This window comes from Anabas testudineus, chromosome 22 (genome assembly GCF_900324465.2).
Source record: "Anabas testudineus chromosome 22, fAnaTes1.2, whole genome shotgun sequence".
Taxonomy (NCBI): Eukaryota; Metazoa; Chordata; class Actinopteri; order Anabantiformes; family Anabantidae; genus Anabas; species Anabas testudineus.
In genome coordinates this window covers 14,678,250-14,748,654 of record NC_046630.1, presented here as the reverse complement: position 1 = coordinate 14,748,654, position 70,405 = coordinate 14,678,250, and the positions used below count along the sequence as shown (strand labels likewise).

At 39.3% G+C, this 70,405-nt stretch overlaps 6 protein-coding genes across 8 annotated transcripts; 2 read left to right on the top strand and 4 right to left on the bottom strand.

The window, feature by feature from the left end:
• Positions 1 to 21,030: 21,030 nt before the first annotated feature.
• On the bottom strand, positions 21,031 to 39,475 carry galt (galactose-1-phosphate uridylyltransferase). 2 transcript variants are annotated; one of them, XM_026340091.1, is made up of 12 exons: positions 39,336 to 39,469; positions 38,977 to 39,038; positions 38,669 to 38,838; positions 38,328 to 38,403; positions 38,051 to 38,099; positions 35,216 to 35,345; positions 34,621 to 34,677; positions 30,950 to 31,072; positions 26,900 to 27,032; positions 25,866 to 25,949; positions 22,147 to 22,301; positions 21,031 to 21,740 (listed from the first exon to the last, which is right to left on the bottom strand). In XM_026340091.1, exons 3-12 carry the CDS (start codon positions 38,774 to 38,776, stop codon positions 21,642 to 21,644), a joined length of 1,014 nt encoding a protein of 337 aa, XP_026195876.1. In that variant the 5' UTR covers positions 38,777 to 38,838; positions 38,977 to 39,038; positions 39,336 to 39,469; the 3' UTR covers positions 21,031 to 21,641. The 2 variants fall into 2 exon arrangements, with proteins under 2 accessions (XP_026195876.1, XP_026195875.1); XM_026340090.1 differs by lacking the exon at positions 38,977 to 39,038 and having other exon boundaries at positions 39,336 to 39,475.
• Positions 39,476 to 39,813: 338 nt separating this feature from the next.
• On the top strand, positions 39,814 to 43,197 carry sigmar1 (sigma non-opioid intracellular receptor 1). Its single transcript, XM_026340487.1, has 5 exons — positions 39,814 to 40,076; positions 40,205 to 40,256; positions 40,634 to 40,782; positions 41,028 to 41,120; positions 41,270 to 43,197. The coding sequence occupies exons 1-5, from the start codon at positions 39,932 to 39,934 to the stop codon at positions 41,497 to 41,499; spliced, it is 669 nt and encodes a 222-aa protein (XP_026196272.1). The 5' UTR covers positions 39,814 to 39,931; the 3' UTR covers positions 41,500 to 43,197.
• Positions 43,198 to 44,848: 1,651 nt separating this feature from the next.
• katnal2 (katanin p60 subunit A-like 2) lies at positions 44,849 to 49,934 on the top strand. Its single transcript, XM_026340545.1, has 15 exons — positions 44,849 to 44,952; positions 45,486 to 45,556; positions 45,948 to 46,114; positions 46,251 to 46,287; positions 46,502 to 46,601; positions 46,695 to 46,793; positions 46,991 to 47,062; positions 47,195 to 47,272; positions 47,596 to 47,694; positions 48,226 to 48,289; positions 48,390 to 48,508; positions 48,610 to 48,812; positions 49,194 to 49,356; positions 49,536 to 49,638; positions 49,772 to 49,934. The coding sequence occupies exons 1-15, from the start codon at positions 44,899 to 44,901 to the stop codon at positions 49,909 to 49,911; spliced, it is 1,569 nt and encodes a 522-aa protein (XP_026196330.1). The 5' UTR covers positions 44,849 to 44,898; the 3' UTR covers positions 49,912 to 49,934.
• Positions 49,935 to 50,054: 120 nt separating this feature from the next.
• On the bottom strand, positions 50,055 to 53,522 carry hdhd2 (haloacid dehalogenase-like hydrolase domain containing 2). Of its 2 annotated transcripts, none has more exons than XM_026340544.1 (9): positions 53,468 to 53,522; positions 52,544 to 52,653; positions 52,295 to 52,397; positions 52,045 to 52,150; positions 51,793 to 51,877; positions 51,160 to 51,325; positions 50,848 to 50,898; positions 50,621 to 50,684; positions 50,055 to 50,454 (listed from the first exon to the last, which is right to left on the bottom strand). In XM_026340544.1, the coding sequence occupies exons 2-9, from the start codon at positions 52,642 to 52,644 to the stop codon at positions 50,351 to 50,353; spliced, it is 780 nt and encodes a 259-aa protein (XP_026196329.1). In that variant the 5' UTR covers positions 52,645 to 52,653; positions 53,468 to 53,522; the 3' UTR covers positions 50,055 to 50,350. The 2 variants fall into 2 exon arrangements, with proteins under 2 accessions (XP_026196329.1, XP_026196326.1); XM_026340541.1 differs by having other exon boundaries at positions 53,446 to 53,516.
• Positions 53,523 to 55,337: 1,815 nt separating this feature from the next.
• Positions 55,338 to 56,910, bottom strand: ier3ip1 (immediate early response 3 interacting protein 1). The gene is made up of 3 exons (XM_026339950.1): positions 56,778 to 56,910; positions 56,283 to 56,384; positions 55,338 to 56,079 (listed from the first exon to the last, which is right to left on the bottom strand). The coding sequence occupies exons 1-3, from the start codon at positions 56,866 to 56,868 to the stop codon at positions 56,024 to 56,026; spliced, it is 249 nt and encodes an 82-aa protein (XP_026195735.1). The 5' UTR covers positions 56,869 to 56,910; the 3' UTR covers positions 55,338 to 56,023.
• Positions 56,911 to 59,215: 2,305 nt separating this feature from the next.
• skor2 (SKI family transcriptional corepressor 2) lies at positions 59,216 to 66,420 on the bottom strand. Its single transcript, XM_026340200.1, has 7 exons — positions 64,438 to 66,420; positions 63,803 to 63,866; positions 63,082 to 63,159; positions 60,781 to 60,846; positions 60,527 to 60,625; positions 60,220 to 60,287; positions 59,216 to 59,272 (listed from the first exon to the last, which is right to left on the bottom strand). The coding sequence occupies exons 1-7, from the start codon at positions 66,418 to 66,420 to the stop codon at positions 59,216 to 59,218; spliced, it is 2,415 nt and encodes an 804-aa protein (XP_026195985.1).
• Positions 66,421 to 70,405: the final 3,985 nt, after the last annotated feature.

The following is a 70,405-nucleotide window of genomic DNA, read 5'->3' as shown; positions in this document are numbered from 1 at the left end:
GTAATTAGCGACACAACATCAGCAGACAAATCAACTGAAGTTCAAAACGATGACATTTGTAATGAGGCCTTTGATAGGTCGTTATTTGAGTTTCAAAATGGTTTTAAAAACAATTATGTCTGGAAAAAGTGAGGTACACAGAGTAACTTGTGTACATTGCATGATTGAATGTGTTGTGCATGAGAAATAAGAATCCTTCTAAGACACTGGGCTTTTCACCAACACATAGATTATCCATTAAAACTACTTACACAGTTCACATTTCAACTTGCCCCCATCTCCATGGCAATTTAAACTGTGTCTAATTCATTATTAATATAGCAAATTAAATAATTGATAATATGACTCCATTAACATTTTCATGGTTAATTGATAAAGCAATTAGCCATCTGTTGATGAAGCGGATCTTCGAACACATGCTGACTGGTGTAATCCACTCACACACACACTGCCAGAGATCAGACGATACACTTACAGTTGTCGCTACAGTACAAGGTTTATTTTATACTCTGTGTGCTTCCTAGTTGACCCAGTAAGTTATACAAGCTTGTGTAAATGTGTATGTGTGTCAGATAGCGCCATCTGTTCTCCCAGTTTTAGGGCGCTGCGCATTTCAACAACGATGATCTTGAATAAACAGAGCAGTTCACTCACCTGTGACCAAACCATCTGACCAATGAATTGCTTTCACCTGCACCACCGTGTGTTGCTATGTTTCCTAACAGGACATTAAAAATCATTTTATTTTTCCTGTTCTTTAAAGAGACTGACGGGAAGCATAAGACGCACAGTAATTGTTATGATCTGCTTTTAACGCTGCCAACAGGAAATAAAATAGTAATCTTTCTATTTTGAAAAAATATTATTGTCCTCTAAGTAATTACAAAAGGGAGTTAAAGTATCAAGTGCAATATAGCTTTTGGATATGGACCCAGAATGAATTCAAAACTGACTCAAGACTTCTTCTTAAAGAAAATGTCCATTTGTAACTAAAGTACATGTGATATTTAGAACATTTAGCCAGAAATCTGCTCAAGTTGACTGCTTTAACTGAGCTAGTTAGGGGTCACGCCCTTTTGTCCATGCAGAAGTGTGAACTGAAAACATCAGAGCCAACAGGTGTCACAAAGTCAAATACAAACTAGAAACTTGTTCCCCTCGTGCATCCATGAACCCTGATTCCATGACCCTACCCTATTAATTTATTTATTTGCCTCAAGATTGACATTTCCCTATAAACTGACAAATTGCCAAAAAAAACTTCACAATCATGGAAGAATTAATAAAAAAATAGATCTTCTGAGTTCCTCCAGCACTATTATCAGGTCAAAACTGATCATCAAGGTAAACATTATACCAGCTTATTGATGTTTCTTTCAGTACATCTAGCATGCTGGCATTAGCTGCCATTTCCAAAGTCTAGCCTTACAGAGCTGTTAGCATGCCTCTAGACGCTTAATCTTGTTTTATTAACTTAGAGGGGCTTTGGTGCATGAACAGCACTCCATTTGGTTTAGCATGCTATTTGTCTCTTTACTTTGCATTGCCAGAAGATGTTCTGAGCTTTATTAGCTGCATTGATTACTCTCAGGAAGCACCTTTGAATACCTAGAGACAGAGGCACTAGCACTTAAACCACTGTACATGTTTAAAATATTTGAACAGTTTAAATATCTGGTTGTTTCTTAGTGAAAATCTCAAAAATAATGAGTCATATTCTGATTTGATTGCAAGGGAGGCTGGGAATGTTTTTTATACTAGTAGTTGTTAGACAAATGCATTGTTTTTGCAGATAAACTACTACTTGTACTATTAATGCTACTTCCACAGAAACAGAAAATATTTGTATTTTAAATGGATAGCATTGCCATGTTTGCCACTGGGTCTTACACTAAATAACCCACAATGACAAAGTAAAAACAAAACAAAAACAAATGTGTCACTAAATTATTTAGACCATGAATTCCATGTGGAACCAGTTTCAATAAGTAATCTGATTCTTTCTGTCAGATCATCTCAAGCAGTGACTGAAAAGGAAGGGAACTGTAAGACTTTCTTATACCACTGCACCGAGCCCTAACGTAAGAAGCATGGTAAACATTACCTGCCGGTTTCTAGTAGCTGAAAAAAAAAAACAAGAAACTCTGAGACAGTTTGTTTTTCTTTAGCAAAATCTATCAGCATTTGATAACCTTAAAACTACATCTTGGTGAGCAACAAACTAGACACTCAACATAGTACATGTGCTCTGCAATTCCATTTTTTATGAAAGCTGTCATCCAGGGGCCATTTTCACCAGAACTTAGCAGCTGCAGTAACTCTCAACATGAAAATGTGAGAACAAGGTTATAGAAAAGCATAAGTTCTGGATTATTTATATTGTACACCAATGAATAAGGGAAAGTGTAGGTCCTATCAATAAAAGAATTTATAAAGCCTTGTCTGACAGGACGTGTCTATGAGGAAACTTTTGAATTGCTTATAATTGTATTTATTTATTTTTAGCTTTATTTATTTTAACTTTAGGCTGTAATAGAGTAGTAGGTTGATGAATTGTTGGCTATGAAAATATGTTCTAATCAATTTAATGTTCATTTCTATATTTTGTTATACATTTTTGTGTGTACTTTGATCCACCCTTCCATTATGTTCTATTGTTTTCCTCTTTTATTCCAGATTTCCAGCTTTTTACCCCTCTGTCCTTTCTCTCTTTTCTTGTTTCGTCTCTGTCACTTTTCTCCTATTGATTTTGTTTGACTATTTTCTTCTCCTCTCCCATCTCCTTTTCTCTCCTCTGCTGGCAGCCAATTAATCTTGCATATTGTTAATTCCTCATGAATACCATGTAGTGGCAGCTCAGTGGGAGGATCCTTAAGGATTTAATGTGTTTATTAAAATGTGACTGCTGGTCGATGGAGACTTCTCTTCTCCTGTGGCCCCTCTGTTTCTGCCAGCAGGACAATGCTCAGCATGTGTGCTTGTCTGTGTATTTTTCTCTGTCCATAGATTCCTCAGGGCGACTGGTATTTAATAATGGTTAAATGTTGGGTGGTTAAACATAAACAGAAAATTGAGAGCAATGAAACATTTCAGCAGTACTAAACATGTGTTACTGTGTCCACCTCCTTTATGTCATAACGTGGATCAACATTCATGGGATGAACTTGTTTGTACGACTTGGAGCGACAAAACTGTCTTGCATTTGTATGTATGAAGCATTTTGGCTCTTGGTCCTGGTCCATTAATGGTCTTATGTGAGTTAGGCTGTTAACATTCATCTGTGATACCCTGCAACTGAACGTTGTAGTTGCCAAGCACAAATCAATTAATTGGACACTACTTTGTCTCTGGTGTGTTTGGAATGATAATGTTTTAAGTTAATAGATATATACAGTAAGCTTGTACTCTTTCGGTTGCATGTAGGATCCTGGCTACTTAGTTGAAGCATAATCTACAAACTTTAGCTAGCAGCTTGCACCTTACAGTTGTAGGGTATACGTAGTTGGAATGGGATCTAGGATTAATAGCTACAAATAAATGTAAATAATATATGAGTGGTTTTCACAAACCACTCATCTGACAGTCCAAATGTTGTTATTTAGTGATTGCTTGCTTACATTCAGTCTAATCTTAATGTTCTGATCAGCTTATTATTTTAATCCGTTAGTTCTGATTCATTAATTCCTTGTTGTTCTTTGGAGTTTGTGGTCTTGCATCTCTCCTCACTTCAATTCTATGCCGAGCGAATGCCAGAACAAATGTTGGCAGGAGAGCGAAATAAGAGTAGAAAAATTGTTGTGTTCATATTTCTTTACCCAGTGACAGCAATTCCAGTCTGCTTTCTGCATGAGATGATGCACACCATCATACTGTGCTCATTGGGGAATGTAAAAAGTAAAGTGCCTTTATTGAAATGAAATAAATGGTTGTTTCAGGTCTGGATAAGCATTTAGATTTGGCTTTCTAGCTCTCAAAATGTAAAAAAAAAATCCCCATAAATCTACACACAATAGTCCATAAAAAAATATTAAAAAATGAAAACTAATTTTTTAATTTGTATTTATTTAACTTATTTTATTTGTATTTATTTAACTTATTCTATTTGTATTAATTTTAATTTTGGAAACATCCTGAATTAATATTTCTTGCATTTCAGCACCATGGATAGCTCCATAACAAACTAAATGAGGTTGCATTTATAGAGATGTCAAACAGTCATCTTTGACATGTTTTTCTATCATGTGCACGCGGGAAAATAACCTTGAGCTAATTTAGTGTTGATATCAAATTTCACAACTTTTGGTGTGCATTGTAACTTCCTCACACAAAACCCATTCAATAATTCTTTTTCCCTGTCTCTATCTTTCCCCCTGAAACTGAATTTCTTCTCATTTAGACACAACCACACACACACACAAGCTCATGTCCCTTGATGACAGGGTCTACTTGAGCGATATCATCTGCCAGGGGACAATCTGTCAAAGCCAAGACAGAAAATTGGCAGAGGAGAACTGCAGGACAATCCCAGATACTGGCGAGGTGTGCTGCCAAGATGAAGAGAGGGAGGGTGCAGTGAGTCAAACCAGAGACAGAGTAAAAGTGAAGGTGAGGTTTGTGGGCTGAGGGTTATGTGGCAGGGAAAGAGATGAGAGGGCAATGAAGTGAGAGGCCATGCTTAGGGGAGGCTGTCCTATTGCATTTCAAAACCACAGTCATTGATGTCAGTCTGTGTTGTGAGTACAATGTAATACATTACAGTGCACATTGCAGTGAAGAACAAGAGGTCAGGAAAATAAAGGATTTTCAATTGTGTTTATTGACTAATGCATAAATGCTCATAGTGAGTATCAGCTTAGAGAGTTGAGAGTTATTAATACTGTCCAGTGTAAGAGATGCATAACAACCTACTTTAAAATTAGAAAAAAAAAAGGATCACATGTGAGCACCAAAGTATACAACAGAAACAAACCTAATGATTGATGAATAATCTGTATATTTAGCAGCATGAATTGTAAACGTTCTCCATGGGCTGTTGTTTTTTGTGCTATGAAGAAAAGAATTATGGTGGAATCTTGCTGTGTGCTTTAAATAGTAAAAAAAGTTAAATTACGCCTTGTTGTTTATTTCCACAGTAATGAAGAGACTGCTAATTATGGGTAGTTTTGAATACAGTCCCTATATTCATACACTTAAAATTTAAGAAAAAGTCAGTGGGAGCAGTTTCTCATGATGCCATTGTTCTGACTGGTGTACAAACACACACACATTTAACTTTTTTTACACTTATACACCTTGTTATGAACACATTGTCCTTTCTGCTGACACAGCATACACAGTCCTTGTCTCACACATAAACACATTTTACAGTCATCTATGATGAAGGGATCATCAATTTTGTAATCTGCATTGTTCTTTAGACAGCAATTCCCGTTCTTCCCTCTTGTCACGTCGACCAATAAAAATTGGTCACACAGGGTGAATAGCTTATTATTGCAGTAATTATATGCAGTGATTGTACGTCTCCTCTCACCACTCTTTGGCTCTCTGTCAGTTTTCCTCTGCCCATTACTTTTCTCCACTGCATTCTTCTCTACTGTTTTTTTTTTTTCCTCCTCGCACTTCTCCTACACCTCAGTTAATTACATGTCCATGCAATTATTTCACTCCTCCAGTAGCTGTTGCTTATATTTTGCAAGTTAGCCTGAAAAACCTAGTAGTACTAATAAATACTTCACCATAATTTACAGAGTTGTTAATCTTACACATTTCCACACTTCCGTGCTGCTAGAAAGATTTAGTTTTAGGTACAAGTGCATGGGACATCAGTGGAGAACAGTAAATTGACTGTTTAAATGTGAAGCTTCCTCAGTTTGTCCTTGCCTAGCTGTACCAGATGCCCTTTTCCACATTCTGCCAGAGACTGTGGTTTACAGCAGTTGATAGGTTGATTAACCTGGACAGCAGTGTGGTAGCGCTTCAGCTCTGAGCAGCACTAACAGCTGCTATGGAGAGTTGGTGGTTTGGGGCTGTCAGCTAGGTACCTGGAATCTATACCAGAGACACGTGATGAACTCTGCGCGTATTTCTGTCATCATCTTTAAAAAATAAGATCTCGTGCAGAAGGAGATTGTGAGTATGCAAAGCACCTTTCCTTCTGGCATAACTTGCTAAGTTGCAGTCTCTAACTTCCCAGACGCTGTGTGTCATGAGGAGGGACATCACAGAACATCTGTCATGAACACGCAGGCTACAAATCAAGGGGTTGCTTCCTTGCACAGCAGACTGGGTTGACCTGTGCTGTTGGGAGAATTAATGGACAGTGTGAAAGCCAATTTCCATCTGTCACTATGGGTATCAACTAGAAGCTGGCAACTCCCACTGTTACACACCTTAGAACAAAGACAGTGATTAATAATGTCTCTGATTTTTAAGTTTAAGCTAGTTCATTGTTTTGGTTTGAATGCCTACTGGAGTCAACAAATATGAGCAATACAAATCAAGGGGGGTGTTAACATTAATTTTACCCTAAAGATGTCAAATTAAAATACAGCTCATTCCCTTCACTAGGTGAATAACTCTTGTTTCCCATAATGGCATGTTTCCTGTATTCTAAACAACACTTCTTGTTTCATTGCTGAGATTTTCAGTCTAATTAAGTGCCTGCAAACTGAAGGTTAGACCATTGGATGCCAAAATCATGGGGGAAAAAAGGTATGCTGCTCCCAGCACTGTCTGTGTATTACAGAGTTAACAATGATGCACTATAGATCCGGATCTGTGTGCATGCTTTTTATTAGTTTTTACTAAAAATTACCAGAAAATATCAGAAGGAGCAGCTCAGATTAAAAATACATCTCACCTGCCTGTTTTTTTTTTGCCTAGTTTATTGTAGTAAATATGATTCTTTTACAAAATGCATTGGTAAATGTAAGGAAAGCAAAAAAAAAAAAAAAAAAAAGGAGAAAATTTACACTGAGACATTTCACTACAAAGCTTGCCAATAAGCCTTTACCTTTTGGGAAACCGAGCACATGAGGACAAAGATTCTGTGGTCTGACGAGAGAAAAATGATTTGGGCAGAACTCCAAGCACCACAGTGTATGTCTGGCACGCACTAGGTGCTGTTCATCTTCTGGCTAATATCATAGCTACAATGATGCATGGTGGTGGCAGCATCATGCTAAGCAGTGGGCTTCCCATTAGCAGGGACAGGCAGAAGGGTCCGACGCATGCAGCCAACACTGGAGTGGCTTTGGGACAATTCTCTTCCTGTCCTTGAGTGGCCCAAACAAAGTCAAAACTTGAGTGCTATAAAACATTTGTGGAGGATGGTAGTTTCATTTCAACTTCATTTCTCGTTCTTTGTTTGCCATGAAGAATAGGATAAACTGTGCAAACCAGGGAGTTAAACAAGAAGACCCAGGGCTGTAATTACAAAGGGCTCCTACACACTACTGTATAAATGTCTGAATATATTTTTTTTACTTTGTCAGTTTATGAATAGACTTTATAAATAAAATAAATAAACATACACATACAAACACAGTAAATTTAAAAAAAAAAAAAAAGTATTCCTCACCTCATTCTCCATGAGGTCATCCTTGAAGCTGGTTTCTTGTTGGCCTCCTGACTGACAGATTGGTAGCAGCCTAATGGTGTCTGGCTGGTTCAGTCGCTGATCACCAGCTGCTGGCTGGCCAGGTGGCTGCTAACTGGTTCCTGGCTGGCTGTATGAATTGCCGTCAGCCACTTGCTGACTGTTGTCAGACTGTGGATTGGTGACTGGCGTCTGGTACACTGATTGGCTAAATGGCTGAGTAAAATTGATAGATGTATTCAGCATAGGTTCAAATTAAATGACAATTGCTTATGTTTACATTTTTACAGTTTTGCTGAACAATGAAATGTCGTTCAGTGATTCTCTGGTGTTTTTTTGAACCTGAGGAATAAAATGCTCCGGCAAAATTTTGCATTCATCCTATTCATCTAGCAATGAAATTTAAATGTGTCTGTTACAGGCTGTTAAGAACAGTTAGGTTTAATAGCACAAGCAGTAGATAGAAGACAACAGGAAGCTCATCATATGGCCGAGTTCATTAGACGACCTAAACCCTGACATCTCAAAGTGGAGCCCAGGACACAGAGACGCAGTCTTCTACGCCTCTCTGCAGTTTCTTTACAACCGTCAACCCCTGAATAGATACAGGGTCTGCTCCCTGACTGCCTAAATTATACAAATCAAAAACCAACATACAGGGAGTGATTCATAAGAACCTAAAAATTAATAAAAGAAAACAATTAAATTTGGACTGCTAAATATCAGATCTCTCTTGTCTAAATCCCTGTTAAATGATTTGATAAGTGATCATCAAATAGATTTATTTTGTCCTACTGAAACCTGGCTGCAGCAGGATGAATATGTCCGTCTGAATGAGTCGACCCCCCTAAGTCTTATTAATTATCATGTTCCTAGAAGCACAGGTCGGGATGGAGGAGTAGCAGCAATCTTCAACTCAAGTTTATTAATCAACCCCAGACCTAAACATAGTTTCAATTCATTTGAGAGACTCACTCTTAGCCTCACTGATCCCAGCTGGAAAAGTCAAAGCCTGTTTGTTATTGTGTACCTTCCTCCTGTCTCTTATTCTGAGTTTTTAACTGAATTCTCAGACTTTCTATCCAGTTTAGTTCTTAGTGCAGATAAATTTATATAGTGAGTTGATCATTTCAACACTGTATTTAATTAACTATTAGACTTCATTGGTTTTATTTAAAATGTAAATAAACCCATTCACTGATTTAATCACACCCTTGACCTTGTTGTTAAATCTGACCATTTTTTAATACCATTTGAATATATTGTCCTGAACTTTAAGTCACCTAAGAAAAAAATTCACTACACTAGATTTTTATCTAAAAAAAAGAGTTAACAAAAATGTAAGGAACTGATTCCATCTTTTATTTCAGAGTCATGTACCAACACAGAGGAGGGCAGTCATCCTAACCCTACTCTAGCACCGGTCGGCTATGTTGTTGATAATACTGCAGCCTCACTCCAAACAATACTCGATACTATTGCCCTACTATAAGAAGATAGTGAATCAGAGGAAGTTAGCTCCATCTATAGCTTAAAACAGACATCATGTAAGCTGGAAAAGAGGTGGCCTTCCACTAATTTAGATGAATCTTGCCTAGTCTGGAAAGACAGTTTAATAATATAGAAAAAAAGCTCTCAGTGAAGCTAGAACCACATATTACTCCTCATTTATAGAGGCAAATAAGAACAACCCCAGACTTCTTTTCAGCACTGTAGCCAGGCTGACAAAGAGTCATAGCTCTGCTTAGCCCAGTATCCCCTTAACTCTCAATAGTAATGACTTCATTAATTTCTAATAAAATCATAACTATTAGAGGAAAAAATGATTAGATCCTCCCTGCAACTGGCATGAATGGTCTTGCATGTACAACAGCTCTGGACTCATTTGTCAGACCTCACTCGTACCAAAACTGCTTCTTCCCCATAGATCATTTTGAATTAATTTCAGTAATTAAATCATCTAAACCATCAACATGTCTCTTAGCCCCCATCCCGACTAGACTGCTCAAAGATGTTTTATCTTCAATCAACACGTTCATATTACTGTAGATCAGATCAATGTACCTTTAGTAACAGGCTACATACCACAGGCTTTTAAGATTGCTGTAGTCAAACCCCTACTCAAAAAGCCTACTCTGAAATCAGAGGGCAATTATAGACCAATATCCAATCTGCCGTTTATCCAAAATCCTTTAAAATTCTTCTCCTTACATATAAAGAACTTAATAATTAAACTCCATTTTATCTTAAAGACCTCATAGTTCCACATTTTCCCAGCACAACCCTTTGTTCTAAGACTGCAGGTCTACTTGTGGTTCCTACAGTTTCCAAATGTAGAATGGGAGGCAGAGCTTTTAGCTATCAAGCTCCTCTCCTGTAGAACCAGCTCCCAGTTCAGCTTCGGGAGGCAGACACCATCAGCTGTTATAAGAAGGATTTGTTTCAATTGTATTGTATTTTATTGTTATTCTTTAGATAAGGAACTAATACAACCAGGTGGTCCAATAATAGATGATGCTTTCAACAAATGTCGTAGTATGGGGTTGTGTATCAAACTACACAAAACACTAAGTCAGGAGGCTAAGTAGACAGAATGGGGCCACTGTGCACAAAATTGTCACTTTAATTAAAAATGCTTGGACAATTTAAACAGCACCTGAATGTAGCATCTCAGTCAGCAGCTGTGCACATAAACAGCCTCGTGAGCTACGGCAGCTCTCTGCTCTCTTCTAATCGCAAATGCCCAGTCGCTGTTGGTGCAGTTTGCTTTCTCTGCCTCTTCTGGTTCTTGGTTTGCTTCCTTGTGTTCTCCTGGTATTCTCTTTGTCTTTCATTCTTCCTTCCTCTGTCTTCACAGTCTCTGAAGCATATGAAATACACAAAGCTATGGGTTTCTTGGTATTTATTGGAAAGCATCTGTCATTCTTGTTGTCATTGCTTTGCTTTTGTTCCTGACTTTGCTTCCCTTAATTTTAATATGCATTCTGTTAAAAGCCTGACACGTGGCATTTGAGAGACAGCATCAGAGTCATGATTCATATGATTCTTTACAACACATTTTTGCAACACATGATTGTACTGATGTTTTAGTTTTGCATGAATCAACAGGCTATTATTAGGCTGAACAGTGCCCCCCCCAACACCCTCTCTCTCTCTCTCTCTCTTAATCTACTGTGGTCTGTTATAGTCGACTAGAGAATGCAATTTCCACCATGGCAATAGTGTTTACATAACCATCAAAGCTTGCAAAAATGTAACTTAAACACACATCACACAGTAGGTGCACTCCGGTACTTAGACAAGTAGCGTGGTAATTCATTGTTTTTACTTAAACATAGTCATGACAAAGTACAGCAAACCAAAAAAGTAGCTAGTCGTGCTACAGGGGACGGTGAGCGGAATAACAAGATTATTATATGGACACATTCCAGAAGTTCCCTGGAATAAGAAAGAACAGAAGAAAATTGTACATTGCTCCTGTTGCTCTTCTAGTACCACAGGAGTGCTGTTTATTTCAGTAGCTTATTTTCATTAACACAAACTCTGAAGAATGAGACATCAGATCTGAACAAATGATCCAGATGCTCATTTTGATGTTGATAAATTATCTTGTTATCTCTTGTAATGGGTTTTGTTTGAAAAAAAAAAAAGGCAAATCTATGGAATGTAGTATTTCACGTGTAACTACAGTTAACTGTACATGGAGTGATAATAATGCTTCCACGTCTTGGTGTTTGGTTATACATTATACATTTCACAAAGGCTTTGCTGCGGGTTTGGCCTTACATGTCATCCCTCTATTGTCACATCCCATTTCCCATCACTCTCAACTGAGAGGAACACATGTGAAGGTAATCGTTGATACAATACTATCTCTGCCTCATCTGTGATAAATTTGGCCCTGTATTATGGTTGAATTTGCAAAATGGTCGATCTAGAAAGAAAATCTCATTTGATTATATGGGACTGACTCCAAAACCTGACATTTACAGCTGCTGTTGGAGGAAGCAGAAATATGTCCTGTTATCAAAATCAATCGCAGCTTCACTGGAGACATAATGTCACACAGTCTCTAGTCGCTTGTTATCCACAGAGATATAAAAATACCACAAATAAACAAGGGTGTTAAAGTAATTTAAGGAGAATGTTCTTCCCTGTAGACTAGATGGCGTCCACAGCAGAAATAGTAACAGATTGACACCTAATGCACAAGTGTATTTGTCTTTCTACCACCTTGACACCTGTGATGAAGGATGCAGAACGAGAAAATTTGTTTAGTATGCCCTCACAGCAGCAGATTATGAGATGGACTTGGCCTTGGCCTTGGTCAAGCAGAGAGGATGGCGTTAAGATTGATATACAGTTTGCTTTCTATTTTACCTCCGCATTTTTCCCATTTTGTTAATTACAACACACTCAATACCTTTTCACCATTTATTCCAGGTAGAGCTAGTGTGTTTCCTGTTCTCAAAGTATGATTTTTTTTATTATTTAGCAGAGACTACAAAGTGGGTTTTTAAACATCTTAAATCAGCTCACAGTGAGTGGATATCCCTCCTTCAGGTGAGAGGGCAAAAGTCAAAGCTATTCACATACTGACAACAGGTGCAAACAAACTGGAGGCAGCTGTACAGTATTAAAATCAGGATTTTGTGTGTTTCACTGGTGTCTGTCATGGAGAGTTTGGAGAGTGACCAGCATTATTTTTGATTTAAAGTAATTAAAGTTGTTAGTGGGGGAGGCTAATAATCACTTTGATGAGCTACAGCAACAAAAAAACACTTTATTGAAAGATCACTCCTATAATTCTTGGGAAACTAGAAACCACATAAAAGTCACGTTTAGCCTCATTCAATGTGCCTTTGCAACAAGTGAATAAAAACACATGGCTTACTTTTATAATTTTATACCTAAAATCATTGTGTAGGATTTTGCTTTGAGTCATTATGCACGTTCTGTCGCACTGCATGGCCATAGCTTAAAAGTGTGCTTAAAAGAGTAAATGAATTGTAGTATTTTGCTGTGGATGCACCAAATGTTAGGCTCGATGATGTGCTGTAATTAATAAAAGTTCAGCGCCAAATGCTCGACTTGTGGTTGATGGGGCATCGTACGTCCTTTGCAGGGGGGTTTGGACAACGAATGCAGGTAAAAACACTTTACTTTGAATATTTATTAAGGTGCAAAATCCACAGCGTGCACTATTTTTGCCGGTATTATCAAGTTTGCGTGTGATTTAGTACACACAAACCTTTATTAAATCAGGGCCTCAGACTTTTCCCTGTGGGTTTAAATTGGGTTTTATCTCCCTGCTTTAGGGCACAGCTATGATAAAACTCTACAAGATAATAAATGGCAATGTAAACAACACGGAGTGGCCGGAGAGATATCATCCATATAACAGCAGTGGACAGCCCAGGTTAACAAGTGTTTGTTTAACTACAAACAGGATAAAAGACTGTTTGTTGTTGTTGCCCAGAGACCTGGAGGCTGATTCTAGAAGTCATATGGTGTTCAATCTTTCCTATCTTGATTTGACCAGAGTTGAGGTTATCATTTACAGCCTCTCTGCGTGTGTGTGTGTGTGAATGTGCATTTTATTATCTACTAAAACAACATTAATGTCACTTTTTCCAAATATCTGATGGTGGAAGAAAACATATCTGCCTCCTCTCCAGATCTAACAATTTCTCTCCCTCTCCAATGAGAGTTTAGAGATTTTAGCCGCATGTTTATCCTGTTTATCTTGCAGACACTAATAAATATTGTAATCCAACAGCCCTCGCTACAGTTTTATGAAGAAGAGTTAAGGGAGTTGGGGCCTTCGCTGAGCTACAGCAGCTAATATTCAGTTTCTGAAATCCATCTGTTTGCCAATTCTCGTGGTAGCTATGAAATTCCTACGTGACCCTGTGGGGATATCGATTGTATCTGTTTCTCTTGTCAGTTTATTTATTTATTTTATTATTATATTTTTTTACACGATAACACAAAACAGCTGCTTAGTCAGCTCTCACGCAGATAAATTATCTAAAGGGAGGAAGAGGATCAGGAGAGGACATATGAGATAAAGGGGAAAATGAGGGGAATGTAGAATGGAGATAAGTAATAGATAAGAGAAGATACGAGAAAGTCAGACAGACAGGTAAGTCTGGATATATGTTGTGAATACTACTATGACTCAAACTCCTAATTTGTCAAATCCTACATTTCCCATAATGCAACCAACAGCAGGATTTTATTAAAGCTTATTTCAAACTGCACAATCTCAATAATGCAAGGCATTATTTGAGGGTGTTAACAATGAAATTAAATGACATAAACTCATCTGGATACGTAAACTCAATGCTAAACATTATGCTTTTTTTCCTTTAAAAGGTGTTTATTGGCATTTGTAATTGATTTCACCAACTTTCGGTGCTTCAGACCATAGAACAGAACAGACCCCCAAAAATCATGTGGTTTTGAGGTTTCTGCAAATTTATCCAGATAGGGTTTGTTCAGCAACTTTATTCACACTGACACAATCATCCCCGTGTATGAGCAACAGAGGAAGGATCCTGCTCCCAGGATTAGCAAAATATGCTGTGTCATGTGCACAGAAAAACAGCAGATTTATGGTTTGGACAGTCAGGAGTGCCACCAACAGACACGAGCTACATCGCCTCCAGCATGAAGACCTGGAAAGAGGACACACGATAAACACGTCTAAGGGACAGAAACACACACAGAAGGAGAGACAAGGACACTATGAACAGGACAGAGTGTGTGAGGGACACATGAGTATTGCACAAATTCCATGTTGTTAATGTTACCTGTAATCTGTCTTGTGCATAATTATTAATTTAGTCTCCTACTGCCCTCTGTCGTTCATTTAAACGTCGCCGCTCTAACAAAAAGGAGACGGCACAGTTCAAGTGATAACGCTGCCACTGAAGTGTTGTCTTCTCTTTGTGACACTGGAGACTCTCCACATGACATGAAACCCATCGGCCTTTGTTCATTTTCATTACACCAGCCCTGCAAGACTCTGGGACCCTGCTGTGAGAGTTTGCAGCCTCGTTTGAAGTGTGCTGATTTAAAATGGTGCTCTAAGGCAGAGTGAAGTCACTGTTGGCCCTGAAAAATGTTGACAGAAGAGAATGATGCATGCAAGAAAGTTGGATTTAGCGAAGTTAACGCTGAGGGTGGATAAATAGTCCAGCCTCCGTGTTCTAAGTTTTAGAAAATTTGGAACATCATTGCTGTGCTGTTGTTTTAATCAAGTCTTGGTTGCATTTCAGTTTTGCTCACTAAACAGTCTATCCATATCAAGAAAAAAAAAAAAAAAAACAACAACACCATTCTCAGTTTGCATCCATTCTACCAGCACTGCGTGGTTGCAGGAGCCAACTGTGAACGTTTTCAGCTCCATTTGAACTCTGCTGCTGATCTGTTTTGAAATTGAGCTCTAAGGCAGAGATAACTCATAGTTGGCCTGAGAATTAAGAAAAAAAAAACAAGATGCACAAGTGACGCACACAAGGGAACGTTTATTTTTAAGTTAACTGCTGTTAAATTGCCTTTTTTCTTTTTCAGTTTAACAGCTAAATCCCTTGAACCTTCTCGTTCAAATACGAGCTACAAATGTCCATTTTTTCCTCATAAGTTCAGTAAAGGCAGTCTGTCTGTTTGGATGCTGTAAAGACCTGAATAAGGAAGAAAGATTCAATTCAGCACAGTGTTATATCTCACAACAGACCGGAGTTTGAAGGAGATATCATGCTGTACCTGCAGGGACAAGAAACTGTTAATGTCTGCTGGACGTTTCAACTGTTTGCCAACACAAAAGCCACAGCAGCTTATTAAGGTGATAATATGCCAGAGCTGTGGTGAGCTAAGTGTGAAGGCAGCTCGTTGTATCTGGTGAGGGTGCACACATAGAGTGGGAGAGTGTTGTGTCAGAGCCTCATAAAAAAGGCACTCAGGCTAAAAACTGGAACAAATTGTTGGAACATCCTACAAAATATAGTGAAATCCAATCCAATAGTCCTGAGATAAACAACCTTACAACACACTGTGTAACATCCAGGAAGGCCCTGATCCAACTGTGGTAATTATTTGAGGTTGTAACTTGTGGATATTTTAAATGACTTTCTGTCTAATAGAATTTAAGTGGGATCTTCACATCCACCACAATCCTCCTCCGTCTTCTGTTTCTCCCTGTAACTCACAGCCTGTCGCCCTCCCTCTCTTTCGCTCTCCCCTCCTTCTCATCTTGCGAACTACAACACCCGACGAGGTGACAGATTGCCAGGACACAGGCTCACTCACGCCTCATTCTAATTGGAGTCTGCTGTTAGCTGCGCCTGCATCTATCTCACTCTATCTGGTCAGCCCAAAAGAGAGTAAACCGGTTTTAAACCGATGTCAGCGTGACTGTCACAACCTCGGTGAACGGAAAAGGTCAGCATCTCAGAGGTGCAAAAGTGATTGACAGCACTATGCCAGTGGGGTGGTTTAATTGGTATTTGGTTTCAACATCTTGAAAGATGCATGGGTGACAGAAGAAGGGTAAATATTGAGTGATGCATATGGTGTTGATGGATATGTTACCTTTGTGAAGGACTTCAAGACCTGAGCTACTTCTCAGCTTGGTCGTACGCAGCACATCGTTATGAAAACTTATGACAGTATCATAGCACACTGAATATTGTAGCTGATGAAGCATTGCTTAAACTCTTTGTATTTATCACCCTTAAAGCTTTTCTCATTATTATACTAGTTTCCACAAACAACAAGGCACCCTGATGCTTAAATATCAGGTAATACATTAAAGTCTATACTGTAAAGTGCATCCAATCTCTACTAGCCGTGTGGCCCTGTGAGTAGCAATGTGGGTATTTCAGGCTGTTGCCAGTTGGTCCAGCATTGGTTGGTCCAGTCATATGATGTATCACTATGGCTTTTTGTACAAACTTTCATCTCCATCTAAGGACAAATCCTACTGACTATGGTTTCTGACTCCATCTAGCAGCATCAGCAGGTTGACAGGTTTGGCTGTTGTCCGGTTCGCTGTGTTTTTCCTCTCCTTCCACTGAGACCTTGGTAGAAATTAGAACTATATAAATGAGACCTGCAAGATCCCGACTCTCGGCCCCTGGCCTGCCTGCTGGCATTTTTTTTGCTGCTAGATTTGGTGATTTCAGGTGATATTTAAGTGAAAATCATACTCAAAATATTATTATTTGGCAGTCTAAGATGAAACAGCATGAGCAGCTGCTACTTTGAAGTCTAGTGCAGCATCAACTCAAAGTACAACTTCAAAAATGACCACAGATCCGAATCAACCCCACTCTGATATGGTAACAACCACAAATCAACTTCATGAGCTTCACAGCATATTCTAATGGTGAGCACGTTCATGGCACTGTGTCGACTCTCTAAGGATTCTGTTGGATGTTAAAATTATTTGTCTTGTGTAACTATTTTTTTTTTAACTGCACAACATGTTGTTACAACGAGGACATGCAAATTTTACTAATCACATTTCGTGAAGCACATTTGGCGTCATTTTCTGCGTTGGGAGAACAATTTGCAAGTAGAACTTAGCCAGAAAAGACAAGCTATAAGAATTTGGCAAGGGAACCACAATATCCTCCTTCCTCTGGCAGTGAGGAGCTACACTGGAGTCACACTTTTCTCTGTGTCTGTGAGGAGACAGAAACGTATATCTTAAATACACACAGATAGACATATGCACACACACAGAGTCTCAAAGGAGTGATGAGATAGATGAGAACTGAGCCTGGAGGACTGGATAAATATTGACCTGAATGAATGAGGTCTGTCACAGTAAATAAAAAAAAAGGCTATACACTTACACACACACACTGTCTCACACACATCCATGCTAGAGAAACTACTTCATCTCACTCTACAAACTATAGTTGTACAGCACTGTTCAATTTTATATGTTAGGAAAATAAAGTGAAATCAATGTTAATATTTATGGAAGTAGCACAAATAGTGAAAAGGTGATTGACAAAAAAACTACATGGCGTAGGTGGCATATCATCAGCATATGCAGGCCAAAACAAAAACTTTGTTCAATATTGTTTTAGAATTTAGCTAGAAACTGTTATAATGTGATCGAATGTGACAGCACAACACATTTCCAATCCAACAATGTCCCATAAGGAAGCTTCCTATGTGGGATGCAGGCAAGATATGTGTCTTTGGTCATGAGACAGTGGTGTAGATACAGATTATAGTTCATGTTAGGAAAATGTTTGGCTGTCACTAAACCTTAAAGAGAAAATAAAGATCAGTGGAGAAGATGAAGTCAGATCTGACGGGAGGTTTATATGACATTAGAGGGAAAGTCAGTTTTCTTAGATATGTGCTGAACGTGGTTTAGGGAGGGTAGGATTAAGTCAAAGGTTCCTCTTGATCAGAGTGTAGCCTGGGGAGAAATCAAAACGGTGAGGTCGGACTAAATGATGCAACTCAAAGAAACGAGAGGGCAGAACCACTTTGGTTTCATATTCATATGCAATGATGCTGTAAACAAAACCCAGTACAGGTGTGCATCCTTAGAGCTTCCAAAGCTGGAGGAAAGGATGAGTGAAATTCTTCTGTCGATATATTTACTTTATACAGGTTTACTTCACCATATGGTTACCTGAGCTGATGATTCGGTTTGAAGTGTCCCACAATAAGAAGGTGAAAAGTAAGGACGTGGCAGCTATTACTGTGTGTGGTGCTATGCTGTTAGCTGCTCTGTGTTTTGTTAGTGTGCTGTCTCGGTTTCTTTAAATCTTTTGTTAATAAAACGGCACAGTTTTGTGTGGATTGATGAATATGTTCATTTAGGTCTTCTGCTGCCATCCATGTGACGTACCAGCACCGCACAGGATGCTCATCTATAATATTAGACATTTGTTCTCTTTATTCAGTACCAAAACATCAGTATGAATTAGTCTAATTAATATTGTGGGAAAAAAAAAAGAATTATTCACTTCTGCATATGACATTTTATTGAAGCTGACGCATTTGTTATGATCAAAGCAGCATTAAATGGGAACACAATCAGGTTTCAGCTGAATGTCCCATGTCAGGTTTCTATTTTAAAGCCGAGCATGCAGATGTTTGACAACGTACTGCCTCTGCCACTGACTTGTAGTTTTATTCTATGCAAGTCAAATGACCCTTTGCTTTCCATAAACTTAAAGAACTGACAACAGATGGGTGGTACATACTAACTTATAGTACTTGCTATACAACAACTCAAATTAAAATAAATTTCAGATTTTACAGTGGTTTAGGTGAAAATTTAATAAGACAGATCCCTTCTTTTATACTGTTTCTTGTTTCCCTGGGGGATAATGACGACTATATTCTCCTTAACTATTTGTCACTTTGATTTTCCTACTCTACCGAAAGCCTCCCAACATCCCACAACAATGCCAACATCATGATATCATATCTGACTGCAGATTTTTCTGCCAACTTCCCTCGAGCGACTGAGTCACTGGACGTTGTTGTTTAAGCAGAAGAGTTATTCTGCTCATTTGCCTTACAGATGTATTTTTGCATAACCCACTGCATCGCTTCCATAATATCCATGATGGCTAGGGATTCCATTATCCACCCACTCTGCCACCAGCAGCATCTAGACTCTGGGGGAACCTCTCCTATCTTCATCTGCGTCTACTCTATGTGAAGACACTTCACATCAGAGGAGTCTAATCACCACCAATTCTCTCTGTTGCTCAGAGAGAATAAATCAATAAATCGCAATAAATCTCATCCGCATCCATTTGATCTCCCCTTGTTGAAAAGATGTTATGATGCTTTTTTGTCAAAGTTCTATTATTGTTGTGTGGAATTACATTTTGAAGTGTAGATTGATTTTGAAAAGTCTGCAGAGCATCACTACAAAAACAATATGTTTTTTGACAAAAATGAAGGCAGGCATGATATTCACTGTGATGAATTGAGCAAATTGTTTAAGGGTTCCTTCAAGTTGATTTTTATATCACAGTGAAAGGAACTGAAACAAATTGCTTCCTACAAAGAAGAAAATAAAAACCTTACCGCTTCTTATCATCTGACAGGAAGCTGGGATTCAAATTAGCACTGGAATATTAATGTGACAAAACTTTAGTCTCAACAAATGGATAGCCATTATGTTTATCTCTATTACATGTATTATCATTTATTTGCCTGTGCTGTATGGCAACAATAACTTAGGCTGCAATGTTTAGAAATGTAAGAGCATTGTGTTGTGGTTATGAACATTTATAGCTAATGTCTGGGTGAAGCTGAGTCATGTTTATGGACATAAAGACTACCCTTAAGCTCCAAGAGACATACCTATGCTTAGGTGTCCTTAAGCAAGACATTAAAATAAAGCAGAGGTATTATTCTTAAGCAATCCCTGATCTCTGACCTTGCTGCTGCAGACGCTTATAAGCTGTTAGTTCAATGGTAAAAAGAAGGGGAGCTTTGTGATTGGTACATGCTAACGAGTCATATTCTCAGCTTAATTCCAGGTCATCTACCTCACTTTTTAAACAACACTACCATCTGCTGTTGCCATAATGAGAGCACACCTCATTAAACATGATGAGACTCAACTGGTGTTTATTTGCATGGCTTACAAACACCTGACGAAAACAAGCAAAGGTACAGCTTGTTTTTTTGTTGTTTTTTTTTGTAAATATGTCGGAGGATACAAGTGTCATAATCTAGACGGACGCCAAAAACTGTGAGAATGGGGAATGGGTAGGTGCTGTCACTCTTTAAAGAGCTATCTATAGTCATGACAGTACAGTGTGGAAACACACATGCATGGATGTAAACAGTGACCAAAACAAGAGGAGAGAGAAACCACGGTGGAATAGCAGAACTGGCCGTATTTGACTCTGTTTCTGGTCATTGAGCTTTTTAGGAGGCCAAGGCTTTTCAGGTGAGGTACAGTCTATCTCTGTTGATCCAGTTTGTTTACTTACTTCCACCGATGCGGTTTTTGCCTGCCAATTTGTTTCATGTCTGGCAACCCGTGGCATCCAAAATATTACAGGGCAAATGGGTAGTGGGATAAAAGAGGACATGCTGTACAGGCTGTAGCACTGTTGTCAGGAAAGATTGAACTAACTATTCCATATAGAGATATGTGGATGCTTATTTATAAGACTTAATGACTGATCATCATTAGTGACAGGAATAAGGACTAACAAATACGTGGTACAAAAAGAACCAAAGTAGCCATTTTGTAAGAAATAATATTGAAATATATAAGTATATACAGAGTATTAACTTACTTTACCAACACATTTAAAATTCTGAATATAGCGTTCATGTTCAAAAACACAGTGGGAACTGCCTAATAAGTAAAAACACAAAGCTAACTAATTAGCCTTCTGTTAATGGACTCTGCAGACATGGCATCTGTTCAATCATTTATTTCCTCCATCAAATTAAGCCTTACGCAAGCTCACATTTTTGAGGCTGAAAGTTGACATCAACTAATTCATGAATTGTTTTCCGTGTAAAAAAAAAAAAAAAATCTACAAGAAACAAAGACATTCATTTGAATCACAAATGAATGTTGTCGGAGGAAGAAAATAAAGCTTTTTGTGGTTGAAAGCTTTCCAACATAACCAAACAACAAAGTTTGTTGAAATTCAACAGAAGGGACAGCAGGGAAGAGAGGAATAATGTTCTCTCATTATCACCCAAAAACATGAAGGAGTTGGTTCAACAGCACATTTGGTTTCAAGTTGATTTCCTTTTCCAGTAAGTAGCTCAGTACCAGCTTTGTATACACAGAAATGTATTTAAAAATATATACATATACTGTACATTGTGCACGTACAGTAGAATATGTTAAAGCCCTGTGTGGGCAAAGGCACTTTCACATTTTTTTCACAGTATTTCTAAAAAAGTAAAACATCATTACATTTTCAATGAGCACACAGTGGTCGAATTAAAGCCGGGGTCGCCTTTGTTTATTTTCTGTTTTCTCCCAGCTTTCACACAAGTTATTTTACTTTGACAATTATTTTCCTCCGTCTTCTTTCTCTTCTCCTCCTCCCGTTTCCTGGGTCTCTCTGGTTTTATAGTGCTTCTCTGGCAGGTTTCTTAGCTTCTCAGCAGCCTATAAATACAAGAACATAGCAGCATAAAGTGTTTACTGTACACATGCAGAAAGATAAACGCATGGATGTTGGATTTCCATTATAATTAGTGTGCTGGAAGGAGGGCAGGATTTAATAACTTATACTTTAGAGGTAGTAACACTGTATATGTCAAATGACTGCAGCTGAAACACAAAGAGACACGAACAGATATTATCATGTGTTAAGCCCAGTCTTGAGAAAAGTGCAAAATAAATATGTTAAAAGCGTCATGATCACCTTGCCAGACAAACACATTCTAATATTTCTGGGACAAGTAGTTGGTATCACTGGATGTGGATAATAGCAAAAATGTATTACATGGATAAGATATGCAGTAATTTCACATTTTAGTTATGCTGACCAGAGGGGGGTTATATTATTCACCTGTTCAGGGGTGAGGTCTCTCTGCTCCTGGGCGAGCATCTCATAGCCCACCATAAACTTCTTAACTGTGGCTGAACGCAGCAGAGGAGGGTAGTAGTGGGCATGGAGCTGCCAGTGGGAGTTGTCTTCCTTTAAATGAGGGCCAGTAGGGGCTCCTGAATAAAGAAAGAGAGACAAGAGACTTAAGACACTTAAGATACTGCTTTTGCTCATCCAGTAGAGTCACATGGAGAGAAAAGTCAATTAGAGGCTCTGTTTGCACTAGTAATGGATACCACAGCAAGTTTGTGGTAAAACATATATACCTAGTCTAACTGTTCTATGTATCTAGTCTTAAAGTATGTGATATACCCTGTCTGTGCCTAACTGTGATGTTTGACTTATCTAAATTAATTCTGTGTTAGTGTTTCACAAAAACTAAGGGTACCTATTTTGCATCCTGATCTTAGTGAAAGGAAAATTTCGTGAAACATCTCTGCATCAAAAAAAAAAAAAAAAGAAAAAAAAAGAAAAACTGGAGTCATATTCACAAGGAGGGCTCTGCCTTTAGACAATAGAGGGTGATCAGACAGAGATAGTGAGTGACATAAAGGAAGCTAATGGATGGTGAAAGAAAGGAGAAGACAAAGAAACGACTGAAAATCCGAGATAAGGAATGAATAGAAACAGGTGCTTCTAATAGCAGACACTAAAAAACAGTTTACATAGATACAAATCATACAGAGACAAATCAAAATAGTCTGACACATTTCCTACTCCTTCAGTCCCTATATCTATCTTTATGTGCCGCAGGTCTTCATGCAAACATTTGACACCCTCCGTAATGTGCTGCGAGTTTTCCCCATAAAACAAAATAAGCAGGTAGCTTTATCTAAGTCATGATTTCCCAGGTGACTCCAACACCATCCAACCACTTTTCTTTATTCACATTACCACTAATAAGCATAGCCCTAAATAAACGCTGGCTGCTCCTAAATGAGCTCAAATAAAGCCCAAACACAGATGGGAGATAACACAGCTCATTATGTGAACTGCAAGAGTGGGTTTGTGTGGATACGAAGGTGCGTTACAAAACGAGATGGCCAGTATGTGCGGTGTGTCCATGTGGATTTATGCCACTGTGCGTTCCCTTATACTCAGGGCAGTCTCTTTTCTCTTAGTCCTGCTCAATGAGGTTAAAATAACACCAGTATTTTGGCATTGAATGTCTAAAAGAATTGATTTTCTGACGCATATTTAGCATGTGCCAACAAGAGCTAAATAAAAATGTTACAAACAGCTTGCATACTGTAGCTTTAGGTTGCATTTACTTTATCCTCTTCTTTTTCTGTCCCTGCATGTCTCACTCTCTTTACACTTTGCTTTGACTCTTGTGCCTCTTTTGAATAACAAGATGAAGGTGCTAATAAGCCAAACTGTAATATTTCACAGATAATTATACGGGTAGGTGTGCTAAAAACTCCGAAACGATGCGTGTGTGTTTTCCCCACAGTCTGGCAGTGCATGTTTCCATGATAATTGGGCTGTACTACATTTCAGACACTGCAAGACGATTGTCGTCCTTCAGCATGCATTGGCTGCTTGCCTATAGAGTCGCAGAGAAATTCAATGTTTGATGAGGTGAACCTACTGACTACCTGCTGTAACGTGACCCAAGATTTGTCTCTAAGAAGTAAAAGAGACTAGAAGATTAAAACCAAAACCTAACAAAAGATCTGTTGGAGTCTTCACTGCAGGCAACTTTAGATTGAGATTTAACTTGAAAGATTTCATATCTGCTAGAATAGAAGAAAGTGAATAGATGACTGTGCCTTCTGTGCTTGTCTTCATGCTGCACTTTGGGTTCATAAATACTGTATATCTTTCATGTAGGCTGAAAATAAAAATAAAAAATAAATTAAAAAAAAAGGACCAGACAGGAGCAGGTCAGCAACCCGGGTGACAGGTGTTCTCAAGATACAGAGCTTCAGAGATGAGACGATATAATCATGGACAGAGGTTCTCTGAAACATCTTATACTTCGACGAGCTACTTCCAGCGGGTACAAAGAACAAGGATTGAACCTGCAACCTTTAGCCTATGTAAGGATCACCGTGACCGTTCAGCTTCGATGACATCGCTCTCCTTTCTATCACACATGACTCATCGCATCAATGCACGCTGCTGCCCTTTGTTCCAGCTTGACCCAGCTGGAAGGCGTTTCTCTGACAACAGCTTTCCTCATACCATCTCGGTACAGGTAAATATCAGCCAATGCCTGAGCTTTAGATCAGCTTAGGGAAGAACGGCTGTGTTGACAACGAGCACCTTTCTGCACAAAGTTTTCAGTCTTCTGTGTGTTTGTGCAATCTGCTTCGTCGCCGCATGCCAATTAAACGACTAGCCGTTGTTTACAGGCGAGTCACAGCCACGTCTTGAATTAATGACTTGTGATGCAAGTTATTCCAAAATGGATTAGATAGATATTCTGGATTTTAATTTCTGAGATCTATGCGAACATGTTCATCCCTCTTCAAGTTGAAAAGATATCCATAGTTCGCGAGTAAATTTTGCTGTTGCTGCAGCCAAATCCTGCATTTTCTGTGTTTGCTTGCCTATCTGCTTGTTTTGATGCATGTGATGCCAACAAAGGATGGGCAAATGGTGCAGGCAGTGGAGTACTTGAAGTACTTGAAACCAATTTTTTTAAGATCTTGGTGTCGCCTCAGACTCGAGCAAAAACCACTTTTACTTAACACAAACTCAGTTTGTAATTTATCAGTTTATAACAGCAAATCTGATGGAAACGCTCTAACCTCCGCACCTTCCATACATCTCTCCCATGACAATAGACAAGCTAATTAAGACTCATATGTCACATTACTGCCAAGGTGGTGCATCATAGGAGTTAATGAAAAACTGTACTGGGGAGGAGAGACTGAGAAACTCGCTGTCTGATGAAACAAGAAGACGATGAAAGATGTGAGGAGAACCCCGCTGCATGTGCAACTGTACTGACCGTCTCTGACATTGCTACTAGCACTAGTGTGAAAGTTGATTTCAAGGAGAAAGGGAAGAAAGGCGAAAAGGATACAAGACAGAGACAGGACAGAAAAGTATGAGAAGAGGTGGAGAAAAGAAATAGGAAGAGCGCCAGAGAGAAGAGTCATCGCTGTGGCTCGCAGAGTGAGAAACCAAATACATGCCAGGATGTGAGACACACAGAGAAAATGAGGAAGAAGGAATTTAGTGTATTAAAAATCAGTGAGATGTTGTGTTGTCACCTAAAATCCCAGGTAAGGTGTGACACCATTTTAACGCATCTCTTCCTATTTATAAGCCTTCTAAAATCCTCCCCCTCTGTGGAAAGGCTCTGTACTCTTTCCTTAGTGTGTGTCTTGATGGACAAAGACAGCCACACCATCCTAACCAGTAACCTGCTATTCTTCAGGTTCATCTTCACACAGTTTATTTCTGACTTTTGCAGATTACAGTCACAGGTGAGCAAATTGTTTTTGGACCTGTCAGTGGAGCTCATTCCCATATTAAATTGTTGACATGTATTAGCTTATAGCTGGCATGATCTCCAAACAGCCTCCATTTTGTAGCAGCGCACTTGTGGTCCACAGACTCATGTCACGTATTTAGACTAAATTTATCTGTAAAAGTTTCCACCATCTGTCCCAGGCGCCTTTGTTCGCACTACAGGACAGATCCCACACTCCCACTTTTTGACTTACCGTGCCAGCCCATGGAGTAGGGGAAGGACACTTCAAACAAATTGTCATACTTGGTCAGCAGTCGCTTCATAATGTCAGCCAGACCTGCCAAACAAAGAGATAAAGAGGAAAAAAAAAACAAAACAACTTGACAGTTAGTGGGAGAGTGACAAAAGACACGAGGATGGAGAGCCAAATAGAGGGCATGTAGGAGTAAAAACTGAAAAATCTTAACTGAAAATAGACAGATGAATTTGGAAGTAGAAATGTTGTTAACTGAAATGAAGATGAAACTTTTATTCATCTTGAGAGGAAATGAAATATATATAATGTATGTATAAAACAAAAGACGACCAACCAAAAAACAAAGTTCATCCTGTGGTTGTGGTGTACACATGTTAACATGGTGGACATGGAGATAATTCATATGTCACAGTCATCCTCATGTTAGAGAGCAACAGAACCAACAAATAATCAAATAACTACAGGAAGGGTTTATAGTTGACTCTATACGTAATATAGTCTGTCATGATGGGAACAGAGAAAAAAACATGGAAACACCATAAAGTTCAGTGTGTGTTTTTAATTGGTGCAATATTATGTACGGAGACGGAGTAGACACCTATTATTAATGAACATTAAACACCGGACCATATTTCTTACCAACCTTCAACGTCTGAATTGAACTGAAAGCTTGTGGATACAAAATGAAAGGTTTCCTCGCCTGGGAATCTTATCTGTGCTGTGAGAGGGCACACACACACACACACACACACACACACACACACACACACACACACTCAACAAGAGGCTGTGGCTGAGAGCTAAACCTAAAGGCTCCCCACTGAGCTGCTGAGTCACCTTAGACTATTCTAAATTGCCTTATCACTCCCACAGTCACTCAATCTGTCAGTATCTTCACACAAACACACACACACACACACACACACACACACACACACACACACACACACACACACACAACACACACACACAACACACACACAACACACACACACACAACACACACACAACACACACACACACACACTCACCCTCCCTCTCCTCTGTTGTCAAGTCATTGATTCTGAGGATGTGTCGTCGTGGCAACAGTAGTGTCTGATAGGGCCATGTTGCCCAATATGGAACAACTGCCAGCCAGTCAGAGGTCTCCACCACCACACGCTCCTAAGAGGGGAGACATAATTAATTATTTCTAAATTTACTGCAAAGCAATACCACATATGAGGTTCTCTGTTTTAGATATAACTCATCAACTACTAATTAAAAAACACGAAATAAAGTTCCCAAGATGTACCCTCAGCATGAAGACTTTGGTGATCTGATGACTAGAAACTGTTAAACGCAGACTGTGTCAGAAGCAGCATGGGCACAAACACACCCTGCCCATGGGTTTACAAACCATCATGGCTACATTAGCTTAGTCTGTGAGTGTGTGTGCTCAACAAGCACAGAAGGAATCTGCTTTAAGTCAGCTCCAAACAAATCCCAAAGCACCGCTATCAATCTGACAATCTGTTTTTGTTTTTACTGGTTATCCACTGACAGAGTATTGACGTACTCTACTGAGGACGGATCGAAATAGCAATGCTAGTGTGTTAAAGCTTCACAGCATAAACAACAAATTCCAGCAGGGCTGATCATGAGTTGGGCGTAGATCTTAAAGATGTATACATTTTTGGGGGGAGCAGCTCTAACATAAGAACCTCAGCTCAATTTTAAAAACATCCGGCTCTGACAGATTATCATCCCATAAAGTTATGGCCAATGTTTCCACAGACATCAGACTGGAAGTTAGGTTGATTTCTATTCTCATTTCTCCATTTCCATTTTGCTGGAATGACTGGAATTAAGAAAAAACACAATTTCACACAATTATCTTTCTTTTCTATGATATATTAGACAGTTGTCAGTTAATATATGCATGTGTTGCTTTCTAGAACAAAAAACAAAAAAAACTGGTATGAAAACAAAATTTAAAAATGAGCAGTAGTCAGATAAAGCAGAGAGAGTTGGGGCATCCTGGTGTATAAATCTCCCAGAGGTTTAAACAAACTTGTCCAGCAAGGTATTAGTGCATAATTAAGGGATCCACAGGGAATACTGTGGTTTCTAATATCTGTGGAGGAAAACACAAACTAATCCAACAGAATCCCAAAGTGTCTCTTAATGAACTGTAATTCTACTTAGTGTAATGACTCTATGCTTCCCTTTCAACAAACATTGTGAAAGGAAGAAAATGAGAAAGTGATGAAAATGACATTGTATTAGGTGCATCTGCAAAGTATTTAATGACACCATTATGCTCGTTATCGTGACTGTTTTGCATTGTTGGTTTGATCTACTTTAACTTGGAAATACATATTTTACATACTCCTTATAGCTATTTTTAGTGGTGGAGATTTCAGGTTTGTCCTCCTCAGAATGATAAAGGAGCAGAATGAGTATGGAAAAAATAAGAGAGAGCCAAGTGGGAGAGGAAAGACTGAGAAGGCGGAGTGGGGTAAAGAGAGAGACAGGAAGTGGAGGATGTCCTAGTACAGATCTCGCAGACAGCAAATCCCAAAGAGTTTTTATTCAATTAGCTTAGAAAGTTTTTGTTTCAAAGTCAAGAGTGTCACCTGGGAGCTGAACCCCAATTCAAACTCTTCCAAACACTGCAGTGTGCCAATTTATGGTCCTAACCTTAGGTCAGAGAGACAGCAGCAAAAAAGAGAGACACACACGTACAAACACACACACACACCAGTGGATGGGAACAAGTTTCTTTAGGTTATTCCTGCAGACACACACACAATTCTACTTTCACTCTGATTTTATAAAGGTCAGTCCCCATGAGCAGCTGTCCAGGAGATTCAAGTGTCTACTCTGCTCTTCTCGAAACCCTAATGCTATCCTCTCGCTCACACACACAAACACACACTCCCAGTGGGACAGGTATCAGCCCATTCCCTGAATGAATCAGTGGCTGTCTGATTTCTCTATTCCTTCTCACCTGCACATCTCTCTTTCTGTCTTTCTCTCCTTACTTGTTTCTCTCTCATCTCTTGTTTTTATCTTTTCGCCCTCTCCTTCCATCTTCTTATGTCTCTGCCTCTAAATTACATCCTGCTTGAACTCATTTTGGTTAATTTTACACTTTATCATTTTCTCCCAAACTATTTTTTGAGGTTTGAAATGCTTTTCACAAAAAAACATCAAAAACCCAGCTTAAAAGAATCAACTTGAATTCAGGAGAACATAAACAGTGAGATACAACCCCAAGTGGATTTCTGTCTTTTGTGTGGCTAGTCATCAAAAATATTTTGACATTTGGCATTTCTTGCTTGAAAGTACACAATTTAAAAATATAAGACCCAAAAAAATAGTGACAAAGTCCCAGATCCAAACTGGATCTTAAGCTTAAGAATGTTATTTGTACTGTGAAATGAATGCATAAGCAGATTAGATGATTACCACAGCCAGTATATGAGTACTGTTTTCTAATTTTCTGCATCTAAAATGAACTGTTCAGGGAAAACACCTCTTAATGGGAGTTAGATGACATTAGGACGATGTTGCCATCACGTACTCCTTGCTGCAAGTTAGCAGCAAGTTAATGTAGCTGAAAACTGGAGAAAGACCACTAGCCTGGCTGAGGGAAACGGTAACAGATTATGCCTACCAGCACTTCTAAAGTTTGATTTGTACAAAACTGAAGGAAATCACTTCAGTAAGCAACCAACAAATAGTCCAGTACATAATTTGTACACTCCAAATAGATCTGTTGAATATGGGCAGCCCAAATTCCTTTCCCATGTTACCCCTGTCCACTGTAATATTACAACCAAGCTGTTTTTATTCTCTCTTTATCTGTCTGTTCCTAGATGGAAAGTGGATGACATCATTTTGAGATTTTAAGTTCAGATATTCATACATACATATACTGTATATATATGTTTATATATATATATGTTTATATATATATATATATATATATATATATATATATATATATGTATACACACACACACACCCTAAACCAGAACCATAGCATGCAATTTGACAGTCGGTGAAGTTGCTCTTTAAAATATGATGCTCAATATCAAGCTAGTAAAACAGTGGAAAGAAAAGGTTACAAAGGTATTTATAATGGAAAAGGTCACCACAGAAATGCAGCTAAAAATGAGATTTTTTTTATGGATATATGGTCACCACTGGTTTGAGTTATCTCAAAAACAAAGATCTAGAATTTAGAAACCTGCTGTGTCTCCTGTGTAACATCAAACAATCAGAATAAACATCATAATCGAGAAAAAATTAACTTCAAATGACTAATATAAAATGACATTTTCAGTTTTACAATATTTTATCTTGTTTTTATTTAGCTTTTAATACAAATGCTAAATAAAGTAACATAAGCAGCATGAGTAACTAATCTCTTTACAGCATTAGGTACTGAGGCAAAAAAAAGGCATGGCTTTGGTGAGAATAATTCTCTAGTAGAAATTTAAATCCCAGTTTCCACCACACGTCTTCTTACTAAGACATCTTCCAACAGGGGCGATCCTAGGATTTCATTCTTAGGGGGGCTTAGCCTTCACTACTGTACAGTATGACATCACTACTGATGTTAATCTCTGTTAGCGTGTTAATGAGGAAACTCAACTCTTGTCTATCATTTGGGAAACTGCTTACCTATGGGCCAACTGGACACCACACATTGAGGAAGGGCGGAATACGCAGCATAGCAAAGAATATAAAAATAAATATATAAAACATGCTGCAACATTATGCTAATTAGCATCTCTGCTGTCCAATCACATGCTTCACTGACTCAAAGACAGGCAAGAGGGTCGTAATGGGAAAAAAAAAAAAAAAAGACAGAGAGCGAGACAGAGAGAAGAGTGGTGGAAAAGTGATGGTGGTGGACAGTCACTGTTTAGAGATACTTTCAATTCTTCTTCTGAGGTTTATAATAAACCGTTAACACAGGTCGGGTAAAATGACTCCAGTGTCTCCATTACCATTCGTAATATTGCCCATAATTATCCAAATGGGTTATGAGGGTATGAGAGTAAATGTCTTTTCTAACTATTATTTACCTGTTTCCCGGCCTCTTGTTTAGCGTACTGCAGCAGCAGCGGCTCTCCGTGTTTCTCATAGTACGCCCTCTGACAGCGGTCTGACAGAGCCGGCTCGTTAGGCACGAAGTTGCTGGCCCACACCTGATGATGTCATAGGGAGCAAGAGGAAGATGGCGATGAGATACCACATAGCGAAAAACAAATCTAGTGTGTGTGTGTGTGTGTGTGTGTGTGTATTATGCCATTTAGAAAATGAAAAGGGACAACAGGTAACTTGCCCTGACTCCACATGACCACATTGCATCTGCGATTTAATAGGGTTAATTTGTCTACACGATTCAATCAATAAATGCTGCACAGGTGCAGAGATATCTGGCTCTTTAGATTGATTTTTTTTTTTTTTTTGTCCCCCTGCAGCTACAGTTTTCATTTATTTCAATAGTGAGTGTAACATTCAAAATCTCATTGAGATATGTACTCTATCACAGTGAACGACGTCACTTGGGTTCTGAGTACAGGCATTAATGATCCCACAGCTTCTTCCTGTTGGCACAAAGGGGCCTACACCAGCTATAGGAAGCCTTGCATCCGCCCACTTCTTGCATTTGCGTCTGTCAAACCTTCTCATTTCTGTCAATAATTACTACCACTCTTTGTCATATCAAAGTCTCACTAATAAAGAACATTTGCGCAAACCGTGTACAACGACACAACTGATTCAGTTAACATGCTGTGAGTGTCAACGCACACGCGTGTTCTGAACGCACACAGAGACAACCAGACACACACAGACACACACAGACACACACAGACACACACAGACAGCCAAAATTAGCTTCCTGATTATGATTAATAGCATCTCTCAAAAAAGATTAACAAGAGACAAACGCATTGTTCAAACTTTGCTCTCATCAGCCACCAACTGGCATTCTGTACAAGTCAGCACTCGATTTAAATGAGACGTTGGAATTGAACATCCCGGGAGAAAGCAAAAAAGTTTGACGCCCCACAACAGAAGAGCTACTGCAGGTCATTTCATCTGTGGAAAACATTCGCCTACGTTGCCGCCAGACTCTTGTTTATAGACACGAGTAACAGTTACAGTGTATTTTTCAATCAAGCTTTGGAGTGAACACTTTTTTTAGGCAGCAAAATTATCTCCATAACGTCCTCTGCTTTTCTTTTTTTAATGGCAAGAGTGAATATTAACACAATTTGTGTTTGCGCTTTATGGCATTTTAATGGCTGTAAAAGCAGAAAAAGACATACAAGTGACGAACATTCAATCAGCACTACGTGATAAATCTGTATTTCAGATAAGGTTTAGAATAGGAGATATTTAAATATGGGTTTTTTCCAACATGAGCATCCACAGTATGTGCAGCAATGCCAAACTCAACAGTATAATGTATGTGATCGTACTCTGACGAGCAAGACGTTCACTAGCATACTGATCATGTATTATTGCACTGAGGAGAATACATGGCTGCGTTTAAATGTTTTTAAAACCGATGGGCTCTAGTTTGATTTCCTTTCATTATTGCCACGCTAGTTATTGCTATTAACCGTTTTCGGGAGGTTGTTTTTTTAACCTTTTGTCCTAAACTTTAGAGAGATGTGAGACCTTTTGCAGTTCACTTTCGCTGAATATAACATTTAACATCTTTCCAATTATAATACTCCATCCCATTATGAGCAGAGTAATAATGAGAAGCATTCTCTGCTGTTTTTAAGCAGCACTGCTTCAGGCTGCATGGCAAATTGTTTTCTGATTAAAAAAACTCCTCTTTTCATACCGAATGCGGCGCAGAAATCACATAAGCTCCTACGCTGCAGATCATTATTATTATAATTATTGTTACTTACAATAATCACTCTCAAACATTCGCTTGATGATCAGAGGCTTCGTCATTGGTTTGAACTTTGAGGCAGTGTATTTATGAGCGTCCCGCTGGTCTTACCTTTAGGGCACATGTTTTACAGCTGTATCGTCCTGGATTTAAATTTCTGACTAATATTTAAGCAAATCTCATTAAAGAATAGAGGAAATCAATTTAAAAAAAAATGTTCCTGGCATTTTAAGTCTTGGTAAGATTTTGAAACCCAATGAATTTAACACCGCCATCTTTAACTTCAGCTTTTGAGAGCTCCTTCTAATAGAAAATATTTAATTAGGAAGTAAATAAGAACGTACTAATTTCAAACACATTCTCAATACCATGTTAGACTATTTGAAATGCATAATGTATGTTTTTTTTCCCCCCTCCACTTACATAATAATACATCTAGCTCTGTTCCTGTGAGACCAAAGTTATCAGACGCAACACAGCCTTCAGATCACTTTCTCTTAGTTACTATTCAAAGTTTTAAATCTTTGCTTCATACGTTTTGGCCTGGAGGGGTTGTCTGGCTGTTCACAGACACACGTACGCATTACCATTAACTTGTTTTGCTTGGACTTTGATGTCTTAAGAAAGTAAAATCTGGACTGTAGGAAGAGAACAAAGCTCCACCAAAGTCTGGATCCTGATTTGACTGGATCATATGAAAACAACACATAAGTGAAAGCAGCACTTTGAAGGTAGCTGAATAGCTATATTACAGGAATTTGAAAGCATCTAAATAATAACCAGCAGCGGTAGTATCACTCCTGTTAGGGTCGTTACACCCTCTACCCACTACGTCTGAGGAAACTTTCTAAAATAACAAATAAATAGCACTGCACAACAAGGACACGGCCCAGTAACGCTGAGCAGTGTGTTTAAACAGTGTTACTCTGAAGTCGCATACTGCCCTCTGCTGTTCATTTCTATGTTACAATTTCAAGAAATATAATACAATCTCTGATTCGAGCAGACCTTTGTTTCTATTAGTGTTAGAGGAGTAAACTTCTGAAACACTCTCTTTTCAAATGTCTCTATTATGTTTGCAATGTACTACTGTGCTGTCACTAAGAACATCATCTTTTTCTGTTTGTCCCTAAAACAGTAAAGTCTCTGTTACAGCATAACTAAAGTTTATTCGTGAATAGTTTAACATTTAACAAGATAACATGTTGGATTCTTCATTTTATATTTTAGGCAGCTATATTTGCTTTTTACACTACTTTGATATTATTTTATTTTGACCGCACTGACAACAATGTTGTTGAGTCTACCCAAACTAACCATCCTGTTTTTCCTTCATTCTGTCTCCTGATCTCCTGCATTTTCTCCACATTACACTGTGAGGTGACAGTCTGACAGGAAATGCCTTGTTAGTCATGTCTGAAACACTTAACCGAATAGGCAAACATCAAAATGCAATAAAATGTCCAAATAATAATAATAATGATGTAACTATACATCAATAGAGAGAACCAAAAAAAAAAATCAGTCACACAAATATGCACTTTCACAAAGTGCGACAAATGAGCACAATTATTGGTGATTTTAGAATGAAGAAAATGTCATTGTCATTGTCATGGTGAATCTGAAAAGCATAAACTCAGATGAGCAAATTGGCCACTGTAATTGGCCACACTGTATAGTGCCTGTGTGACAGAAGCATTTTTATTTTGTTAACGCTGCATTTTCAAATCAGCTATTAGACAGATGGGTAATGAGTAGTGTCTTCAACATGTTGTCCCCTTAAAGACGTTTTCATGTGTGTGAGAACAGCAAAAAATAGCTTAAGTGTGCATGTCCTACCTGACAATGAGGGTGTGGATTTGAACACCCCATCATGGCTCCTTTATTCTCAAAGATCTACAAGCAGAAAATCGGAGTTCAGGTTAGTCCAGATACCTTTTTGGGTCAAATTAGAATAAAAACTAAACCACTAATTTGCCTTCAGGGTGCCTATCCTTCTATCTATATATCTAAAAATGTACATGATGAAGATGTACATCAGCTTATAACCTCTAAATCCACTAAAACTATCTTTATTTGCTGTAATATTCTTAACATGTGGTATAAGGAAGAATTCAATTGCCAGTCATATAAATTTTGACATCCTATCTCATCCATATCCTTGTATCTGTGTTGCTGCTGTTTGAATTTGCAAGTTTGCCCAGAGGCATCATTAAAGTTTCATCCAATCCAATAGAAGACACAATAAAATGACAAATTGATAAGGATAGAAAAACTGAATGATCAGCGACGCTGGAGCAGAGGGTGAAATGTTTAACCACCACAATTTTACAGGTATCCAGCCCTGGGAAATATTAAATCAGTAATGTGTGAGCCTGCGTGTGTTTCTGCATGTCTCTACGTCTGTGTGTGCATGTGTGCGTGCAGCCCCTACCTGAACCCAGGGGTAGGTAGCGCCGAGTTCCTCAACAATGTCCGCCCACTTGTCAATCACCTTGACAACCTCTTCTTTTTTCATGAGCGGCAGGGTAACATCGGACCAGGGATGAAAACACATTACTTTACTGAAGAATTGGGGAAAAAAAAAGAGAAAGGATGGCAGGAGGGCTGTTAGCTAGTAACTGATATAAAAAATACATCACAGCGATATCATTTAACTCCTCAAGCTTTACACAGGTGGTGAGCTGTGCTTGGTGTCCAACTGACATTGTGATTCTATCATTTTTGATGATGATGATGATGACAAAACAAAAACTGTTCAACCCTGGAAACTCGATATTTACACTGAAGGCACTGAGCGTTCCCACAAGCTCAATAGCCTCCTTAATTGTCAAATGGAATAATTTTTGGAAACACACCAAATTGGTTGTATGACTACACCAGACTAGACTAACCAAGCTGGAAAAACCTTGGTCAGTGAGACGCTGTAACAGAGCTTCAGAAGTCCTCTAGTGAGATGGAGAACCTACAGAAAAGACGACCATCTCAGTAACATGACATCAATAGGGCTTTGGTGCTAAACACACACTCAGAAGCTCTTGAAGAAAACTACATCAACCCTGAGAGTAAACCTTTCAACACAACAATGACCCACAGCGTACAAGACAATGCTGGAGTGAATTTGGAGGAAATCTTTGAGTGTCCTTGAGTGGCCCTACCAGAGCCCAGTGTGTGTGCGGGTGTGTGTTTAAGAGAATGTCTATATCTGTGTTTCTCAGCCTTACATATATTACCCAGGGATACCAGCTGTCAGGGTCAGGAAAATGTAATTTCTATCGACCAACAGACAGACTCTTCTTGGGGCCGAGGCACCTAGTATGTGATCAATAATTCAACATGACTTTAGTGTTTATGCTCTGAGCAAAACTGTATAGTCGCATTTATGAATTGTTCATGAGTGTAGGGGGGGTGCCAGCACTCCAGTGTGTATGTGTGTGCTCACACATGTGCACCAACACTGTTAAAACAATGAAATGTAAGCGCCCCCCACTTATAAGCAACGCTTATAAGACCAATAAAACTCAACAGACGTCCAGTTGTTAAAAGTCACAAGCTTGTATTGTCAAAACTCCATGAGAATTCATGCATCTGTTAAACCCCACCACTGGCTCATCTCATTTTAACTGTGATAGAGTACCTGGAAGCGACACTGCGCTCAACCAAAGATCAAACAGTGGGGAGTTGGAGTCTATATTTTTACATACAAGTAGTTAAAATAAAGTGCCTTAACTGTATCACATGAGTACCCCTGAAAGGATATGGTATGGGTAGGGTAGGGTATGGGTTAAGTCATTAGGAATGATCTCACCTCTACTCTCACCCCATCTCTCTTTTTTCTCCCATGACCCAGATCACCAAAATCCCATTTCCTACTTTGCTTTCCTTCTAATTGGCCCACTGAATGCGGCTGCAGGGCAACAAGCTGTGTATCAGTTTCCTGGTTCCTCTATTTTTGAAATGGCCACATGACTGTGTGGACTGATCACACCGAAAAACACACTCCAGCAGCACGCAATGCACGTAAACGAACATGGATTCAACCAGACCCAATGAAAAGAAAACGTACAGTAACACACATACACCGAATCAGCAGAGAAGGTTAAGTAGATTACTGTTGACATTTGCAGGTGACATTTATGACATTTAATAATCACTACAAAGCAAATGAAACAACTTGTCTGTGCTTCATTACTCAGTGTGTGTGTGTCAAGCAATAACAGGTAGACTCTACATCCGCCAACACAAGCAATCCAAACACCAAGTTCAGTTTTGAACCAGCATGCACAGTACATTGTTCTGATGTAATCTATTATTCAACTGTTGTGTTACTGTCAGTCAGAATCATCCAAGTATCCCTGAACAGCGGGATTGTTCGGGAACACATTTAAAACATCACCTGCAGACTGAACAGCACATGTTTTCTACGGTGAGTGTTTTTTTTTTGTGTGCAGTCATAAATAAATCCAACTTACAGATCCATGACACAGCAGGTGAGGATTTGAGACAACGAAAAGGGTTTGTGAATGTTTTGCGAAGCCTAAGTCTCTGGCGATAGAGAAATTCTACACTACTGTATATGTAAGTGAGAGGTAACAAAGGATTAGTTCTCCTTTAACTTCTCACACACAGCAAGCACTCTGTTAGCAACACAAAGGTCTAAGGTAAACATAATTAGACTGAAATCAGTGTCACTGTAATATCAACTCAAGCATCTGCTACGGTTCCTACCTAATGCTAATCTGAGGAAACATCTCCACCTATTGGTGGCACAGAGGAAACACGCATCCTTATACTATTTATGGTGAGCATTAGTGATTTTGTTTTGCACAGTTCAAAATGTCCTGGAAACAGGTGGCATGCAGCGCGCTGATTAACAAAATTAGCTTCATCTAATAAGCGGTTGTGATAATGACGATGAGCGCGATGAATGAAAGCTGCCTCGGTGTGACTGTTCTGATTGCACTTATCGCTTCAGATTTAATTAGTCATAAATTTGAATGTATCATCATCTTTAAGAAGAACGCTGATGACGTTGCATTCCTCAATAAACTGGAAGATTCCTCACACATATTCATTTACAAAGGCTCAATATCATAGATACAGTTTTCTGTATTGTTGTATTTATTAAAGTACCGGTACATTTTAGTTTAGAGTACTCAGTCCACTCCTCGTGTTTAAATAATGAACATAACCTTTAAGCATTTGCACAGTAAAATGGCAAGCACTGATTCATCTTGTACTACAGTAGGAGCTGTGTAAGACATCTTACCAGACGCCTCTGGCAGCTTTACACTGGAACAGTGGGTGCTGATCCGAACCTGAAGAAACACAATAACAAATGCACTTTCAACAGTACATCTACTTGTCAGTTCAGGCAAGTACATAGATCCATTTGCACACATCATCCCTGAATAACTGTATTGCAAACATGTTGTGAGATATATAGAGAAAAAAATAATGCAGTACATAGAAGTTAAATGTGGTTAGTGCAGGTGTACAACAACATTTTTGAACGATTATTCTCCAGCATCAGGAATGTCACTCACCTGGACCTGGGGCATTTGGCTGAAGAGCAGGGAAGTCATTTTCAAAGATGTAAGTGCTTTCATAATCCGGATTTACCTGGAGAGAAATAGACACACATACATACAGAGATCAAAAAATGGGAAAGAAAAAGACTAAATCTGCATGTTGTCCATAGCACACACCATTTGTAACGGGCATTTATTATATATGGTGGGTGCGTGGGGCCAGAAAACAGTTGCACTGGAAGTGTAGCAGCTAAATTATGCATGTGTAAAATCTCCACAGCATCAGCAGCGAGTAACTGCAGTGAAACCTCCTGACTGCACAGGAGTATGAAAACTATGTACATGTGTGTTCCTACCTCTCCATTTGCACGTGTGTTCCTGGGACAGAGTGGGTTGCGTTGATCGTATCTAGGTATGTGCTCTTCTGGAGGTTTTTCTACCTGACCCGCCCAGGGTCTCTTCATGCGATGGGCTGACACCAGGACCCAGCTGTCCCGCAAAGGGTTATAACGCAGGTGCTGGTGCTCTGAGATGCACACAAGTCATAAAATAAATAGATAAAAAATAATAATGATAATACAAACAATGCAAACTATTTAAGTGCAATAGCAACAGATAATAATGAATACATTTAAAAGCATTCATGCACAAATGGTAAACGTACATATGTGGGAAAACAGGAATGGCTGCAGCAGGAAATCAAGTCACAAGACTGAACAGCAGTGTCTACAATACAGTAAAACAAAAAAAAAAAGTACTGTGTCAGCATGTTAGCTCTTCATTAAATTATCGAAATGGAGAAAGCGACCTGAAATCAGCTGTTCTCTGTAGAATTAGTAGTAGAGGTGTGTAATCAACACTATTACTCCTTTGTTGTTGTTGTTGTTGTTGTTGTTTGCGTAGATGTCTGCATATAGCGGCTTTCAAATTCAACTTCAGCTGTGCCTCTGCTCAGAGACACTGAGATGCTAAATGAAATGTACATTTACACGTACAAAGAAGTACGCTGACAGCAATCCATACCTTTGGGATCAAAGTTGACTTCTTCCTCCCCGCTCATGTTGGTGGATTCAGTTTATTATTGTTATTCAGTTTGTTGATCCACTCGACACTTTCCTGAGCTAATAGTAGCGCTGCCCCTTTCTCCACAACACCCCTTGTCCCACTTCCTGATGTTTGACAAGCGATAGCAAAGTGCTCTTTGGGACAAATTAACGCGTAGCGATAACCCGCTAAAAACAACGTATATCATGGTGAAAACTAAATACATAATGATGACAAGGAGTTTAGATGTTCATTTTGAAAGCAGTTTCTTAAAATGTATCTCCATGGAAGGTTATTTTGTAAAACTATTCCACATAATTTAAGTATAACTTTTGAGGGGGTTTTGGGGTTTGCTGGCAACCCTAGAGTTGCTGTCGCCTACGCGACAAATTCTTATTCTGATTGGCTGAGCAGCAATTTTCCGCCCTCACCTGACCAGGAAGAAGCTGTCTCTGTTGGACTCCACGCCTCCTCTGCCGATGGCGTGTTTGTAGCGTCCTGTCTGCTCAGTGTCCACATGTAGTCAAACCTGCTGCTGCTGCTTCATCTCTGTCTGTGTCCGTTTTGTTTTAACCATGTCTGTAGTTAGAACATGTTTAAAGCTGTGCTTCGTCGCCGCAGTCACCGTCCTGGCCGTGCTGCTGCTTCAGCACTGGATGGCCACCAAGGAGTACGTTTTCAACAAAGACGACATCGCCAGGTTGGCCAAACAGTACGCTGGTGAGTTTGATTAAAGAGGCTTTCTTATGTATAAGTCAAGTAAAAACTCACTCAAATGCATTATGAAGCAAAAACATAACAGCGGTCTCTGTCCCTGTGATCTGTACTGTTACATGTCTCTGTCTCAGGACAGGACCATGAGCAGGCCTTCTCCAAAGTGGTGGTGGAGCTCAGGAAAAGGTAACAATTTGATTGTTTTGCACCAGAAATATATCCAGGGGCTTAAATTTATGTTATGTTCATTTACACAATTCTGCTATTTAATGTTAAACTGTGGCAAATTCGCAAAATATCGTTTTTGCACATGCATCTGTGACTTATTATGTATTATGCACTTTTGTCAATGAATCCATTAGTGATTTTGTCCCAATAGGACTAAAAATTGTGAAAACTGTCCACAATATCCTAGACCTGAATAAGGAGGCTCATGTAATTTTTTTTTGTTGCACCAACAAAGATATTTGCTGTTATTCCCCTGTTGAAACCCCCTTGTCATTTGGTATGGAAAGATATATTCTTCCTGAAGGCAGGTTTTCAGTAACCTTCCTGTGAATTAGGTATCCTGGCCACATCCTGCCAGATGAGGACCTTCAGTGGGTGTTTGTCAATGCTGGAGGCTGGATGGGCTCCATGTGTCTCCTCCATGCTTCTCTTACGGAGTACTTGCTGTTGTTTGGCACAGCAGTGGACACAGGAGGGCACTCAGGTGAGGAAAGAGGGAGTTAAAAGTCTTTCTCTGTCAATTTATGCAATACAATAAAAGGTGAGAGACGAGATAGTTTTATAAGAGTTTATAGCTCTGTTATTATCATGCTACAAATGAAAGAATGCTCACTTTCATTTGTCATATTGTCCCACACTTTGAGCATCTTTCTTGGCGGGTGCAATGTATGCCTTTTCGATCTTTGCTTTGGATTGCTTTGGAAAGTGTCCACTGTCTGATTCTCTCAGGTCGCTACTGGGCTGAAATATCTGACACCATCATCTCTGGCACCTTCAGACAGTGGAAGGAGGGAACCACTAAGAGTGAACTATACTACCCCGGTAATACTTGAACACACTTGAATCTGAAACGCTTCGATTATTTATTAGGCATTCGTTTATTGGGATAAACACATCTAAATGACTGAATGATTTATGTAGTGTGTTTTGTTGTTTCTTTTTCCTTACGTCCAAACAATATTTCCCCGCAGGTGACACCATCGTGCATGGCGTTGGTGAGGCCACGTCGGTCCAGTGGAGCGCCGGGACATGGATGGTGGAGTACGGCCGAGGTTTCATCCCTTCCACACTGGGATTTGCTCTAGCAGACACACTGTTCAGCACCCAGGACTTCCTCACCATGTTCTACACTGTACGTGTGTACGTCAAGGGTCTGCTGCTCGAGGCTGGTACACTACTCACAGATGCTGGAGTTTTCTGAGGTACGATCACGGCACCGGTGCCCGCACATGGACAGTAACGTCACAAGTTCACCTTGTCATGCCATTGTACCTCTCACCACTATAATCTAGCATAGGGAGAAAGCTGTGCCAGATGATTCCACGTTCACATTTTAACATGAAATTATAGACAATCCAGTCTTGCTTCAGTACAGTGAATCCATCTTCATTCAAGTTCTTGTCCCTTAAAGAAGTGAAACAGAAGAAAGTGTTTTACTCCACCTCAACTTGTACTCTTAAAGGATTAGTTCAGGTATTTTCTGAATTGATCACCATAGAGACACTAAAACCAGCTATGATTTGCCTCTGCTCACAGGTGATGTCAGCCTACATCTTGAATTAGCTTATTTCTTTGTGCCGTAGACATCCATAGTTGTCCAAGAAGCATTCTTCTGCAAGCTTTTGATCTATCTTAGTTTAGTCAGTGATGTCCTCACTAAAGTGCACGTCATCCATATTATCACTAATAAGATCTGTGTAAATTAATCTAAGCCCAAAGACTAGTCTTGACAAATCTGAAATTTCTCAGAGAATAATAAAGTAGTAGTAAGTTTTAGAGTATGAACCTCATCAGCAACCTATGACATGTACAGAGACAGAGGGATCATAAAATTGCACATTTGGTGACCAAGGAATTACTTTCAAAACAAATATGCAATGCTTAATCTAGCTTGTAATCAACAGAACATTTTAGAAAACACTATTTTTGTAGTAGATTTCGTATATTTATATGCATGTGGATTTTCTCTCTCTTGCTTTAAATATATGGACGTATAAAGCCTCCCTTCCACAATGCACACCATTTACTCATTATTTGCCGTACTTTATATTGTTCAGAAATGTGAGAGGGTATTCTAAACGGCCTTGATAATATGTGGGTAATGTCCCATCTTAACCCAATATGACTTAACCTCAGATTCATACCAGCTGAGATACTGCAGGGTTTTAATGATTATAGTTAATATTTCAGATCTATTGTTCTCTTAATTAAATGTTCTTCAAACTTCCAAAATTCAGTTCATCTGTAAAATCAAATTATATTTGTAGTCTTTTGACTTTCCTGTCTGCCTATAAAGCAATTAGTTAATCATATACGATACCATAGGTAAGTTCTTCTTAAATATATTTGAAATTTATATTTGTTCTGTTCTTCAGATTTCTGCTGTGATTTGTCAATAATTCATTTAATGGCTCAGATTTTTTTTTTTTCTGTGGTTTTTATGAGGTTAAATATACTTGGTACAACATTGTTTCAAACTGTGACTATAGATCAACTTGAGGGATAGATGGTTCTGACTGAACTACATGGCTACAGTGTCCTCAGCCCCTGTTCATCATATGGAACTTTGCACTAGTCCAGCAGGGTGAAAAAAGGTCTTTCGGACTTACAGCACTTACAATTGTACTGCACAAGCAAATGACTGCTGCTGAATCTTCCATCTTCAGGTTCAACCCTTTCAGATAAACCAAACTTATTTTCAGTGAAAATATAATGGAGCTACCCAGAGCTGGGGTTCATATGTTTATGTACAGCAGCATCAGTAGCACTGTGGTGACAGATGGCAAAATATGCAGGTTGGACAGAAAACGTATTACTGTTCCTTAAATGTTGATGAGCTAATGTGCAATTTACTGAAAATTGAAAACTGACAGTGCTGGAAAAAATAAATGTTTTTGACAAAAAATGATGTGAGTCTGCTATTATTGTTTCTACATACATGTCAGTATTTAATCAGCATCAATCTCAAAGAACTCGTCTGTGCTGAAGCTTTAATGAGGCCATAGCACCACTGGCATTTAAAGGTCGACTGTTGCTATAGATGACACGTGTAACCATGTCATCAGAGCTACTTTCAACACTACTTTATTCCTCACAGAAGCTTATTGTCAGTAAAGAGCGCATAGCATGCAGTTAATCACAGCTTCCTCTTCCCTGCAAAATGAACAAAAACAAACAAAGTGTAAATTTAGCAGATAAACAGAACCTGAATGAAATCACAAACCTGACCTTATACAGTCTAGAGAGTTAATAAAAATAGAGATGAGGTTAGGGATTGTGGGTTGGTGGAAGGATGCTGCGTGAACACATGGTGTTATTCAATAAAACAGGCCAGAAGAATAGAAGACAGACACATCAGTCCTCATCTCGGTCTGTAAATGTCAAGAGGATGCAGGCAATGTGATCTGTTGCCAACACATCCACAGAAAAGGTCTGAATGATAATGATAGAAGCGTGTGAGTTTCATGTGGCTGCATGTTTGCCTGAAACTGCTTCAATGTTGAGAGTGTGTGGATGTTTGTCTACATGTCCCGCATGCCAGTGCATACAGCAAATCACTTGTATGTGTCTGCATCTGTGCATTTATGTCTGTATACACACCTCCAATTCTAAAAAAGTTGGGACACAATATAAAAAATTTATATAAAAACAGAATGCAATGATTTGCAAAGATCATAACCCCATCTTTTATTCACAATAGAAAACAAATCAATGTATGAACAAAGATACAATAGTCATTTTGAAATTGGTGGCAGCAAAATAGCTGGGAAAAGGCTGGAAAAGTAAGTCGTACTAACTAGAGCTAGAGGGTATAAAAAGGTATATAAAAGAGAGAGAGCAACAACTAGAATCAAAAACTACATATTTCATCTTTTTTTCTAGTTGTATCATAATGGAGAGACTAAAGAAAGAATATGCATTTGGTCTTAAATGCATTGCCAAAAGGACAAATTTGTTAAGACTAAGGCTTTTGCACAGGACTGTATCTGTGCAGATTACCATAATATTCCAGATAATGCCCCAATACTTGCCTTCTCTTCTCTATAATAAGGAATGATGGAAGTGCTGGGCCTTAACTAACACAGCACATAGCTTTGAATTTACTCACAGCAATAGCTGATGGCTTGCTGCTCTCTAGTGGACTTGTTAAGGATCACAGCATAGTATTACATGGTAGAAATCTTTTTTTTTTTTTTTTTTTTTACTGTACATTCTCTCAGCTGGAACACGTCTAAGCTCCAAAAATGACTTAAGCTTATTTTTGTCTGACTTTAATTTTAGTGAGTAAATGAAGTAAGAGTTTTCAGCCACTTGCTGTCTCATGCATCACAACTTTCACCCTTGAGAATTGGTCAAATAAATCTGGACTAGATTTCTAATTTATGTCATCAACAGCACCAAAATGATTGTTGTTGATCCATTGACATTGTGCAAACTTCAACGTTGTGTTAGTGAAGAACTTTTACTTTTGTGCTTTAAGTAAGAATTAGACGTACGGAAGCCCGGAGAGGAAAACCCCAAACTAAACACTGCGCGCATCTTAAGAGCATCTGAGCAGCAGAGGACCGACAGTCTCCTGTCTCACTAACTTGTCTGAATCATGATGGAACTTTCATATCAATCGATGAAAGTCGCTCACCAGGCCCGGGAGGCGGTGAGTAAACGCGAGTTTGGCTTTGTCTTTTCTATCCATGTTTGCAGTTATTGTACAAACCTTATTAACAAGCTAACAACTTTTCGAGAACCAGCAATGATACTGTAACTCTGTGTAACATCAACTTTAAATATCCACGTCTTAACGTAACGTTATACTGATCATAACAGGTGTTATTTTCACTTTTGCTGTTCTGTAACATCAAAACTGACACGCTTAAGATAAAAGTTAACTGTTAGCCTAGCTTAGCTAATCGGGCTAATTTCGCATACATCCCGAGGTACTCTGCGTCCACTGGTTGCCTAGAGACCAGTCAGGTCGTCGTCATGTTGGAGTATTTGTCTCCCTCTCCTGGAGACCGACCTCTCCTCCCATCCTAGAAACTAGTATTCACCCCAGTTATTTCCCCTACGTTTGAGTAGGGATAAAGTACTATTATCACAAAGCACTGGAGGCGTACATACTCACTTCTTACTTAATTAAACTCCCTAATGTTGAGTCTCAGTGGTGAATGTGTCGTCTTTTATTAACAGGATGAGCTGAGGACTGAGATGAGAAAGAAGAGCCTCCTGATCCTTATCTACCACCACCTGCTAGGGCAAGGGTCAGTATGAAGTACTCAAGGACCAGTTAGTGAAAGGCACTTTAACACAGCAGCTATTGATTACACATGAGATGGTGCAGGTTTCATAAGCTAAAGAGACAAGTGATACCCAATGCGATTTAAATAAAATAAATAAAATAAGTAACTGAGGAAGTGGGTATACCAGTAATATATATATATATACACGTATGTATCAATGGAATATTATATTATATAAATATTAATTTAGACGCATGCAGAAAACACTTGACACATTTCATCAACACATTACATTGAGAGTAAATCATATTAGACTCTTGAGGGTCACAGCACAAGGCAGCAGGTATAATGGACCTTGGTTGAGTTACTTTTTGATCTTTGCAATGTTTGTGCCTGCGTGTCTACCCACCAGCTACGTGGCAGCTGCAGTGGCCTTGGACCAGGAGACAAATGGAGGAGTGAAGAAGTTTGAGGTTTGTGATAACATCGATTTGGAGATGGTGCTGATGGAGTACGAGAGTTATCACTATGTCAAGTTCCAGAAATATCCCAAACTCATCAGAAGAACAGCAGAACCAGGTATAGGACTGCTGCTAAAACACTGAGCAACACTGATATAATCTCTCTCTCTCAGTGGCATACAGTAACTGCTGAATTCTGAATTAGTATAGATACATCTCAGCTATAGTCAATATTTTCTTTCATTTCTGTCAAGGGGAAAGCAGATATGGAAAAAGTGGTGGCACGAAAAGGTGAGTCCCGCATCTTTCTATTTTGTGTTTTGAACTTAATAATCATACTCGGTATAAAAAGGATTAAAACACAGTAAAACTTCCCTGGCACTGGTCTGATTCAACAGTGTTGAATTAAGAGTAGTGTGCTCGGCAGGAAATGTGTTTAATCGGCTAGTGATCAAGGATTGCTCTCCTCATTTCTTCCATGGTAACATGTCTCTCTGTCTCCCAGGAGTCCTTGTTCAGCTGTAAAACCTCTTCCCAAAATCAACCCATCACAGAGCCCACTGTCTGGCATAGCCAAGAAGACGGCCACTGGTGCACATATTAATGTACAGCGATAAACTGAAGACATCCAGAATCAATCTATTAGAAAATAAATAGCAGTTGTTATGACATCGTGATGACTGTTATTTACTTCCCAGGAGAACGGCTCTTCTGTTCCTCCAGAGTCGTCAGAGTTTGGTCTGAACGTGTCGTCCATCAGAAATGGAGCAGCTGGAGAAGCATCCACGAACAGGAAGGTACTGAGAGAGTTGCTGATAGCTATTTTTGATGTTGTAATGACATTCTAAAAATTTCTTATGTCTAATTCATGTAGATGTAAACAATGGACAATATTACATCCTCCAGAAATTCAAAGCATACATATACACAGACATTTTTGTTTGAGGTTACATTCACCTACAATATATGTTTAAAAAATGTTTGTCTGTCCTAGAGCCAACTGACTGATGGTAAAGGCACAATCCAGGATACTGTTAAAGGAGCTGGCACTGATTCAGACCACATGGTAATTAGAGTGCAGCCTCTGAGGAAATAAATATAGCAAAAATCCTCAAGATGAGCAGTTAATCTGGTGTCAAATTATAATAAAGGTGTAACTAATAATATCACTTCATGCAGATTGTGTGTTGTGTTGCAGGAACGGCTGCTGAAGCCCCTCAGTGGCTTTTCTGGAATGAGTGGTGAGATGAAAGAACTGGCTGCAATCATCAGCAGGGTACAATACACACCTAAATAATATAGAATAGATAAAAATACATATAAACAAAAAAGGAACATTGCAAAGATGTATTTTCCTGCAAGTTATTTACCAAATATGTCCACTAGAGAGCTGTAGAGAGCTGCTTTGTGAATGAATTGATCTGTTGTATTAATGAAGGCCCAGGTTCTATCTATTTCTCTTATCTGATGTTTCTTTCGAAAGGACACCTATTCACGCAAGCCTAATCGCACCAGGACGTGTGTGTGTGTCCATTTGTAGCTGATATCTTACACATGCATCCCTCACGTTGTGTGTTTGTTTGTCTCTCACCCCTAAAGGACATCTATTTACACAGCCCCAACGTACGGTGGGAGGACATCATTGGCCTGGAGGATGCCAAGCGATTAGTCAAAGAGGCCGTCGTCTATCCCATTAAGGTAAGGCGGATGCCCGAGCGTGCTGGTATTTCAGCACCGGTCGCCCGTCTTCGATTCTGAATACATCTTCTTTAAAGGGCTTAAAATGAAGGGGGGCAGTGAGGTCAGGTCAGTCAGTTAGGCTGACATTAAATCTATACCTGGGATATTATGGTAACGCACACATATACAGATGGATAGATAGGCATGGAGGGACGAACACACACGCACACTGAATGCCATGTAGAATTTATGTACATGGCCACATTCACACAATTTGCCTCAGTGTACAGATAAAAGCACACACACAATACATACAAACAGTTCTGTCATCATCACCTAGACCTTTCTCATGGATATGATGACAACAAATCAGGGTGTCTGCATCCTCTTGACATTTACAGGCAGATGAGGACTGATGTGTCTATCTTCTGTTCTGCTGGCCTGTTTTATTGTCTGTCGCCATTATTATTCATTCTCTAGTGTTACATTCCTTTCCCAGTTTTATTCTCCTTCTCCCACTCTTTTCTTCCCCTTCATCTCTCTCCACAGTACCCCCAGCTGTTTACAGGCATCCTGTCTCCATGGAAGGGCTTGCTGCTGTACGGCCCGCCAGGTAACACTTCCAGTTCTTAGTCACTGTCAGACTATAAAGACTTTTCCTAAGTCGTACATTTTGGTATTCTTGTGACCATCTGTCTCACATATACACACAGGTACAGGTAAAACCCTACTGGCCAAGGCCGTAGCTACAGAGTGCAAGACAACTTTCTTCAACATCTCAGCCTCCAGCATTGTCAGCAAGTGGAGGGGAGACTCAGAAAAACTGGTCAGGGTAGGTAGCCATTCAACACACGACACAGATTCAATTCAATGTATAGGAGAACATATTTTTTCTCTATTTTGTATTTATTAGTTTTTATCATATGTCTGCAGGTCCTGTTTGAACTGGCTAGGTATCATGCTCCATCTACCATCTTCCTGGATGAGCTGGAGTCAGTGATGGGTCAGAGAGGAACCAGTATGGGGGGAGAGCATGAGGGGAGTCGCAGGATGAAGACCGAGCTGCTGGTTCAGATGGATGGACTGGCAAGATCGGAAGACCTGGTGTTTGTGCTGGCTGCCTCCAACCTGCCATGGTAACTCACAGCATAAATACATATCATGTGCATTTATCTTTTAATAGGGACAAAGGCAAATAATTAATATGCTTATGTTTCCATTACATGTATGAGTGTAGATTAAGACAGACAAACAAATACAATTACACTTTTGAACTCCCTTCTTCTTTATTATTATAATATATAATATAATAACATTTGCTGTTTACTTGGATGTCAAGACCAGTGCAGCATTATTTATTCCAATGGCAGCCATTGATAACCTATTAAGAAAATAAATGCACAATGAAACAAGCTGAACAAAAGACTAGTCTGCTTTTTCGAATCAGAGGACGAGAACATAATCTATACAAAATAACATTATAAAAAGGAAACTAACAATCTTCAATCTTCTTACAGGGAACTGGATCACGCCATGCTTAGGAGGTTAGAGAAGAGGATTCTAGTCAGTCTTCCCTCCTCGCAAGCTCGCCAAGCCATGATCTCACATTGGCTGCCTCCTCTCAATTCCACAGGACGAGTGGAGCTGCGAACTGAGTTGGACTATGGAGCCCTAGCTAAGGTGTGTATGTGTTTTCACATATGTGTGTATTCATTCATCTGCATTGTTATAATGCAGAATAATTTCCTGACAGAAATTGTATTGCTTGTTAAATATTTGTTGCCCCTGAGAGGAGAGAATATGCATGTACATTCATAGTACTGTGCTGATCAGCTATGGCTCATCCACCTGTTTTTCAGGACATGGAAGGTTACTCTGGCTCTGACATAAGACTGGTGTGTAAAGAGGCTGCCATGAGACCAGTCCGCAAAATCTTTGATGCACTTGAGTCACATCAGGAGGGTGGGACAACACACACACACACAGATATTTAAGAGATGGAGAACCAGCTTTTACATAACATGTTTGACCCGACGACAAACGTGTGTTCTGTTGAGTGTCCGTCATGAGCTTTACATGTGATTGTCCTCAACAGAAGACAACGACATGCCCGCCATCCAGCTAGAGACTGTGACAACAGCCGACTTCCTAGAGGTCATCGCACACACCAAACCTTCGGCCCGAAATTTGATGGACAGATACACAGCCTGGGAGAAAGAGTATGAGTCTGTCTGACAAAAAGGCATTTAAACATGAGGAAAGACAGTACTAAACTAACTCCACAGCAGTTTAGAGTGATTTTTTTACTGTAAGCAGGATGCTATTTATCCTATACTGTGCTATTTGTTCATTACATATTGCAAACTCGCTACTACAAGTTGGAACAGTACATGTTTTAATAGTCTGTCAACACAGAGCCTTTCAAAAAACATTGTTTGCACCAGTACATGGTGTTTCCCTATTATTTGACTTCTGGATGAACATTTGACAGTTAATCTTCTTACAGCAGTTACACTTTAATATGATCCCACACTACATCTGTCTGTAAAACACTTTCATAAATTATTTTCCTTCTGCTTGTAAACAACACTAGTTTACAACCGTGATAACGGTCTGGATTGGAGTGTTTTCTTGTGACTCAATAATACAATGGCGCTGTAGGGCTGCTTGTTTCTTATAGCAGGTTCTTCAGGATGTGTTCCACAGCTTCTGGGAAACTGGTACATGTTAAGTGAGGTGGAGGGTTGATTTTTTTCTCATCTCCTTCTCTGTATTTACCTGAGACAAGGTAGGGAAAAAACATCAGTAATCATGTAGCTAATAACATCAGCTCCATTGAAAAGTACAATGATACACAATCAGTTATAATGGAAATATGGCATGAGCATCAAGATGGTGGAATGGGGTAGTTGACTTTTATTTATTTATATTTATTTTTTCTTACCAGTTCTGACTAGAATACCCAACATTCCTGCGTTCTGAGCACCACCCACATCATCTCTTGCATCCTACAGAGAAAGAGCAAAAAGGGAAAACAGTGACAAACATTTAATACAATGCTTCTACACTCACACACAACTGAGGAAGGTTTATTTTATTTCATACCAAGTCTCTTTCCTAAATTTAGACAATACATTTGTGTTAATAATTCACAATTGATATTATACTTACATCTCCAATCATGACAGCTTCACTGGGGCTACATCCTAAATCAGACAGAGCCTGTTTGTAGAAAATAAAACAAGTGTGTAAGTCACTTCTCAGTTAAATCCACACAACACCTACAAAAACAGTGAAAGAAATTCTATTTGCAACAATAGACAATGCAAAAAGAGCATAGATGTGTTGTCATGCAGCAGATTTTAGCCAATTAAAAATGTACAAAATACAATACTCAATACAATTTGAGTATGTTTGTAATAATTACAATTTTTAATTTTCTTACTATAATTAAAAGAGTGGAAATGCATAAAAATTTCTAACCTGTGTGAAAAAAGTATTTTCGGGCTTTCCCACCACTGTAGCTTTACAGTCTGTGGCGTACTCCAATCCTGTCACAAAGGGCCCAGGTCCGAGGGCCAAACCATCCTTGCGTTTATAGTACCGAGCCTTATGGATGGCTATCAGAGGAGCTCCATCCAGAATCATTCTGCAGATAAAAATATACATGATTTACAGGGTGTAGAGCGTGTATTAAAAATGATGCTGTTCCAGCCTCCTCATTTTCCCTTCCTGGTTGGGGTTGTTGACTGCAGGCAGGCAGGGTTGTTAATCTAATGTGGTGGCACCTGTGTAGGCATCTGTTGAGATTATATAAGCTTTCTCCCCTAGGATCACCAGGTTTGGTTTGTTGTCTGTTTTTTTTCCTGAATACAACGTGGAGACACACATCATACCCTTTGAATATTACTGAAAGGAGGTAAGGTCTGTAAAGAATTCTGCAGCATCTCCTGGTCAAAAAGCAAGATAGTAATATTCATACCCGATTTAAACTTATAAAACCACAATTTTGCTTCTCTGTCATGTACAAAACTGCATCTCCTCTGCCTATATCTCCACTCAGAAACAAACATTTATTAACAGTTCAACAGTTCTGTGATGTCTTAAATCTACTACCTGAAAGCCTTATTGAGTGTTTGGTAGTTGAAGTGATCAGGAGCGAGTCCAATGACGACAGCGTTTGGCTCCGACGTATCGATACCTGCAGATGAGGACACAGTGATCAACATTCATCTTAATACGGTCATTCATTTATCAGTTACAGCTTTAACAACAGCTATCTGTCAGCTGAAAAACTTGATATGCTGACTAGACAGGAAACTAATTAAGAACGCTCTCACACACACACACACACTAACAACACAGTACCAGTGAAGTCCTCCAGTGCGCTGTCCTCCACCAGAAGCAGTGGTCTATGTTGTTTCTGCTCCAGAAAACTCCTTGCTGCACTCAGAGAAGTGAAGATCTCTTTTTCCTGCACAGTGACATATATTCAGGACAAGCAGCACTCCAGAGGTGCTAAAGAACTGCACCGGCTTCCTCTTAATTCATAGTCAGTTTCTTTAAAGCTACAGCAAAGCTAACTGCGCTAATTAAAACACAGTTTAGGATATTTTACCTGGAGGTCGAAGTTGAGACGTTGCAGTCGTTCCAGTAAGATCCTCTTACTCTCCTTTGTCGTGTTGGTCACAAACTTCACAGCTACAGATGCCTGGCGTAACCTGACGCCACCAAAGTACAAACGCAGAATAAAAAACAGTTGCATATGAATCTATAACCACACAGTTAATGGTACCATAATACTTTTGATTGCTTATGATTTTCATTTGCACAACAACCTCCCAACACTTGGCAAACTGTTTTGTACCTGTTAAGGGCCTCCTGTGCACCTGGCACCGCTGTGTCCTCTATATGTAAAGTTCCACTCAGGTCGATGAGCACAGCCTTCAAAGCACGCCTGCCCGCCATGCTGGAGACCTGGACATAAGTATTAGGAAAAACATCATGCATGCACACAAAACATTAGTGTATATCATTTGTTCGTCTTCCTAAAAAAAATTGGTTCATCGTTAACATGTAGCTGATATTTAACCTTGCAGCAGAAATGATTTGGTTTTGGGTTGCTGTTAGAAAAGAGCTGCCTGGATTGCAGTCTCTGATTATGATTTTCCAAACAGCTAAATCTGACCAAGGTCCGCTGTAAATGGAGCTTTGCTCAGTTTTAAAAAGCTTATTCTTTCATAATAAATTTATTATTTTAGAGATTACACGATAATAATCATAATTCACATCGGTAGTGGCAGAGTTTGTCAGATTACTGTGTTGTTCAAAACTAGATCAGGATTATTGACCTGTTTGTCCTCAGCCTTAATGGCGTCCTGCCTAGAATACAGATTTTAGGATTGTATTTTATCAGTATTTGATTTCAGATTGTATCATCCACTATTATTTAGACATGCTTGCATTTCTGTCATGTAGTTATCAATGCGAGAGTACAATTAATGCTCTTAACACTCATGTAAAATAGCTTAAACACACACCCACCCACCCCCTGTTGGTGATGTTTCCATTATCTGTATTGAGCTCAAGTAATAACAGGAAACTAAACAGTGCCAAACTGGGAATAAGCTTGCGTGTGTCTGTTTGAGGGCAAATGTGGCTTATTCTTCATATACGACTTCGTTCCTGATGCAAAATGTATCCGTGATAACTGTTTAAATCGCACATTAATAGCAAAGGTTTTGGTATTTAGAAACATGCTCAGCTAACCTTTAGGAGCAGCAGCCCTCACCTGCTTCCTGTTGACGATTCTTCTTCGTCGATTTGAAGTGAACTTGTTTTGTTTACTTCCGCACGCCATGCTGCCCCCTGCAGCTCAAACTGAAAAACTACCTCTGACTCATACTCACTTAGGCCCTATTATAGTATCCATGTATTTTATTTTATTTTTAATTTTTTATGTACAACATTTTTACAGCATTATCTCATTTTTACTATCGTTCCTGATCAATCTTTTATTATGTTTCTTATGTTATTGTGTTGTTATTTTTTCCCCCAATTTATAGTCTATGTTGTAATCAGATAAGAGGGTTATCCTTAAACACTTAATCACTCATTAGAATAATAAAATAAAAACATATGTGCCACATCTCACTAACAACCAACAGATGTACCGCATTAATGGGTCTTTCAGGGCATCCAGATAGAATTAATATGGTGGAAGGTATTTTCAAAATGATAAAAACCTTCTCTCTGCACGATGCCAGACAGCACTGATCAAATCCTCTTTTCACTTCCAGTGAATAACATTGTTCCCAATGTTGTTTTCAGTTTAGGTCGCAACCGTGAAAAACATGATGTTTTAAAACTAAGCTGTACATTTTGTTGTCTGGACAAAATATCTAAATCAGTAACATATTTTAAATCCCTTCTTTTTGTTTGTGATATTCTTTCTTTTACTGATATCTTTATTTTGTGTTTTCTTTCTATATTGGTGCTTTCATTGTCCTGTGCTACTGTTGGGGACACTGCTTTGATTTCATGATGACAGTATAAAAGCGCTGAATACATTTTCCATTCTGTGGTTTCATTTTATCAAGGCCTTGTCTTTGTCTTTGTCATTTTTCTATGATTTATATAAACAACAATACAATGTTCTGACATAAAAAGTAATGTACTGTTGCTATTTTAACATTTATTTGAAAATGTTCTAATGATCAGATGGGCTGAAACTCAGTATAAAATAAATAAATAGTTGTGCCAACTTCTTTTTTGCAATTAAACACACAGTATGGGGCAAAAACTAAAATGCCACTCATCAAAAGCAATTAAAATGAAAACGAAATGAAAAGCTAGTTAAGTCTCTCAAGCTAACCTGTCAAATGATACCTATGATTTATTATTGAGAGACAAGCGACCCAAACACCACACATCCTGACCTGTGAAGTGCAGATCCATATTCATGTTCAGTCGCCTGTGATCGCTTACAGATTCTACTGAAAACCCCACAGCTAAACTCTGACTAATCACAGATCAAAGTGACTTTACTGCGCAAATCACCCTGATAAACATATGCTTCTAATTCCAGCAGATCCCCTTTCCCCACTCACTCTCCCAACTTGGATCAAAACTAGCGTTAATAAACATGTTTGTGGAGCTGAGCGGGCGGGGGGAATGATGATAATTCACAACATATGGAGATTATACATGAGATAAACATACAGTAGCACTGACGGATAGTGTATAGTATGCCAATATTTATACAGAGCACTGGTAGAATGATACTGCCGTGTCACACTTACTTTTTCAGGTTTTACTCATGTGGAAGTAAATATACTCTAATGAGGTTCAGTGAAGTCAGAGACACTTCATCATTACTTGCAATGTTCTAATAGTGTGTAATGTTGAAACTTTGTGATTTGATTGGGAAAAAGCTTATGATGAAAATATTTCATATATACTGAAGTGATTAAAAGTGATAGAAATTTTATGTGCCTACAATTATCTGAAACCAAACTTATCTTATCTTTCTCGTTGTTTCTTGTTTGTCAAAGTAAGTTTAGAGTCTAATTTAAATGGAAGCAGCAGAAACTCTTCTCTATAAGTTTTTTTTTTATTCCTCTATTATCTTGATCATGATTTGGAGAATAAAAGAAATTTTATTAAATTGAATTGAAAGTCGTTTATTTATGTTAACATGCCGATGCAATGAAGAGTCAACAGTACAATAGTACTTTGTTCTGAGATGTGTTGGGCAATACTGCTTTAATTTACATTTAACAAAATCTTTCAGATGAAATAAAAATCTAAACATGTCGACATATTATGAGGCAATTGACAGTTGCCACGTTTGCGCTGCTTTGGAGAACTGAATGTCGTCCATCAAAAATACAACATATAAATAAAAAATATAATACATTGTGAAGGGAAGTGAAACTAGATCTATACTCCAGTCCTACTGTTGAAAATATTTAACTATATCTATAAATCAAAGCTAACAAGTTTGTTCACTCAGCTGAAACTTGTGACACATATCATCATGAAATCACTGAGACTGATTCCTTTCAATGTCTGACGAAACATGTAAAACATGATGTTTTTGTCCTTTTGGTGTCACACTGACAGGGAGGTTAGTGTCCAATGCAAGTTAAGTCTTGTAATTTTGTTTCAGTCCAGGAGATGACTTTGGTGTTTGTTTTAAAGTCCTTTGCCTCCCGTTTTTTTCCACACTGTTGACGACTGGCAGAAGAATCTACGTGACACACAATTTAGTGTGCGTCTGTGACAGTGGTGTGTTGCAGTTCCTCGGCAAGCACCTAGTCCTCTGGCTGCACACTGGCCCTCAGCGTTAACCAAATAGCAACAGCAGCACAATACAGGCTGAGTTCACTATTATTAAAGGAACTGTGAACAAAGGGAAAGAAAAAACAAAAACAAAAAGTAAAACAAATGGTTTTGGCATCAGCAGTGACATTTCCATATCAGTATTTATTAGCACAAGAATCAGAGTCATTAACAGGACAACCAGTCTTAATAAAATGATTTTCACAAAACATTTCCTGTGGTCTCAGGTGATCGTATCAATATATTTTATTTAGCCTTCTAACCTCTCATGACTGTCCGGACTGAGCGGATGAGATTGAGGACCTGGGCTTTGACTCCTGGATCATCCCCAAAGCCTCCAACTCCCTGGTCAACACCCCACCCGACTGATGACAGCAAGAAAGAAGTCCAGAAGAAGGAGGTGGAAATAAAAAGCGATGATGAGGACAAACACAAACATGAGAAGGCAGATAGAAGGTAGCAGACTTAGTTCCTTTTTTAACTCCTTGTCATCCAACTGCCCCTTATTGCCCATAGTAATAAGGATGGGGAAAATCATCTTATTCCTTATTCCTTATTCTGAATACATGTCTCTCTGATAAACAACTTGGTTTTTTTCTTAATAAAAAGGTAAGCATGAGTTATTTTCTGTTTAGGTTAGCAGGCAGACAGCAGTGTAAACGTTGCACACCTAGCTTGCTTATCGTTAGCATGCTATTCACCGTTATTTCAATAACGTCTACGATATATGTAAAATAAAATATGGTACAAATAATTACCCTTGCTGAGGAATCGCTCTTCATGCAACACAGCGATTGCATTAGTGCAGAGAATAGCGGTCTGGATGAGGGAGTAGAGAGTAAACGCCATGCTGGCAACTTCTTCTTCTTCTTCTTCTTCTTCTTCTGCTTTTTTCTTCTTCTACGTCCACCACGGACCCCGCCCACAGAAGGAGCTGCCGTAAATAGGAAGCCGATGTCGCAAGCGCAAAACGTGATCTCAGGTGAGGTATGTGTGTATATTTTCCAGATTCTCATCCAAAGTTTGATTTTTGTTCAAAACAGAGGAAACGAAACTAAGTCTGTAAATAGAAAAATTAGATAATAAGAGGACACGATACGGCTAATCTTAATGATTTATCAATATTTCCACGTGTTATGTTGTTCACTGACCTGCGCTGACGTCTCTTCATTTCATCTTTCCTATTACTATGTCAATATTTATGTTATGTTTTTTTTTTATGTATTTATGTGTTACATATTGTGTTTACATTCTCATTCAAGGAGAGCAAAAATAAATAAATAAATAAAATAAAACACTGAACTTAAAATGTGAGCAAAGTGAGCTGTGTTTTTAAACCTCTGTTATTACGTCTAATTGCATTAAAAATCAGAGAACAAGACTATAGACGTTTGCTTTCAGGTGTAACTAATCATCAAGTAAGTATTTCATTTCCATAAACGTTACCAAACATCTGCCTTAAATGAAACCAAATTCTGGTTATTGTATAGACTTTTAATTTACACATAAATAGTAGAGAAACTACAAGAACATATTTAAATACATCTGCATTGACAGTTTATAATGATAACATCTTCTCAGTAAATGACAACTTTATCCATTCACTCATTTCATTCTCTAAACAAAGTGGGTGAGCTCTCATTTTTACTCTTTCATATTTGGACTGCACCATCATGATCATCGTGTCTCTTTCTTTGATTTTTTTTTTTCTCCTTTTAACACTGTAATAAATAATATTTTCACAATCAATTTTATTACTCAAATAAATAAACAACAATTAGAAAAACACGTAGATATACTGACTGTGAGACTCGGCGTCCTCACTTATGACTCGTTATACAATTGCGTTAAACCATTTACAGGGAAATATACAACACTTTTTTCTCCTGGTGGCCCAGATGCAAACAAAGACATATAATTAGCCTTTAAATGTCCACATTTTAAAGACATTCTGCTCCAATGAAATCTGTAAGCTGATGGTTAGAAAATGTGGGTAAAGGATTAAAAATACCTTTAGCGTGCCTCGAAGCACGTTCAGTTGTTAACAGTAGAAGACGGGGGAAAAGACTAGCAGCATATTCAGAAATCACTCTCTAATACTACAAGAACAAACTGTTCTGCCAGTGTATGCTGTGCGTAAAGTGTGATCCCATTTTTGTGATACATTTCTGTATGAATCTAACCACACTGTTAGATTTAAAAACCTAAACACACATACTCTTCATGCTCTGATTCCTTTTGCCCTTTATTTTGTTCTTCATCTGGCATCTTCAAGTTAACAGATGAAGCTTGTTTTTCAAGTCTCCACCAGCATCTGATCTCCTCAGTGATGACTGACTATGATGGGAATCGGTGGTAATGATGCTTTGTGTTCGCAGGGAACTTTGATTTAGTTAACAAACATAACTGGACCCTTTGGGATAAATTATAGTTCTGTAGATTCCTCCTTTTTTTTTTTTTTTTTGGCGAGACGATAAAAACAATAACAACAGCTTGTGTAAAGATCACCGTCATCCACAATCTGGTGTATGTACAATTGGGCCCACTGCGGTCGCAGCCACAGAGCATAATACACACAGTCTTTTCGTATCTATGACTCTTTCCTCTTGTGCTTCATCTTTTAGGAGCTTTGGAAAGTTCAGAGTTTTTGGACAGAGCTCATTTCCTGGTGGTCTTCAGCAGCCCTACAAAAGTGTGAAAGTTCACAAAGGGCAGGGAAGGCCGTGGTTGCTTTGGTCCTGGATTGGTAAAGCTGAGTGTCTGACTGTCAACACAGCTATTAGGAAAGAGCAGAGTTTGTGTCTTTCCTTTCAATCAGTTTGGGAAACAAACTTTACCAAAGAAACAGGGATGAGTCTTTTACCAGTACGCTGCCTCATGCAGCACAACCCTGTCAGAGTTTCAGTGCAGGGCTATTAACAGAGGTTGTACTGACCGGGCAGCCAAATAATCACTGTCCCAGAAAAAACGGAAGAAAAGCAAACGCATATACGGTTTAGTTCCAAACTCCATCTGTCTGTGTCTCTATTTTGTTTAATTCTTCACAGAAATCCTGGTAGCTTCCTCGTGCTATGCAGGACTTTGTCGACTTGACCTGTGGAGACAATAAAAAACAATAAAAAATAAATGTCAAGCGAGTGAAACAGCAAAAAGTAAATCCTGCAGAATTACTGAATTTCTTAAAGTTACCTTTCAGTTACTTGTTGAGATGTGAACTAATCTTCTCTTTTCTAATGATGTTTGCGTAGGGAATCTGAAAGAAACAATAGTTGGAGACACATTTTAGATCATTACCGAACAGACAACACACACAAACATTCATGTTTTCATACATTTGATTTATAATGCATAAAATCCTTTAAAGCAAATCACTTATTTTTTGCTTTTACTATTTTAGACATGCCCCCTCAATAATGATGGGTCACAGTCAGACATGATCAGAACATTGGAGTTCATTTGAATGTCTGTGTAAGATGAATGTGCCATTACTTCAGACAGATCCATCTGCTCAATCTAGGCACATTCGTCAAGTTCGAATGTTGCATGCGTGCACTTCCTTGTGTGTGTGCATGCGCGGGCTTGCTAAACGAGCTGGATTGCAGTCGTCTGCCTTTTGTGCTTACTCGAATGCAGCAAGCTCTGCGCGCGCTGTTTGTGATCATGTGCACACAGGCGTGTACGGTTGTTGCATATGTCAGAAAGCAAAGACAAACACGGTCTGTCAGCCTGTCTGCCAGCTGCTCCGGTGATTGATGTGGACGGAAACGCTCAGGCGGCTGCGGAGGAACTTAACTCACCCATGAAAGACAAACTAGATGATTGGCTCTGTCTTTTGATGGACAAACAGTTGAGTCCACTTGAGATGGTTTAATTTCTGTCTTAGCTTTGAGACATGGCTTTGGATTTCAAAATGATGTTATAGTGTTGATAGAGTTTTATTAATGTCACGTTTCTGCCTCAGTTTATTGTTTTCTTCATTTCCCTGTCCTCACTCTGTGTCTATATCTTATTGAAAAGTGATGTATAATTAGCCTTAATTATATTCCTCCTCAAATTCACTACTAGACAGTTTTAAAAGCAATCAGTGATTTTAAGATCCATGTATCTATGAAACGATACTTTATTTGTCATGTAAAATCGTAGCATTGATGTTTATTTTGCATCAGTGTTCAGCATTGACTGTATGAGTAGTAATCTTACCATCTGTAACTGCTGGACCATCTCCTCTCTGTAGGCGAGCTCTCGTTTCATCTGGTCTTGAAAATTATCTGAAATGAGTGTAATAATCTATGATTAGCCTGAGCAGCATTATGATTTGAGCAACTGATGAAGTTAAATAGTGTATAATAAAGGATAAAGGGAACTTAGAAAAACAGGGTTGAGTAAAATGAAGGGAGGGGGAAACAGAGGAGAAACGGGGAAAGAACTTGAGAAAGACAGAGAAGGAGTCGATGCCCTTCGGTGCATGACAAAGTAAAGCAAGGTGAGAAAAAAAAAAAAGACTTACGGAAGACAGGAAATGGTGAGGTGCCCTTCAGAGCATGAAACTCTTGCTCCAATCTCCTCCTAAAGTCGATCTGTTCCAGCAGAACCTTCTGGAGCTCCTCTGCAGGAAGATAAAGAGGAATTTGTTAGAAAAGAAAACTGCAATAATCTACTTAGGATGGTGAATGCTGTGAATTGATAAAGCTGTATGCACCTGAGAGGAGCGAGAATGTGTATCTACCACCAGTGTTATTAAAAAAAAAAAAAAAACATTACCTTTCTCCATGTTCTCAACATCCTTCTTTAGCGGCACAGGAGAGGCAGCGCCTTGGCTTTGATCACCTGAAAACATGCAGAGACTTAATTTCAGATTTTTTGTCCCATATTTGTCACAGCTTGATATCACACCAAATTTAAAAATTACATTTTATTTAGCTGGAGTAGCTGTAACTTTGTAAAAATATCATTAAGAGTCATATGAATGCATATATTGTAATGGATTTGATTCCCCATCTGTTTTCTCTGTATGCATGCTCCCTGTATTTTTCCATTAACAATGTAAACCCCGCTCAGTGCCCTTATGCTCTTTTGTGCATTCAGTCTGAAGCATAGCACTGTAGTTTACTCTTTGACCTCTGGGTGTCAGTATAAGTTTGTGCTAACAATTTCTGGCTGCTACAGGAGCAGAGATTTTCATTCCCTCACATATTCTGTGTCTTGTGATATATCAGATTATACAGCTTTCTGTAACAAAATGAAAAAAAAAAAACAATTTGCACTTGGAAATTAGAGGAAATCTTTAACAGTTGCATGACAATGTTATTGTCTTTTATTGTCTAATACTAGAAGATATGAAATGTCCATGAGAGCAGAACACCAACAAAAACTGAATTACTGTATCATAAGAACACAATAATTCCTGGTATAAGTCGTTTATCTACGCATGTGTTTAAAGCTAAGTTACTCCTGGAAGCTTAATCTACTTGTTGCTTGAAAACTTCCTTTCATCATCTTCCATCTTCCTGTTTTTTTTTTTTTTTTTTTTACAAACTCTCCATCACATGCATCACATTTAAGTGTCTATATTATTTTGCGTGCATGTTTGTGCTAACATCTGAATTGTGACAATGAGGCATTGAACGCCTTAAATGAAGCGATCCAGCACCCTCGATATGTATATTCTCCTCTAGACATTTCCTATCCTGGCTCCTTAAGCCTCCCCGTGCTTCCCGCTCTCTTTCATTTAGAGCAGAGAGAGCACTCCTCTCTCTCCTCCTCTTCTCTCTCCTTTCCTCTCCTCTCTCTGTCTCATTTGACAAGCAAATTTGCAGACAGTGCCCGAGGATAACAACCTCGTTTGACAGTCAATTAACCGTGAATAGTCAAAGCCAAGGCGGTTTGCATTACATAAATGGAAAATTAGATTATTTTTTCTCCCTAGAAACAGAGGGAGAGTTTAAAGACAGTGGAGGGGGGTTGGTGGGACTCGGAGGAATCAGGCCTTCTAATCACGTAGAGCTTCCCACCGCCCAGGGAGACGTTTGGCAATCAGGGGAAAGGTGGTCTCATTTAATTTGTTTCGTGTAATTTTTCGAAATACATTATACATTATGTGCAGGGATCATTACGGTGTGTGTGTGTGTGTGTGTGTGTGTGTGTAGGGGTTGAGGGAGGTGCGGTGGGGGGGGGGCTAGATATAAATGTTGGCACAGATGTCATAAAGCACTTTTAATGTCTTCCTGACAGATATAAAAAGGCAATAAGCTGTGATCTTTTTCAAACGGGAAAGGGTTTTTTGCGCTGAGGAAAGGAAAAAAAGGCAATTATGTCGACGGCGATATGGGTCTGGGATGGAGATTGCCAGCGTGGCTGCTTATCTCTGAGCTGATGTTTTCTTGTTGAACTATAACGGCCCCCCCAAGAGTAACAGCTTTGACGACAATGCTGCTAAAGAGAGCAGCCGTGGCAGCGCGGCGGGCAGAAGCTGCTTTTCACTGCTGTTTCATCTCTCTGTGTATTTATATGAATCCCTTAACTCACTGTCTGAGAGGAGGAGGAGGAGACTGAAGCGGATGTGGCTGCAGACTGAGGAGCTTTTCCCTCACTGCCTTCAAATATTCTGGGTGTGGTAATTTAACGTATGTAAAGTCAAATATTTTCGAATGAATTCAAATTGTTTTTGTGTGAAATAATTGCAAAGTATTCAAGCAGTTGCACAGTGTGTGCTGAATTACAACAAAGCCCAACTGCAGCTAGGTCACCATATAAAATAAATGTGTGTTGTGTGAATATCTTACTAACATCCATTTACAATCAAAAATCCCTTGAATACTAGCATCTGCATGTTTTTTTTTATTGCATTTCCTAATGTAAATGTTTAAATGTAAGGATTTAACCTCATGCAGAGTTAAATCAAATGCTGAAATTAAATTAACCAGGTCATCCTAATAATTAGACTTACGTAACCTGTTATTTTACATTTTTCTTTACCTCCCCATTTAAATTGTTATTTTCCATCTGACTGCAGCTGCACCGCAGCCACTTATGAAAAAGAAGAACATAAGTGAGCATTTGTACCTGAGCTCTCCCTCCAGTAGTCCGGCGCTGACGTCTCACTCTCCGGTGCAAAGAAACTATTCTGCTCTTTGTTTTCGTCTGAGAGAAAATGAGAAAGACAGGAGGAAAAGATTCAGTAAGGCCCATTGGTTGAGCTGGTTATCCAGACACACGGAGATAACCGAGTGTGCTCATGTGGTGTGTCTCCTGTGTGCGCATGTGGGTTCAGTGTGTCTGTGAGCAGGCCACCGCAAAGAAACAGGCAGGAGAACATTTTGTTCAGCGAAAGGGTCAGAGTGGGAGATGAGAGGAGCAAATGAAACGTCACAAGAATATGAGCCTTGTAGGGACAAAGAGACACTATAAAACCACTCACTCAGACAATAAATGAAACAAAGTTGCTATAATGCAACTGGCTCGGCTGTCTGATGGAAGAGGTAGTGTGTAACAGTTTACTGAAATAGGCTGCGTAATGCTATTTGATGAAACAGTGTAAAAACCTGCTCAAACAGGTGATGAAACCAAGACATTGTAAAACAACTCCAGGTTGAAAGATGCAATGGCAAACAACCCATGCAAACAACAGAGCAAGCAAAGTGATTTTTTTTTTTAATATACATTATAAAAAAGAAAAGAAAGAAAACTATGTTAAAAAAGAAAACACAAACTAACCTATAATTATATTTGCTTTTAGTTTGAAAACACTACTTTGCCGTCTGAGAAAATGAAAATGATTGCTCACCAGAAATGCTGGAGTTGTCTTTGGTTGCATATGCAGGCAGTCCTTCGTCTCTGTTTTTGTGAGCCTGAAAAAATCACATCACAGTCAGTTTGCATCAGTTGTTCATTGTTTAGTTCAATTACAAGTCAATTTTCAGTCAGTCTTTAAAGTTATTGTTTTAATATCAGCATAGATTGACACACTGCTTTTCATCACCCGCTCCTGGCATTTATTTGTAATGATATAATCTGGAGTCTATGGCTGATCTCCTATTCCATCCCTCATCTATGAAATCACTAAATTTGCAGTATACTGCTGAATCGAAAATTAAACTTGTTGTAGATTAAAATGCTCATCATAACTCCATCCATCCCTCCCATCTCCTCCTCCCTCTCAGAGGCCTGGTTAATGTGGGAGTCGACAGGTTAAAGATTAGAGTTGCCCTAACAGGCTGGGATGACAAAGGCAGAACAAACACACCGTGGCCATTAAACAATCCACGCCTGGGCATATTAGCCGGGATCAGAGTGGGGTGACTGTTTCAATTTCTACAGGGAGAAACCAGCCTATCAATCTGCTTATGCAGATCACATCACTGCCTGACTGCAGCACCATTTAAATAATAATTAGCTAAAGTGACCTGAGGGGATATTTACGTTTTTGTAAGCCGGTTCTTCTCGGCGGGATGGGGTGGAGCTGGAGAGAGGCAAACTTGCAGGAGGGGAGGCAGGCATGCTGGGGGACTCCTGCCGGATGAGGTCCGAGGAGGAGGGAGGGGAGGTGCTGGGATATGCAGCTACACTTCCTCTCTCCTTGCATCTCTCATCTCCGGCACTGTCACTCAGAGCAGAGAGGTACAGGTTAGGTTGAGTCTGTTGTGGCCTGCCTGTGAAACTCCCCTCCTCCTCTTCATCCTCCTGCTTGGATGATTCCACATCCACCTCCCCCTCCTCTTCACTTTCCCCTGCCTCGGCTTCTCCATCCCCTCCGCTTTCACTTCCGTAACTGCAGCTGCTGGTTGGTGAGAGCCGTTGGTGGCGGTCTGACCTGGAAACCACGACCCCAAAGTCGTCATCTGTTGCCCCGGTAACTCCTCCGTTGTGGTGGAGTTTGGCGATGCTCTCTGCATCTTTGACAACAGGACGGAAAGCAGAGCCATAGCTTGGCTTTCTGGTTTGTAGGGTTGGCGCGTCCAGGAGTTTGAGCCAGCCTTCTGACGCTACAGGCCGAAGGTCGGGCATTACCGTTGAGCCCTCTGGGTCAAATAGCCCAGACCTCGATGTGGTGGTCCCGCTGTTTGGTGCTGTTGTGCTGACACCGTTGCCATTGCCGGCTACAGCTCCAGGCTCACTGGGGTCTGAAAGATCCAGAAAGGCCTGCCTCAGAGAGGGGTTGTCTGCCAGGGAGGAGAGGGTGCTGGGCTGAGGCTGGAGATAGGTGGGGACAGGGATTCCTCCTGCTGCTCTTGGTGGCCAAAACATGCAGAAAGGAGGATAAAAAGTGTCTTTGCGGCCAGGCCATAAAAGACCCGACAACCCTGCTCCCTTCTGACCACCTGAAACATCACTGTCCTCTTTTTTCTGCTGACAGAGTCCAAATGCTGGGAAGGGGTAAGGCGAAGGGAATAGTGACGTGGGAGGAAACTTCTGCAGCATGCCAAAGCCTTTGCTCGGGACAGGGATGACAGGGTAGCTACGTGGCGTTTTACGGGGAGACAGACCGCCTCCATCTAGATCATCTTCGTCTTCAAAGCGGGCTCTTTTCTGAGCGCCCAGGTCTGGTCCCATCATGTGAGGCACCACTGAACCTGGGAGAGTTTTCATAGACCCCATGGAGGAACAGTGGGCTGAAGAAGGCAGTGCCCTCTTACGGCTGCCTCCGTTGAACATGGCTTTAACATCTTCCCAAGCATAAATTAACTCGTCAGCTGGGCGTTTGTCGCTGAGTTTAAGGTGTCGTCGCCAGGAGTTGAAGTTGGCAGCATCAGGTTGAGTGTACTTGGCGTCTGGTGTGCGGTGGGAATGGAAAATAAACTTATTTGGGGAGAAGTACATGTTGCAGAAGGAGCACTTGATGCATTTGGCCCTGGAGCTGTTGTAGCGTGCAGGGATGAAGTTACCACGGCAACCCCAGGCGCATTCATGTGTCACATCGAAGGCAAAGTTGTCGGGCAGTTTTGGTGGTGAGTTCTCTCCCAGGAAGGACTTGCACAGGCGCTCGGCCTCTCGCTTGGTGATCATGCCACACCGACGTGATGAGATGGGCATGGCACCAGCCCGACGGAGGATCTCCAACTGAACTGGAGTGCACTGGACACATGTGATACCCAGTGCCACACGACGATTGTGAATCTCATTGTAACTGTAGTTCTTGAGGAGCGTGTTGGAAATCTGCGCGAGGCAAAGTCTCTCTTTGTTATCAATGACCAGTGATACGATAGGAACCCCGTACAGGATTACCTGACCAACCTGGTTAGGCTTTAGGGGTGAGGAGGAAGAAGAGGGAGAAGGGGAGGACATGGAAGACGGTGAGGAGTGGAGGTGGGTGGGTCTGGGTGGAGTCAGGGGCTCCTGCTGGTAGGGGCCTGTTGAGCTTGTCATTATGATGTCACTAGGGCTTGAAATATGGGCTTTGTCCATAGTGGGAGGAAAACTAGAAGAAAGAAAGAAAAGAAAGTGGGAACATTAACACGTGTTGCTGCTACAGTTGAAAAACTTAAAATCTAACTAACTTAAAATCGTATAAAAGTTTCCACTAATGCCCTTTCCCTCTTAATTACATGTAATTTAAATAAACTGATCTTAATAATTCTAGTAAATGTGTATGAAATACTTTGATCACTGGAAAAAACATGTTTGAAATAATTAAACTAAAAAGTAAATAATTAAAAGTATTTAATGTATTGTAATGCATTAAAATGAAATTAAATCGGAATTAAAATTTACAAACTTCACAATGGGTTTTTGCTTTTCATTTATAATTATGATCACATGATATATATATATATATATAAAGATTAGTGTTTTACTCTTAGATTTGACTCTAAGACAAATTTATTAAAATCAATGACAATTTGAAAGATTTTTTAAAAGTGTTACAGCTGCAGCGCTGTTAGTTTTCATTTTTCCTACATTTTCTAAATTGTAGGCTCTGTTTAGAATTTATCTCCTCAGGCAATTTAAATTAGTATTAAATGTGTTTGCCTGTGTGTGTGTTTTCTGAATATGTTTGTCAGTGATCAAAGTATGAATGAGGCTTAAATAATTGTAATTATGAAAGTACAATATTAAATGTACTGAAGTATCCTCCAGACTCAAGTACAAATAAATGCGTAGAGTTTTAGTTTTGACATACATCATCTCTTATTTAACAAAAAGAAATGTGTAACTTCATGAAATGAATTCTGTCAACTGGGTTAAAACAAATGAAACAGAAAATACAATATTTTTTTTTGTACTAAATCAAACTTAAAGTTTGAAGTCAACTTCATTTTCCTATGACAAACTTTTAAGACACATTCAGAATCGACGTAGTTAAATGCAGTATTCCTCTAAGCTCGTCCTGGGCAAATCTAATTATATGAATTATTTAAAGGGCAGAAAAGAGCAGAAAATGCACTATAAAAAACACCATTATAATGTTAATGCAGGGAACATTAAATTAAAATGTTCTGCTGTATTATTTTAACACTGTAAGATTTAGCTGTGCAACACAAACGCCATTTGTTAAACATCAACAGTTAATAACAGCATTTAAAAAACTTATAAAAATCCAAATTTAGAAATTTAAATTACACTATGACCTATATTTATTGGAAAAAAAAAAACGTTTTTAAGAACAACATTGGTACCGAGCCAATAAATTGCTGTAACATTTGCCATTATTTAAGCATTAAAAAATAGGTCCATAATAACATTACAGAATTTTAAGGCGTTTCTATTAAACTGACACCAAAATGGAAAACGAAAAGGTTTCGCTTTGAATGAACATCAACACGATATCACTGAGCAATGTGAACTCGTAACAGTTTGAGATAAACAACAATTAAACATAGTCATAAAGCAGTTAAAGCTTCAACTACTGCATCCCGAGTTCGACTTCAGACTACACAAAATAATGAACAGCTTTTTAAAATATTCAATGGTACAGTTTAATGCAGTCCAAGTTGAATATCTGGCAAAATAATGGTGCAGGCCTTAAAATAAAAAATAAAAAACTCAACTAGTCAGTGGGTATATTAGAACAAACTCGGAAACATGCAGCAGAAGCCTAAAAACAAAATATACTGTTTATGCAGTAACGTAATAATAATAATAATAATAATAATACATTATAATAATACATTTATTAACAGTAATAATAAGAGCATCCTCCTCTCCAGGAACTATTAGTAATGCAACAGAGTGTTATTCTCACACGATCTTCATCTCCTTAAGCGTAATTTGAAAAAAAAAAAAAAAAAACATTACTTTAAATGATTTGAAACTGTGTCTGTTTTGTACCTCATTCCCCCTGAAGTGTCCACAGACAGTCTGGGCTTTCAGCCAAGTGGGCTCAGAACATTTTTACCAACATTTTATCCCAACTTTCCACATGAAACGCTCGGAGGATCCTTACCTCTGACACCGGAGAATAATCCCAAAAAAAAAAAAAAATGAAAACCGCGTCAAAACATATCCCCGTCGCGAGAGACACTGAATCTACACCTGCCCTTTAAAAAAACTCATGTCACCAAGTGAAACGAACAGATTTGGCTGAACTGCGCTCTGTGCGTGATGCACATGGAACCGGCGCCGCTGTCAAGTGAGCCTGCTCCTGAGGTGTGAGTAAACTGCGGCGCTGCGCCGGCTCCATTCGCTTTTAAGAGACACCACGCGTCGCTGTAATCTCTCTCTCTCTCTCTCTCCCTCTCTCTCTCTCTGCCTCTCTCTCTCTCTCTCTCTCTCTCTCTCCACCCCACACCTGCCGCGTCTCCACTCGCTGTAAAGCTCCCTCTCCGTGGCTCGAGTCAAAGTGACGTCTCGCTGAACTGCCACTCACACGCAGGACAGGTCCAACCTCTGGACAGACATTTAGCACAGGAACCAGGGTGAAGCTCCTGCACTACAGAACAGAAGCATAACTTGAGCTATTGGCTTTTTTTTTCTTACTGCTATGGTGACTTAATATTATGAAAGCCTGAAATCAATCAATACTATAAGAAGTGTGACTTTATACACAACCTCTGAGTTGCAAATGAGTGACTACCAACGTACTGGCAGAGGAGAGGAGTGTGGCATCAGAAAATGTGGCTTTTAAGCACAGATCCAGTGCAGAGCAAAACATTAGTTTGACCATTGGGGCAGAAAGAAGAAAGAAAATAACGGCAGACAGCCATCAGACAGGCAGGCAGTCTGGGGATCAGAATAATGTCTGTCAGTGCAGCTGATACCCACATTCAGTGCTGAGAAGGTTGAGAAAGGCTTTTCGAAATATGACTCTCTATGCGTGTGCAGGTTATTCCCTGGAGATAAAAGGCAGGAAGCTCACTGCAGCCTGTATCATCTGTTGTAATTGCAGGTCGGAGGGGCTTCCAGCTAGAACACAATCGCACAATTGCACCGTAGGATTATTTTAGTTAACAAAAAGGGGGGTCCACATCAGTATTCTCAGGGGTCCCTGCAGTCCCTAGCTACGTCCCTGCTCCAAGCTCTTAAACCAGGCTTGTTGCTCATGCTGCTCAATTATGTCTTACCCTAAAAAATATGCAGGCCAATTACAGATAAGTATGCACAGAACTACATATGAAATCTACAACCCAGATATTAGCTGCACCTCATAGTCATCAGCAAATGTCTGAGCAGTGCAAGAAAGGATCTACTTTAACTCTGCATGGGCGGCACAATTAAGTCTAATCTCGAATGCTGAATGTCCTGTTTAATTAAAACGATGGCAGTAAAGTTGTTTTCAGGACAAAGTCTTGTGCAGCACATGTTTTCTGACTGGGACAGAAAACTTAAAAAGGAAAACTTGGCTGCTCAGTTTGGATATTCACAATGTCGGAGGTCTGGTCAAAAAAGACACTTGACATCAAATGTGAAGGTGAAAATGCTTTTTAACAACAGCTGTGATGAGACCTGATGGTGGCAATAACTTTAGCATTGTGCATACTTTCTAATGCATATGCAGGGGTGCATCCAGATTAAGGAGCATTTGCAATGGGGCCAAAAACAGGAGGGGTGTGATGAAGAAAGTGCAGTCTGTGACAGCTAAATAAAAATAAAATAGTTTTATTAGAAAAGGCCAACACAGAAACACTTTTTTTATTTTTATTTTTTTAATAATAGAGTCTTCAGATGGTTGATAGACATGAGTTGGATCTATAGACTTGTGCTTTCATCTCTGCTAAGTACTAAAACTTATTAAAATCCTGGAAACCTGTTGTTTTCCTGTTGTAATTGTGATTTAGGAAACTATCCCAAGCTGCCCGGACGCCATTAAACGTGACGCGTGCTGCTCGCGCGGGTGCCCTAAAGAGCCACGGAGGAGAGCGCGAGCCCCATCTGCGCCTTTTCAAACCAATTTGGGGCTGTCACCGCGCGCGCTTTTGTCTCGCGGACGAACAGCCACCGGAACGAGAAGGGA

Coding starts and splice junctions, on each gene's coding strand:
- galt (XM_026340090.1), bottom strand. CDS start 39,372: ATGAGCGGGGAGGAAGAAGTCAACTTTGATCCCAAAG. Junction 38,100..38,327: donor GCCAAATGCCCCAGGTCCAG/GTGAGTGACATT, acceptor GTGTTTCTTCAG/GTTCGGATCAGCACCCACTG. Junction 27,033..30,949: donor AACAAGAGGCCGGGAAACAG/GTAAATAATAGT, acceptor CTCCCCTCTTAG/GAGCGTGTGGTGGTGGAGAC.
- sigmar1 (XM_026340487.1), top strand. CDS start 39,932: ATGTCTGTAGTTAGAACATGTTTAAAGCTGTGCTTCGTCGCCGCAGTC. Junction 40,257..40,633: donor GTGGTGGAGCTCAGGAAAAG/GTAACAATTTGA, acceptor CCTGTGAATTAG/GTATCCTGGCCACATCCTGC. Junction 41,121..41,269: donor GAGTGAACTATACTACCCCG/GTAATACTTGAA, acceptor ATTTCCCCGCAG/GTGACACCATCGTGCATGGC.
- katnal2 (XM_026340545.1), top strand. CDS start 44,899: ATGATGGAACTTTCATATCAATCGATGAAAGTCGCTCACCAGGCCCGG. Junction 46,288..46,501: donor AAAAGTGGTGGCACGAAAAG/GTGAGTCCCGCA, acceptor TCTGTCTCCCAG/GAGTCCTTGTTCAGCTGTAA. Junction 46,794..46,990: donor AAGCATCCACGAACAGGAAG/GTACTGAGAGAG, acceptor TGTCTGTCCTAG/AGCCAACTGACTGATGGTAA.
- hdhd2 (XM_026340544.1), bottom strand. CDS start 52,644: ATGGCGGGCAGGCGTGCTTTGAAGGCTGTGCTCATCGACCTGAGTGGA. Junction 51,878..52,044: donor CGCACTGGAGGACTTCACTG/GTACTGTGTTGT, acceptor CCTCATCTGCAG/GTATCGATACGTCGGAGCCA. Junction 50,685..50,847: donor AAGCTGTCATGATTGGAGAT/GTAAGTATAATA, acceptor CTTTCTCTGTAG/GATGCAAGAGATGATGTGGG.
- ier3ip1 (XM_026339950.1), bottom strand. CDS start 56,868: ATGGCGTTTACTCTCTACTCCCTCATCCAGACCGCTATTCTCTGCACT. Junction 56,385..56,777: donor AGAGCGATTCCTCAGCAAGG/GTAATTATTTGT, acceptor TGCTGTCATCAG/TCGGGTGGGGTGTTGACCAG. Junction 56,080..56,282: donor AGTCCGGACAGTCATGAGAG/GTTAGAAGGCTA, acceptor CTTTGTTCACAG/TTCCTTTAATAATAGTGAAC.
- skor2 (XM_026340200.1), bottom strand. CDS start 66,420: ATGGACAAAGCCCATATTTCAAGCCCTAGTGACATCATAATGACAAGC. Junction 63,867..64,437: donor AAGAACCGGCTTACAAAAAC/GTAAATATCCCC, acceptor TGATTTTTTCAG/GCTCACAAAAACAGAGACGA. Junction 60,847..63,081: donor CTACTGGAGGGAGAGCTCAG/GTACAAATGCTC, acceptor GCATGTTTTCAG/GTGATCAAAGCCAAGGCGCT.